This window comes from Arvicanthis niloticus, chromosome 27 (genome assembly GCF_011762505.2).
Source record: "Arvicanthis niloticus isolate mArvNil1 chromosome 27, mArvNil1.pat.X, whole genome shotgun sequence".
Classification (NCBI taxonomy): Eukaryota; Metazoa; Chordata; class Mammalia; order Rodentia; family Muridae; genus Arvicanthis; species Arvicanthis niloticus.
In genome coordinates this window covers 5,059,882-5,131,970 of record NC_133435.1, presented here as the reverse complement: position 1 = coordinate 5,131,970, position 72,089 = coordinate 5,059,882, and the positions used below count along the sequence as shown (strand labels likewise).

Genomic DNA, 72,089 nt, shown 5'->3' with positions numbered 1-72,089 from the left:
GCCCTAGCATCCAGCGTGAGAAAAGGCTCTGCATGTCTGCTTCCCTGTATGGAAGACAAAGTCATTCTGTTTGCAGACCTTTTACAGTTCTTTCATTTCAGATGATTTTTCAAATAGAAGTCATCTATCTATCTATCTACATCTATCAGTCTACCATCTATCAGTCTATCATCTATCTTTTATCATCTATTTTTTATTGTTGATCATAATCTATACTCTATCATCTATCAGTTCACCTATTATTTATTTATCTTCTATATCAGTGGTTCTCAACCTTCCTAGCACTGTGCCCCTTTAACACAGTTCCTCATGTTGTGGAGCTATTTTCTCAATTGAAGGTCACTCCTCTTAGATGACTGTAGCTTGTGTCAAGCTCACATAAAACTAGCCAGCACATGCTAGTCAAGAAAACTTAGAAAACTTGTTTATAATATTGACTCATGTGATCCGATCCTTTTCCACAATCAGCCCCCAACATCTGGAATGGCTTTCAACAATGTGCCATGTGACCCCCAACTATAAAACTATTTTCTTTGCTACTTCATAACCATAATTTTGCTATTGTTGTGAATTATAAATATCTGATATGAGACTGTGAAAGTGCCACTGGACCCCCAAAGGGGTTGCCACCCATAGGTTAGGAACCCCAATCCATATTTTATCATTTTTCAATCATCTATCTGTCTATTATCTATCAATCTACTTGTCATTTATTATCTATCATCTATCTATCTATCTATCATCTATCTATCTATCTATCTATCTATCTATCTAACATTTATTTTTCCAGTCTGTGCCATTCATCAAGTCACATATCTGATACAAATGTCAAAATGCCAGTCTCCAAAGAACTTAGTGTTAGTGTGACTCTCAGGTGAGTAACGCTTAGTTACAATGTAAGGGGTACAATGGGGAGAAAGGAAGTCATGTCTGGACTAACAAGGGCAATGAACACAGGCGTGAGCACCAAGCTGCCAAGGGAAGCTATTCTTATAAAGTTCATGTTAGTATCTAAGCCTGATAATGAATGAGTTCCCCCCCCCCCCCCGCCCCCCACTAGCCAGGCAAAGAGTGTAACAGAGGAGTTAGGACACAGAGACTGTCTAGTTGCAGACAATGTATCATTCTCTATGATACTTTTACTGGGAAAATCTTTGTCAGAGTCTATCATCAAAGACTATAAACAAACATTAGCCTTAAATCCTCCTCGCCAACTTCCCTCGTGTATTTCTTTTCTTGGACCCCTAATTGGATACATCTCCATAAAACCTGGATTGCTTGCTTCTTAGTTGGTGCTGACCTTCCAATATGTCTGGATGCCCAAATAGCATTGAGCAGAACATACAGAGAAGAAGCTTAGCTTCCCTCTTTCTGAAATCCCTTCAACTCAGGGACAACAAGCAAATTATGCTAACCCCAGGGAGCAGAATTTTAAGGGAAGGGAGTTTCCATGTTAGTTGAGTGACTTACCCAAGGTCTCGTAGCTCCAGAGCCAGGCTTGTTTATGACTCTTCTTCTAACACCCATCCCAGCTCCTCAGGGCTTTTCTCCTAATACTCACCCAGCTCAAGCTCAGACATGGGCCTTCAAAGTTGTGGGCAGGAGTAAATACCTAGTAATTTCTGAATTGGAGGCACGTGTTCATGTGTTTTCTGATCTCTGTGCTTTCTTATCCGAAGTCTCAGAACTGGTCATGTTTCCCTTCACGTCAATCCATCGCGGATGCTTGTGCAGGTGCGTGTGTGCATATGCACACACACACACACTCACACACACTCGTGCACACGCGTGCGCACACATGCATAACTCACTCGTACACATGTTCAGAACAAACAGTTTTAAGGTATTATGTTGACTGAAACAAGTAAAATGTTTGAGCTACTCTGACTCTGCTTTAGACTAATAGTCAGGGGGACACCTCATCTGGAAAGGTGAGAATTGCTCTGAGTTATGACAATCAAAGCAGAGAGAACTACAGATGTAGGAGAGAGGGGGGTGTGAGGTGAAAGCAGTGCTTGGCCATTTGGTCAAGAAAGAAAGCCGGTTTAACCGAAGCAGAGAGCGTGAGAGGGGCCAGCACATAGAGCAGTCAGTGTTTTGTGGACCATGTTAAAGACCCTCAGTCCAAGACAGCTTCCTCAACCAAATAAAGGCAACTTACACATAATAATTATAATCCTTTTGTGTGTAACTAATTTGATATACTTCTATTAAGGAGAAATTGTATGTCTACACAGGCATTTCCCACAGAGGGATGAGGAAATTATAGCTTTCTGTCAGGATGTCGCAGAGGGTGTTGGAGATGGATCCATAATGAACACTGAAAAATACTGCAACAGTGTTGCAGACAAGGCTTCATCCCTTTGCTCTTGGGCCTGTGATGGGCACACGGTCAATGACCTACTTCCTTCAGTGAGCGCTAACCTCTTTGACATCCCACAGTCTCCCAAGAGCACCACCAGCTAATGGTCAAACATCACCGCAGGAGCCTCTGGGGGACATTCCAGATTTTAAACTGTAAACCTAACTCAGCCCCACCCTCTTACAGAATGTTTTCCGTATGGTAGAGAAACTCCAATGTTACTAACACACGCAAAGATATGCAGGGTACAAGGGTACCGGGTACCCTTGCCGATTCTTGTGAAATGCCTGTAAATAAATACCACTTGTCAGATTAAAATCCTCTAATAGCTGTGTATTACCCACAGGACATAATATAAACTCATCAGTGTGTTCTGTAACTTCCCAAGATAATAATATAAAGGGAGCCAGATTCTCACTTGTCAGGTTATAAATCAAGCCCTCTGATGCGCTTTCAGTTGTTCCCTGACCGAAAGCCTTGACAAATGTAACTCCCGCAGTGATCTGGAAGGGCCTGGCTCCTCAGAATCCCAGTCTAGACAGTCCAGACTGGGATGCCTGGTGCTCTTGTGCAATCTCTTTTCTCTTTACCCTACACCAGGAAGCTTCCTTCTCCAGCATCAAACACCTCAGCCCTCATGCCCAACCTCCTTTTACTCCACCCCCTGCCCAGACAGCCCCCTGTAGTCAGCTCTTGTGTGTACATAGTTTCTGATGTTTATGGCAAACTTGATTCCAGATCTGGGGCCTAGTCTACAAAAAGGCATTATCTCCAGATGGATGTTTCCTCTGGACTCTGGTAAACTACTCTTCAGATTATGGTGAGGGCCACAGGTGAATGGGAGTCCAAGAGGGTTCTGGTTCCCAGAATTAGTTCCCCATTACACTTCAATCCGAAAGCAGTTCTGAAAAACCTTCCACAGTCTCCTATGACTACACTTTGCCTTGACTATACTTTGCCACCTCAGACCCAGAAAGTTTGTCTGTATGCTTTACCTCTGATGTCTGCCCTGAGCAGCCATCCATGTCCCCCAACCCAGGCTTTACCCTAAATTTCCCTTTCTGTGGAAGGATTTTCCTGTGGAAGCTTGGTATGATCTAAATATTTCTCAAATTCTTTGACACTCCTGTGGAGGAGTCAAAGTTCCCTTCCTTTAAATCTGAGTGGACTTGTGACTCAAAAGAAAGCAATGGACATGACAATCAAATGACTTGGGGTCAGATCATCAAAGGACTGGCATCTTCTACTTTTCTTGCTGAAATTCCTTCTTGAGGAGCCTTGAGCTTCACGTAAGAAGTTTAGCTGCTTTGAACATTGCAAGACACCAAGTCCCTGTGTCAGCACCTGGATCCACTGTGAAGTCAGCTTAGCCTTCCAGAAATCTCTATGAAGGCAGCAGCAAGTGAGCGAAGCAGTCTAGAGTCCTAGTGTCACTCCTATCCCTTGCATGTGACTTATCTTGACTCTTACAGTCTCTTGGGTAAGTCAAAAAAATCTCTAAGAACCTTATGGGTATAGCACTCACAAGTTGATGTTGTATCTCTAAGAATCCCATGAGCATTGATTGCCTCAAAAATGGCCTCAAAGTCAAGGATTGAAAATAGCTGAACTTAAAAGTATGAGTGAGTGTGGATATTTGTTTGTTGAAATTAATTTTATAAATAATCATACAAGAAACTAATATGGGGCCAACAAGATGGCTCGGTAGGTAGAAGTGGTTGCTGCCAGTTCTGATGCTTCAAGTTCAATCCCTGGGATCCATGTGGTAGACAGAGAGAACCAACTTGTATACGTTGTCCTCTGACCTCCACATGTGTGCTGAAGTATCCCCTGCCCCCAAAATATTAAATAAAAACATAACAAAGAAGCTATAGTCTAATGGTGCCTCAAAATTGATTTTGTTTAGTCCTAAAGTTTGGTATGACAGGACTAAGTGGCATGACCTTTAGAATGAATCAAGTCATGAGGATGGGAAACAGCTACCATTATGACACTAAAGCCCTTATCAAAGGAATTTCTATTTATTTATTTATTTATTTATTTATTTATTTATTTATATTGGATATTTTATTTACATTTCAGACGTTATCCCCTTACCCCATTTTTCCCCCTGCCCAGGAACCCCCTATCCCATCCCCCCTCCTCCTGCTTCAATGAGGATGTGCCCCCCCACTCCCCCCACTCCCACCTCTCCACCCTTGAATTCCCCCACACTTGGCATCCAGCCTTCATGGGACCAAGTATCTCCTGTCCCACCTATGCCCGATAAGGCCATCCTCCCCTACATATACAGCTGGAGCCATGGGGTCCCTCCCTATGTGCTCCCAGGCTGGTGATTTAGATCCTAGGGACTCTGGTTAGTATTGTTGCTATCAAAGGATTGATGAAATAGGGTTGTTCCCTTTTGCTTTCCAGTGTGTGTGTGTGTGTGTGTGTGTGTGTGTGTGTGTGTGTGTAACAGAAAGGTACCATTCTAAGAAGTGGAGAGAGGGAGCAGCCTTTTCCTGACATGGAACCTGCTTGCCAGTATTTTAATCTTAGACATACCAGAAAGAAATTTCTGTTGTTTATTAATCATCGGCTCTTAGATATTTTGTTAAAGCAGCATAAGCGAACCTGATCTGAAACCCATAAAGCTTTTAAGGACATTCTCTCAGTGTCAATGAAAAGATACAGAAGAAGTACAGGGAGACAGGATTGGATCTCTGAACTCCCATGAGTAGGACGCATAGTGAGAGATGTGCTTGACTGCAGACATAGGCTAGAGTGATTCAGAGGGGAAAAAGAACTGACTGGTGAGTCAGGGTGCATGATTAAACCCTAGCCCAAGGGAAGACATGATCCTGACTAAGCTTAAGTGCTATGAACCAGTGAACAAGCACCTTCTCAAGCAGGGCTGTGTGCATGCCTTTCTTCTTCCATCCCATCATTGTCTATTGGGCATCTGTTGGGATGAAGATAGGAAAAAAAAAATCCTTTTACCTTATAGGCACTCAGGATTAAAGCAGCCATATCTAAGGAAGTGAACCTGAGAAGACTTAGTGAGTTCTGGGTCAGTTTTGGGAGTCGGAGTCTAGACGTTAAGCCAAACCTGATAACTATGATTGGTGGGGGCATTTACAAAGGAGGACATAAGTGAATTTGGTGTACAGGGTACATTAAATAACAGATGGTACTAGAGATGACTGTGGATGTGTGGAGATGACATAGCTACATATTAATTATCCCTCTATCAAGAAACAAGGCATCCATCTCTTCTTATTGAGCCTGGAGATATTTATATCTGGCTTAACTAATATAACCTGGTGATCTCCAGCAAGCCAAGGAAAAAGATAGTGAAGCCGCCATGCATATTATGGATAAATTAGTCCCCATATGTGAAGATTATCAAGTGATCCCTCTTGACAGCACATGGAAAGAATTCTCCAGTTGATTGTTCCCCAAATTCTTGACCCACAAACTAATGAAATACAAACAAATGGCTCTTGTATTAAGTCACTAAATTTTTGGTAATTTGTTACCCAGAAATACACTGCTAGATACCACCACCACTAAAGGCTGGCTTTAAGAATTCCCATCTCTGTGTGTCTATGAAACATTGTCCTCCCACACTGTGGTGTAATTCTTTCCTAAGGATGAGGTGGTGTCCTGCATCAAGAGCTAAGGCTTGCACAGCAGGTACCTGTTTGTCATCTCTTCCTTCAGTTCCTACCTAAGAAGCTGACCTGAATCACTGAGCAGCAACGGCCGGGGTAGATATGCTGCCTGCCTCGTTCTCTGTGCTCACAGCAGGCTGAGTTGGGCCCTTCAGCTGGCTTCCACAGGCTTCTGCAGTGTGCTTTAGCCTGCCCTGTCTGCAGACGTTCATAGGAGGGGCATTCTCCAAAATAAGAAACAGGACCAGGGTAGCCAGTTCCTCTAGAAATACACATGGGTTTGAAACTAAAGTGGGTAATTGTGTGCAGAGACATGTTTTGAGTTTCGCCTCTTCCAGAACCTTTGAAAAATAGAACATAATGTGTAGCCAAACCCCCAGCTCTCCCGGCCTGGCAGGGCTTGAGTAATCCCTTCCAGATTCATTTACTTTCATGGAGCGGATTTCTGATTTCAAGATTTTTTTTTTCCAATTTGAAAAACAACTCCTTGAGAGAATTGTCCATCTGCGAGTGGTAGCCTGCCTGATACTCCCAGAGCTCCACAGTTACCCCAGAAATTGCAGACGCTGACCCTCAATCTTCTTGTCTAAAAAATACATACTTGAAATGTATGACAAGTCTACATAGTGAGACGCCCTGCGGTAAGCCTGGCTTCTGTCCCGACTCAGCCACTAGCCAGCTGGGTGACTCTCAGCAAGGTGTTTATCTCCCTGAGTCTGTTTCCACAAAAGCAGGAAAGAATAACAGTGTCCCATTCCAAGGCCATGTCAAGTCCTGGATGAACTAATGTAGGCCAAAATTCAGCCATGTTCTACATGTTCATGTCAGTGATCTTATGAGGCCTAATAGTTACTGTTATGACATCCGTCCCTCCTTTGCCCTTTAAAGATGCATCTATTTGTGTGGTGCTGTGTTCATGTGTATATAGTTGTGTGCATGCCTGTGTGGAGGTCAGAAGCCAATGGCAAGCATCTTCCGAGACTGTTCTTGACATTATTTTTGGAGGCAGGTGTTGCTCCCTGAACCTGGTCTCACACTCTTATAGCCAGCAAGCTCCAGGGGCCTCCTGTCTCTTGCCTCTCCAGTGCTAGGGTTACCAGCACAAGCCACCACAACTGGCTTTATAAAATGTGGGTTCTGGGGATCGAACTCAGGTTCTTATGCCTGCACAACACTTACCGACTGAGCCATCCGACCGGCTCCATCTGCTCTCTCTCTCAGTAGAAGGTTAACAGAGCACCCCTGAAGGCTGGCTGGCTGAGTCTTCAAAACAATGGACTTGACACCATTGCCTTGGAAACACACCGCCTTGTTTTGAGTAAAGCTAGAAGTTAGCATTGAATGTGAGGAGAGTTACACTAAAGCAGAAAAGAAACACCCCAGCTTTTCTGTACCCCGTTTTTCCTGCATTCTCTGCCTAGACCCTGTCAGATCCTGACCATGCTTTCTGAAGTGTAAGTAAGGACCCAGGGTCTTACAAAAGCCAGAGTTCTTTAGAGGTGACATGTCTCAAAATTTTAAATTGAGATTGCTCTAGAAAAATGTAGGACATATGGTGACCATGCCCAGGGCTCTCAAAGCCAGATGCTGACTGGCTCCAAGTGGAGAAAACCAAAACAATCAGAAATCTCTTCTTTTGCCAAAACAAATCCCGTGTCTCTCCCAGTGTTATTCCTGTACATATCTTCGTTTGGATTGGGCCTGGTCACGGTTTTCCTTCTGTTGCATTTCTGAGAGGAGGGAAAGCTAACACCATGTTCACCCATGCTAGCAAATTCCTTTCCTGTCTTTCCCTCACATAGGGAGTCTTCAATGATAGCTTGTCCTCTGACCCTCACTGACTAATACCTCTATCAACAATAATTAAGACTTTATTATAGATTTTAGGATTTATTTATTAGCATTTATCAGGAACTTGCTTTTAAGCATGTTTACATCTCACAATGGACTTAGCGGTAAGTGTTTTCATCTTAGAGTTAAACACCAATGTCTTAGAGAGGTTCAGTTCGTAAGCTTAATGAATGTTAGAGTGTTAGGTAGTTTTCCGAGGCACTCATTCCCAGCAGCCCAGGCTGTGACTTTCCACAGACTGTCTTGGCGATGCGAGTTCTGGAGCCAGCTAATATAAACAGAGTTCCTACTGTAATGAGTTAGGGTTTCTAATGAGTTATCCAGTCCTCGCAGAAATTATGAATCTTTCTCAGAGCGACCTAATTTCTAATCCATCAAGCCAAGAACCAATCTTGACATTGCTGTTGCTGCTGGTGTTAAAGGTTGAAAACCACTTTCGAGGTCTCAGCAGGCCGTTTGCTAGGGTTCTCAATGGACTTGTGTTGACATTTAACTCTCAGGAGAAGGGAGTAAAGTAAGCACAGGCTGTTAATCAGACCTGCTGCAGAACGCAGACACCAAGTTTGCACGCCGATATTGTGACAAACATGTGGGACAAACATCTGAAAGAAAGAGGTGACCATCTGTGGTGATGCCACGGTTTCGAGCCTGATCGGTGTGGCCTTTCCTCACAAATCCATAAGCTGATCACTGAAGTCAGCACTGTCATGACCCAGTCATCTCTCACTAGAGCCTCCACTGGGGACTGAGCCTGTGGGTGGGGCACTATGGAGAGAGCAGAAAGGGACAGGAAACTGAGGACGAAATCTTAGCTATGAGCCATGAGAGCATTGATCCTTAGCACTGTGTGAGACCTATCTCAGACATAGCCAAACCTTCACCTTAGCCAAGGGTGTTGATTTCAGAAGGCTTCAAGTCACCGTTTTGAGGTTTCTGGAGAAAGAAGAAAACCCAAAGCAAAATCAAAAGACAAGGGAAAAAGTTAAAAAGGTAAATTTTAGAAAGCTCAAAATCAATTTCATTTCTGTGAAACAGAATGCCTATTCTTAACTGACTGCTAGGACTAAAACAGGAAAAATGTAAAAATAAAACAAAACCCCTAAAATCTAAATTGATGGGCATCGGAGGAATGGTTACATATCTGGCTCAGTGGTTAAGAGTGTTTGTTGTAGTCATGGGGACCGTAGCCAGCACCCATGTTCCACAGTCCTGTGACCTCAACTCCAAGGTGGCCAGAGGTAGGAAGACAATTGGGGTTTTTTGGCTTCCAATCTGATAAACTGATAAAATGGGGACCTCCCAGTTCAAGTGGTCAAGGAATAAGCTAAGATAATAGAGGGGGACACTGAAAGCTTTGTCTCGCCCTATATGTGTACAGACATTCATACCCACAGATAAGTAAATAGATCTTTTGTTAAAATGTCTACTTCCAGCCCAGTTATTTAGAGACCCACACCTCCATGTTACTTCCTCTAACTCTATGCCTTCTCAAGGCCATCGAATTGATGTAGGCAAGCAGTGTTCACTTGGACCTTAATTCTTGTTTTCCAAGTATTCTCAAAAGCCTCTGGTTATAGAACGTGTGTGCTCACCAGAAGAGCATGGGATATATAGAAAACTTAATGGGTCAGAATGAGAATCTTCTCCCGCCCCTACGCTTCTGACATTGATATTGTTGAGGTTTTTCATCTTGAATTCCCTCATTGAGATACAGAGGGAAGTGCATTTTTTTTAAAACTTGAAATACACCACAAACTTTCCCCCCTGTGTCATTAGTGTCTGAGGACACAGGCTTTAATCATCCCTTGAATGAATCTACATGCTGGAGTGTGTCAGCAAACTGTGTTGTTGTGCGCTTAGGCTGATTTCAAATTGTCAACAGTACACATGCAGTAATCTACACAATACTCACTCCATGGTGCCTGCTTCTTTTAATACACCCTTTGCTCAGAATTACTTGTCTTTTACTTTAACAGACAAGATAACAACAGGTACGAATGACCCTGTGGCTTTCTCTTAGGCTAACCTAGGGTTATATTCCACTTCTGTTTTAATGAAGATGTCAGACCTTTTTCTTCTCCCCTCAGAAATAGAGCATAGAAAAGTAAAGACTAATAAAGATGACCTTTGAGATTTCTGCGAGTCTGCTACACTTACAAAATAAACTATTTATAAACCTTGGGTCTTTACTAGTGGTAATAATTTGTTGTAAGCATACCGTGTAGTTGTAAAATCACTGTTTGGCTGACCCCAGCAAGAACCCTCAGATTTCTGAGTATGTTTGGCATCAATTTCTAGCTGAAGATTCTATCTAGCTCTGTGTGTGTGTGTGTGTGTGTGTGTGTGTGTGTGTGTGTGTGTTTGTGTGAACTGCAGTTGGAAATATGTCTTCATTTTGAGAAAGAAGTAGAATAAGTGTTGGGATGACCGAATATATCTAAAGGGAGACTTTTTTAAGTGTATACCTCTCATCCCATACCTGTACAGGATGCTGAAACTGTTTGTATGGGACGGCCTTTCTAATGCAGGGCTCTGAGTCACTACAGTAACACTGAGAAGATATTGATGAAACTTCTTACTTTCTCAGATGATATTTCAGCTGCTTAGTTTCTTATCTTAGACATTTTCCTTAGGTTACATGCCTCAGTCACAAGAATAGGTGACTGAGATACCCAGGAATGAGTTGACATAATCTCTAGAGAAAGAACACTGCTTGAAGCACATACAGGATGGGAGCATCACACCTCAGGGAGACACTGCTGTCTAAGTGTGCTATGCTGGCAATCACCCCGTCTTTATGAGTCTCAATGCTGTGTCCTTCCCCCGATAATCTATCATACATAAAAGGCATTTACCTGTCTGGAGATTTTTAAGCCTGCATTGGTTGGCCCTTTTTGACAACAACAGTATAAGGACTTGAACTCATTTTAAGGGAATTAAGTTTATTGATTAAATAAAATATATTGTTGAAATATCAAACTGTGTATTGGGCATGGATGCTACCAGCTGAGGGGATGATGAGCACAAGGACATGAACAGTGCTGGACCTGGGCTCTGAGATCTCCTCAAGACACCATCCCTTCTCCTTAGATTCCTTGTGTCCACTGCCTTAGATTCTTTTCCTGTTGCTGTGATAAAATGCTGGAAGGCAACCTAAGTCACAAAGTATTCAGGTTCACACAGAAGACAGCCTCTGGCTCACAGTAGGAGCACAGTCTCTGACCAGGGGAGTCCTAGTGACAAGACCTGAAGGGAACTAGATGCAGAGTTGAGAAACAGAGGCATGAGCGCTCCCTCACACTTAGCTCTCTCTCCATTCTATACCTTCTGAGGTCACTTTCTCAGGAAAAACCCAGCCACACGCAAACTGGGTCTTCCTACCAATCAATCAAGATAATTCCCCACTGACGTGCTCAGGGACCCTCTCCCAGGCGATTATAGATTTAGGCAGGTTGACCATTAGCACTGACCATCAATATTCATTTTCTGGAAACCATGTGTGTGCCTATGGGGGTGTGTGTGCACGCGTCTGTCTGTCTGTCTGTCTGTCTGTCTGTCTGTCTTATGGGAGGATTAGAAGATAGTTTTCCAAGACCAAACTAAAATGGAGGCAGCCACCAGCACCTGAGGGCCTGTTCTGGAGAGTCTGAGAGTCCCATCCATGAAGGCTCCGTGGAGAGATTGGTCAGTGAAGGATGAGCTTGCAGAGAGCACAATTTCTTCAGAACAACCAAAAAGTCAGATCTTATGGGAAGATGCTTTTTTAAAGTTGTTTTGTGGAATGGGGGGCGGGGGGGGAGGTAGAGTGGGGCAGCGCACACCTTGGAGAGAGAAGTAGACCAAGGGCAAGAGGGCCTCGGAGCACAGCAATGGGATGACAGGAGAGGCAGACAAAGAGCATGTCCTTAAGGGGTGGGGCCAGTCAATGGGCCACCCAGAGGCCCATCAGATTACATTCCTAAATCTAGCCACCAAGGTCTATTCCTTTGTTTGGCCACTGACTCATTCCTGAGACAGAACACCAAGGTCCAACAAACAAAATTTATGATTTGGCTACACTGGCAAAGTTGACCAACCAGGACGAACCAACTCACCCTAGCACAAACTTGACCCGTTTTTCCCTTAAAAAACATTTCTGCAGAAACCTCTGCTGTTTGCTTGCTGTCTTTGTCTGATCCTAAAGCATTTGCCCCTTCCCACTTCCCCCATTCCTGTCCCTCTGGGGTAATAAATCTCCTTTGTGTTGAGAACTTGGTGTCTGGGTGTTTTGTGTACCAATTCCAAGGCCCCTTGCAGTTTCTTCATTCTACAACAGTGGTTCTCAACCTTCCTAATGCTGCAACCCCTTAATTCAGTTCTTCATATTGTGGTGACTCCCAACCATAAAATTATTTTGTTGCTACTTCATAACTGTAATTTTGCTGCTATTATGAATTGAAATGTAAATATCTGGTATGTAGGATATCTGATCTGTGAGCCCCAAGGTGGTTGAAACCTACATATTGAGAACTGCTGGGCTGTGACAAGGAAGTTGTACCTAAGAAAGCTCAACTGAATGGTTGACTAAACAAGACCAACACAATGACCACCCAGTTGGCTCACTCAGGAGGGTGGGGGAAATCTCACAAGGCCCCAAACCTAGATGCTACTGGCAATCAATGGCCACTGAACAGGGAGAACCGGTCTCTCCACAATGAGCCCCCTGATAGGTTATCCAATCTGAAGTAGCTGCCCCTAAACACACATATGGCCAATACTACATGGACTCAGCAACTTGTACTTGTGTGTGTGTGTGTGTGTGTGTGTGTGTGTGTGTGTGTGTGTGTGTAAAACCATACTAATTACAGAAGAAGAGCTCATGACTTTAAGATGGAATTAGAGAAATACAAGAGGAGTCCTATGGGGACTTAGGGGTGGGAAATACGAAAATACAGCACTCCTTTATAAAGTTCTCAAAAATTAAATTAAAAAATGTAAGCGACAAAAGAATTTTTTTGCAATAAACAGAAACTTTTATTGCAACAAACTTCTCAGAGCTGGGTTATGTTTCAGAGGACTAACTGAGGGAGAGAATACAGAGGCTGAGGTTGGAGAGGGTAAAAGAATAGAGTTGTGCATCTAGTGTATGCCTCAACATATATAAATGTTACATGTATCGTGTTTAGATCAATGTAAGAATATGCATCGGTACATATACAAGACTCTTTTCCTAGTGGCCATTCATCTCCCCCTTACCACCCCTTGCTGGAACCAAGGGTCACAGAGAGAAGCCAGAGATCCCTCTTTTGGCTTGGGAAAGCAAAAGCCGGTGTGTTCAGCTTTGCCTGGCTGGTTTCCATAGCCTCATAGCAGTGCTCTTTTCTCTCCCACACCCAGGCACTGGGCAGACAGCTACCTTCCAATGCAGAAAACGGAAACCGTACACTAACGGGAAACACACACGCCAGCATTCAAATCAAGCTTTTATTAAGTCATCCCAGTGATGGCTAGTACTCATTTAAATAATTTGCTGGGTCGTCTGTGGGCTGCGTGCACGGAATCAGATTTTCCTTGCATGCCACATTGTTATAAAATTCCCAGCTTGCCCTAGAAATCTGTTTACCACCGAAACCAGGCAGGTTTTGCCTCTCTGGTTTGGAGAGATTCTCAGCTACAAGGTCAAATCATTGAAGAACTCAAGGGTAGAAGAACAAATAGGCCAGGTTCCTTCCTGAAAGGCAGCAAGATTCAGACACCAGGTGGCTGAAAAGCTCTTACCGTGGAGTGCAAACATGGTTAGTGAGAGTCACTCAGAAACAGCACAAAGTGAGAAAGTATACTGTGAGAAGCAAGCAAGACACAAATCTCTGCTCATCACAGCATGACATGAAAAGTCATGGCTGACCTGCACAGACTTCCAGGGGTCATCGTCAAGGAGACCAGGTGTGACAAGCTGCACACTCAGCAACTGGCTTCTGCTTTCAATTCTACACTAAAATTATTTATTATTTTTAGTATTGCTTTTGACAGAGGCTGTATACATATGTGTACAGATTACATATGCAGGTGTATGTGTAGACATACAGATGAGACACAAGTTACTGTTAATTCCAAGCATGCACGAAGAAAGGACCACCAACCCAACCATTATGGCCAAGTTATTTAAAGCAAGCAAGCAAGCACTTAAAGTAAGCTTTTCTTTAAATCTATGTACACGGGATGTCTCCCCCTAAAAACAGGGTTCAAGAGATTGAACATGAGGAAGACAAGGTTTTTATAGCTTGGGGATTCGGTATTTCCAAATAGGGGATTTCACAGGCAAAATAGGCAGATTTATAAAAGCAGAAGGTAAGGATAACAAGTTGATCATAATAACCTCCTGAAACAAAGACATAATTGCAAAAGTGGCCGTAACAAGGTAGTCATAGCAACTTTTTAAAATGAAGGTAGGGTTGCAAAATGATTATAAACATCTTTTTGAAACAAAGACACAGTTGTCAGTTTCCTGGAAAAGACGGTACAGAGCCATTTTTAGTTAATGATACAGGTGGGGCATAGCTCACAGATAGTATGGAAAGATCTGTAGTTAATGTCACAGGTGGGGCATAGCCCAGTGTTTGAGAAACAGAGATTTAATCATAAACAGAAGTGAACCGAGCTTGTCTTTAATATGATTTTAAGCCTAAGATGGAGTCAGGCTGGTTCGGCATTACATAAATACCTTCATTATAGAGAGAATTTGAAAGAAAACCTGCCTAAAACAGAAACTTTATTTGCCTATAAGAGAGATCACTAAAGCCCGGGCATTTCTTCTCCTTTTCTGTGTGCCCCCTCCCCACTTTAAACTAGTACCTCATGTATTCCAAGTTGTGGTCAAACTTCTTATCTAGCTAAGGGTGACCTTGAAGCTCTGGTCTTCCTGAATCCATTTCTTTAGAGCTGAATTACAGATATGCACCCCCCAGGCCCTATCTGTGAGGTACTGGGGTGGGGGTGGGGCAACTAAGGGCTTTATACATACCACACAGGTACCTAACCAACTTAGCTACATGCTTGGCCCTCATCTTTTTCTTGTAAGGGGATTTGTCCCCTTAAGTTCTCACCTGATATACCCCCACTTGTGTTCATGGCATGTCTGGGGGAATCTCTTGTTCTGTGGGGGCCAGATTTCCAGCTATTTTCTGCTTATGTTAGAATTCTGAGATTCATTGGTATCTCTTCCTCCCTTCCCTTTTACTTCCCTCTTTTCTTTCTGTTCTGGACAGAGAAGTTACATGTTCTTGGAGATGCTATTTTTGCCTTTCATTATATATGTATTTTGCTTTGCTGTACTCCATCAGGAAAAGGAATTTACATTCTGACTTGAAGCTCTGGTCTTGAACTTCATGAATACTCTTCTCTTGGGAAGTGTGGCTCTCCCCCATGCAGCCCATTCTCTTCTCGTCCCCATGCGTGGAATTTGCTGGCTTCCCTGCTGAAGTCCACACTGCACAGTCTACAGCGGTGCCTTCTTCCCCCTGTCCAGCAGTAGCGAGAGAGGAGGAAACTAGATGGGTTTTTTTTTTTTTTCTTCATAGATTATGTTGTCTGAAGCATTCGGTATTTTCTTTGCTCATACTATCAAGACATCTTTTACAATTTACTATAGAATTATGCCAAGAATTTATAGCAGTTTCTTTAGCCTATATCTTCTGAGATCTTTCTCCATCTTTCAAAAGTTAGGACGGTATGTGCTTGTAAAATTTTTAAAGCTTTTTTATTCTTTTTATTGAAAGTATAGCCTTGTATACTGGCATGAAACTGACAGAGAGAGCTAAGATTCTTAGGAATGGTGTCCAGATCAGCCCAGATCAGAAAGCTCTCAGTGGCACTGTCGGATCATGATATGAACACAAATGGGGACATATTGGTTCAGGACATGAAAGGATTCATTTACAAATCTTCTTACTAGAAAAAGGGAAGAACCAAGGATGGAGCTCGGTTGGTTGAGCACCTGTCTAGCATGCATAGAGCCCTGTGTTGTACCCCCTCCCCCCAGTACCTCACAAACTGGGCCTGGTGATACATGTCTGTAATCCTAGCACTAAAGAAACAGATACAGGCAGACCAGGAGTTCAAACTCATCCTTGGCTACACAAGTTGAGTCCAACTTGGAATACATGATATACTATCTCATTATTGTGCTACAGAGAAAGCGGCCCCACCCTTTGCAGGTAGAAGCTGTGGACATCACCACCCCACAGAACTGGCTTCCTCAATTAATGGCTTCTGGAGCAGATGCACTTGGAGAAGGACTCATTCTTCTTGAGGGAGATGACCACTAGGAATTGATCATGCTTCAGTGGGTATACAGACAACATAAAGTGGACTTGCTTTTGTTTGTTTGTTTGTTTGTTTGTGAGGGTAAGGAGGTCAGGGAGGATGGAGGTACAGACATGGGAAGACTGGGGGATAAGCACAATTGGGTTACATGATGTGAGATTCCTAAATAATCTATTAAAATAAAAACAAAATATTTGAAATGAAACAATACAAACTTGTGAACGATTTCCCATTCAGTGGTCAGAAAACTGACATGGCAGAGAGAGCAGAGAGAGCAGAGAGAGCAGAGAGAGCAGAGAGAGCAGAGAGAGCAGAGAGAGCAGAGAGAGCAGAGAGAGCAGAGAGAGCAGAGACAGATGAAAACCCAAGAGCAATAGACACAGACCTGAGGAGTAGTGCCACATTCAAAACCAGAAAGATGTCGCTGGTCAACACAGAAGAACATGCACACTGCTTGGTAGAATTAAGATCATAAGCTTGGGGAGCAGAGGCAGGAGGATAATGAATTAGAAGTTGAAAAACAGAAAAAAAAGTGGAAGATGGAGGAAAAGGAAGAGGGAAGGAGTAGAGGACGAGGAGGAAGAAGGGAGGGAAGGGGGAGGAGGGAGGCAGGCAGAAATGACCAAAGAGAAATGATCACATAATCACCACCACTGCAGAATGAGAGAATTTACAATTTGGTGGGGCAGGGGAACAAAACCAAAATGTACTAAGACCCCGTGTCTGGGTTGGAGTTCACAGGACAAAACTGCTGTGGAAACAGGAAGATCTGAGTTCAAATCCCTAGCATGTTGGTCACTGTGCTATTTCATTTCATAATACTTTTCTGTCCCTGTTCCTCCAAAGGCCGAGTTTCTAGTGAGGTTCACATGCAGCCCGTTTCTCCTGAGAACTCTTCTCAAAGAACTAGAGCAGGGCCTGGGACGAGTAACTGGGAAACAGATCAGTGCTCCTGTTTTTTCAGAAACCTGGAAGGAGCTCCGTGGAAAGCCTGCAGAGTGTCAAGAAATGAAGGGAAGACAAGTTTTCTCCCGGGTTTCTTTCCCCACAGACCTGGTGTTTGCCTGGGAAGTTTGTAGTTTCTGTATGTCCCTAGACTGAGCAAATGGGACTATATGAAAAACTTTAAATTTTCTCACAGTAGAGGGAACAGGCATCCTACAGAAGTGTAGAGGACCCGTGTGAGCTGTACCTCTTTCTGATTGTTATTATCTAGAATAGATAAAGAACTTGAAAGTTTGACACACAACAAAAGTCCCAACGTGCCAATCAAAAACAAAATGAGCTAATGAAATAAACAGGCAATTTTCAACAAAAGAAATACAAGTGGTCAAAAACTAGTTTTAAAGGCGTCCAACAGCCTTAGCTATTAGGGAAAGGCAAACTAAAAGTATTTTGAGCCTATCTCTTGGCAGTCAGAACAGCTCTCATCAGGAAAGCATAGCAGCAAATGCTAAAAACGCTGGGTGGGAAAGAAAACATCTTCTCTGCTGTTGGTGGGAGTGTGAACTGGTGTGCCCCATGGGAATCAGTGTAAGGTTTTTAAAAAAACTTGAACTACCATATGACCCAGCTGTACCACTCTGGTGGTATGTAGGTGGTATATACGTAGTGTATAGGTGGTATATAGAACCTTAGATCCTAGCACGTGGATACTTATGCTTCCATGTTCACTGCTCTGTTCACAATGGCAATGAAATGGATCCAAACTAGATGCTCATTAACAGAGACATAGATGATGGAAGCTTGCTGCATACAACAGTGGGGTTTTATTCTGCTGTAAGAAGTGAAATTGTGCCAACTTTGGAAAGGGGATTGGTCTGGGAATTATCACTTTAGACAAGGTGACCCAGATTCAGACAGACAAGTATCCACTTCCCTGCACACGTAGGTGTGTATGTGGGTGTGGGGGGAATAATTCATATTGAAAAGGGACAGAAGACAACAGGACATACAAGGTGTGAAAGCCTGATTCTATTAGAGAAGGGGGAGGGGTAGGTAGGCTACAACAAAATCCGTTTGGAAATGCTACCACGAAACCTAACTTTTTGTATGCCAATTTTAAAATAAGATAAAAATGGAAAGACTGGGTGAGCAAGGTTTCCCTGACTCCTGACAGGAAGAAGAGACTTGGGAAAAATACCAGCCACAATGGAGTTGGTGTGCTTTGGAGTGTAAGTGAGCAGGCTCCCTAGAGTCCTGATAAAATGCTTTCTTCTTTCTCCTTACTGATCCTGGGTTTGGGGACATGCCCCAGTTGTCCAATCACCTCACACAAGGGCAATGTCAGTGACGGACACAGAGCCCCGTCTCTCTTGTGATCCCCCTTAAGATACTTTTTCTACAAGAAGGAGCTTTTTATACACATACAGAAATTCACAGTCGCTGAGCATCTGAGTCATGGCAGCAGCAGGACTGCTGGCTTGAATTCTCTACTTCCAACAAATGATAAGAGATACAGAGGTTAGAAGAGCAGCATGTCGCACATGGGTAATTGCTCAGTGAAAGGAGACCCCAGGGCCACCCTGACCAACTCCAGCTCTGTTTACCTGTGGCAGGCCGAAAAGTGCAGTGGGAGGACACAGGAAAGCACAGCATCTCCGTTACATGCCAGTAGTGTTTCGAGTTGCTCTGGGGCAGGGAGAGGGTGGGAGTAGTCCTTTGGTATCTAGAGGGATGCTGAGGAACTCCAGGGCTGGAGCCACAGTGGTACCCAACATGGATGAGGCTCTACATTTGATTCCTAGCCCCATAAAAAGAAAAGAAAAATAGCAAAATAAAATAAACAAAAGTAAAAATCTATTTCCAAGTCCCAGACTCCACAGGGATAGAACACATATTCAGAGATTGTGACTTAGTGCCATCTCTGGTCCTGCTAGCAAATTGGTCAGGTGTTAGTTGATTCTTTTTAAAGGGAGCTTTAGTGAAAAATCCCTATGGTCTTATCCTCTCCATCTCCTAAATCCCCTAAATCTCCAAATCTAAAGCAATAGCAATGAACCATGAATCTTCATAGAGTAGAGCCATTTGCCGAGGAGGAATCCCATAATTGTCTTTTCTTCTTGGGCTGGCCACAGGTAAACGGAGCTGGAGTTGGTCAGGGTGGACCTGGGGTCTCTTTCCACTGAATGTCAATGTAGGCCATGCTGTGGATTCCTGTATATGCCTTTACCACGAGCACAGAACGGAATGTTCCCCATTCAGTTTTCCTGTCTCTATCAAAAACTTTTTTTTGAAGAGATTATTCAGTAAATTACCACTCGTATAGGCTAAGGTCTATGAGGTATGACTTTCCAGCTGGATAGTCCCATACAGCTAGACACCAGAAAAGGAAACCAGTAACTGGATGTTTCCCTTGGCAAAGAAGAGAGTCTTTTCTTTCCTGTTGTGAATGCACTGGGGGAGGCATACTGGTCAGTGAGACATTGTGGGCTATCTAGAGTCATTCCACTTCCCTTCTTTTGAGGAATTACCCTTCTTTTATAGGAATTCTCATCCATCCTGTGGCTGAATCATTTTCACCAAGTCTAGGGCTGGGCTGGTTTAGACCTTGTGGATCAGAATCCTCCACACCTGTTACTAGAGCACTGTTTGTACAGATGTTCACGACATACACATAAGGTTTCACAGTCTCCTAAAGGCTTCATCACTGCTGGTCTTGGCTATATTTAAAACGCACGGGGTGGCTTTTCAATCAATCTTAAACATCAGAAACAGTTGAATTGAGGAGCTATGGTTTGTAACTGTAAATTTCACAGCTAACACTCAGTTTCATATAAAGGGAGTCTTTCCTAATCTTCAGAGTTGACTATTTTAACTTCCCTGTCACTTGTAGTAAAACAATCCCTGCATAGCTACATCTACCAAAAGGAGGCTCCAAACCTCATGTGGTATGGTAGGAATTCTAAATTCTTAGAGTGAGTCAAGTTCAAACACAACTCCATGTGGCACAGAGGAAGGAAGATCCCCTATGTCTTTCTGGGTAAGAAAGAATAGATGAGGGAGGGAGGTACCAACAGTAGACCGTGTGCTGTGCTGCCACAGAAGGATCTTGTGCATCCCCCCCCCCCCAAGTTCCATTCAAACCTGTTACAAACTCGTAAAACAGAAGTTGGATAAAACTGACTCAAGGCTGGCCTCAAACTCTCTAGATAGCTGATGCTGACCTTGAACCTCTGCTTTCCCCACCTCAGGCTTGGGAATTACAAACTCACGATTACCTTCAGTTTAAATTCCTTTTAGAGTCTTTGTTGTTTAACGTGTGTCTTCCTGCCCAGCATGTCTCTAGGTTTAGTGGTAATTGTTTAACCCCCCTTTCCACTGGGCATGAAACTATCTTCGCTTCCTAAATGGAAAATGTATGTTGGGATTTCTCAGCTTTCGTGCGACTAGATGGAGCTTACTGCCACAAGCATATTTTTGTTGTGAGGCATCTGTATATCGACATTTAAAGTCCTGGGACAACTTAGATTGCAAGAGGTAGAACATTTGCTTCTGTTGCTCTTTTAAAAAAAAATAATAGTGGTGTGGCTGTGGCTTGTGGAAATTACGGGGAGCCAGACAAGAGGCTGCAGTGTGGAAGGATGCTTGTTAAAACCTGCATACATTATGTATGAATCTGCACTCATTTTGACCTCCTCTCCTGGAACCCTCCCAATCCTGATTACACCAGGCTGAGCTGTGAGGCTCAGAAAACTGCAAAGCCCTTTAATTGGGGCATTAGGAGCTTCAAAACACCAGTTCAGAAAAGCTTGTCAAGGCTTTATGTTTCTCAAAATATATAAGCTAAGTTCTTGTACAAGTGCCATGTTCTACCCTGAGAAGATAGATCCAGTCAACAGTGAGTGTGCCAGCCAGGCAGCCTGTCAAAACCAGAGATGGAACACCCGTTTTATAAATCTGTAAGGAGCAGCAAAATTAGGGAAGCAGTAAACGCTAGATCAGGACTGTTCCTTGGACCTCAACCTCCAAACTCTCCACTTCCTGACGTTAGCAGATGTAAAGGAACCACTATTTAGAATAAAGGAAAATGGAAGTCACAGATGCCTTTTCAAAGGTACATTTGAAATTCCAACGGGTTTGGAGTTCTGGAAGAAGCCTTGATCTCTTGTTCTGGTGTAAGGTGTATTTGCCTTTGAGCGGAACAGGGACAAAAGGCTCCATGCCATTTCTAAGAGCTGAAAACTCCTGGTTGGTTAGAAGGGATGACTTAAAGGAGCCAGGGCACAACTGTGCAGGGTGGGGGTCATGGCAGGAGAGGAGTAGGTAGCTGAACAGCCCACATCTCCTCTTCAACTGCCTGAGCCAGCTGTTCAAACTGGCATGCACACCTTGCTCTCCACAATCCACTCAGAGATGGTGCAGCCATGGTTGGGGTATGGGGGTGTATCACTCTGACTTGTACATAAACACATCTCCACACTTGGGTAATGGAACACTTACTTTAGGGATCTGAATACATAATAGTCAGACACAAGCTTCAAATCTCTGAAAATACAATTTAGAAAAATGAGTTTTGGCTTTTTGACTAACCTCTAAAATACATCTGACCCTGTAAGGGTCCATGATTCACCAAAGAATGATACCCTGGACTCAACAGTATGCAAAACACAAAGAGTGTTTTATTCTGCAGAAGTACAGCATACTGGGGTCTCCCATTACCAAGACAGAGAGAAAACCAAGTAAGCTTGCAGGCCTGATTTAAAGCACATTAGGGAATTCTTGGATAGGTGACCTCTATGTTAATCTGTTGGGTCCATCTCTATTCCATTACCAGGGTATGGGGACTGGACACTCGCTGGGGAGATCTGGGAACTGTTAGTGAAGAAGTAGCTGAGGAAGTCTACAAACTGCTGATGATCCATTGTCCTTGGCTCAGGCCAGGTAGCAGGGCAGCTTCTGAGGCCTGGACTTGCCTGGAATTGCCCAGTTCTTGGAAACAGGGATTTAGGCCTAGTCTCCTTAACTGCCAATTTGTGCCTGTCGTGGAGTCAGCCCAACCTTCTCAACCCATTTCCTAACATCATTATCTACCCTGTAATCATTATCTTGTTAAACTTTTATGTGTTGCTTTTGTTTTGTTCTATGCATTAATTTTAGGAAAAAGGAAAGAAAAGGGGGAAAAAAAAGAGAATCTTGAAGAAATTCACTTCATGTTCTTGTTTTTCAGTAAGAATTTCCAAAAATGCCTGGCATGCTACATGGTGGTCAGGAGAGAAATTAACCAACCCAGATCTGTCTAGAATTTGGAAGCAAAAAACCAAAAACATACACACAAAAATTAAGGTTCTAGTTAAAAAATATCGACTGATGTTTCTCTCCTCTTTTCCCTCAAATCCCTCTGAAAGTATAGTGTAAGGAGAGAGAAGATAGTAATATACAGACACAAAAGGAAGACATAGGAAAATGTACTCATTCTTAGAGTAAAGAAAACAGACCCGGGCTAGGGAGATGGCTTAGCAGCTGATGTGCTTGCCCTCTGAAAATACTACTAAAGTTCCCCAGGACCCAAGAATAATGCAGCATGCAATCCCAGTGAAGGAAGACAGACTCGGGATCTGTGGAGCAAGTTGGCAACGGAGACTAGCTTTATAAGCCAGTTCTGGATTTCACTGAGAGAGTCTGCGCCAATGAAGAAGGTAGAGAAGGAAGAGGAAGATGCTACACATATCCAAACATATGGATGGACACCCGCACACATACCTGAAAACACACGTGTACACACCACACAGACCATCTCAGGGCTAGCTGAGAATGAAAGAAGAGGTTGTTGGGAAAACATGGTATGAACACTGAGAATGACCTTTTTAAATTCATGACCACCAGCAATGAATACTTTGAAAATTTCAGTACTGTCAGCCTTGGGTGGGAGCTTATTACAAGAATGGATTCCTCTTGTTGAGTGTGAGTGGAAAGCAAGCCAGGTGGTGAGGGCAGCCCTCCTGTTCACAGCTTTCCCAATGTGGACTCTAGTCGCCAAAAGCAACAGGAAGGCGGTTTTGCCCAAGAACTAACAAACCACACAACCCACCCCCAAGTCCCTTTGGTATGCCCCAGCTACGCAGCAGTTTCCAAGAACGCGTCTTTGTATGTTTGGCATCTAAACAAAGCTTGTCAGCTGCGGGAAAGGTAAGCCCCACCCTCATGCCTTTGGAAAGGGACACACAGGGATTAAAGGCCTATGTTTTATTGAGTTTTCCCTTGTGACCCCGACCATAAAATTCGAGAATGTTCAGTTGTGCAACTAGGGCTAGTGAGTGGGTGGAGTTTCCATTTTTTTTTTTTTTTGGATAATTCAATGGGAAACAGATTAAATATTCATGGCTCTGCCCCCAGTCTCTCTATGGAAGCCAAAACTGTCAGGCTGTACATAGATTGTGGTAAGTCTTCTAAAGAGGTAGAACAGATAGAAGAGTAGCTTCGAATTGACATCAAGAACTGGATTTTTATTAAGATGGTTTTCCAATTTCGTATTCATTGCTGATAATTCGTAAAGTTCACACTCATGAAAGGTGGAGAGGGTGGGGGCTGGTGGGTAATCGACAGGATATATACAATAAGGACAGGAAAAATGTCAGATGTTTTATCACTCTTCTAACCAGGACAGGCTATTACACTGTAAACCTAGGGACACAGCTTACGAGAAGACACTGGGGTGAAATTTAATAATGTTTTGGACCTGTTAAGCTTGTACTGTGGGAGGGACAGCTCAAATGGCTGGGTCTAGGAGAGAATGGGCAAGGCAGGCTAAGGCTTCCAAGAGAGATGTGAGGAGGCTCAGACTTGGAAGCCTGCTGCAAGCATATGTCAAAGAAAACCACAAGAGTGGATAAGACAGCCCTGGGCTGACAGGAAGAGAAGGAAGTGAATAGAGAGAAACAGGAATCCATGGAGAAGAGGAGATGGGACATCCAGAGAAGCCGTATGGGAACTGGAAGAGAGACAAGAAAGGATGCCAGCGAGCACAGATGCTTCAAGAACTGTGGTTGTGAAAGGGAGAGCAACATGACAGAGGAGTGAGTGTGCAGGAAGCGGATAGAAGAGACAGGATGAAAAGCCCTGCATGAAACAATCACATGAAGGAACTGAGGCTCTGCGAGGAATCCTACAGCATCACGCTCAGCTTCTTGTTCATGCTCAGTTGTGGAAGAAGCATTGCTTTATTGAAAAAAAAAAAAAGACCACAGTTTTTATTTTTCTTTCTTTTTCTTTTTTTTTTAAATTTATTTTTTATTGGATATTTTATTTACATTTCAGATACCATACCTTTCCCTCATTTCCCCTCCCTAGAAAACCACTATCCTATGCCCCCTTCTCCTTTTTGATTTTATACAATTTTAAAATGTTAACCAAAGGCTTTATAAGTTTGGTAATGCTCAATATCAATCAGAAGTGTAACCCAATACCCAACCTAGATGTATCAACTATCTTTGACTGAAGGAGACATGTGAACATCCGCCTCCATGTCTGTCTCCCTCCTCTCTCTTTTTCTCTCTCATCACCTAGCTCCTCCTCTCCTTCTCCTCCTCTCCTTCTCCTCCTCTCCTTACTTCTCCTCTTCCTTTCCATACTTCTCCCACCTTAGCTCCTCCTACATATCACCCTTCCTGTTAAAATAAAACTTTTCTCTCAAAATACAGTTAGAGCATAACTATACCAATTTATGTCAGTAAGGTACAAGATAGACTTAATACCTAGTCCATCATTTTGTTGACTAAGCAGAACCTCTGTCATCTCTCCTAACTAAAAGACTTAGTTCTGAACCTGGCTTTTTATTCTTGGCTTTAGAATGAATGTCAACTGAAAACCATCCTCTCAAATCTTTTCTCTCAAAGTAAATAGCAAGGATTGGCTATGAGACTATAAGTTTTCAACCCCATCAGAAATCCAGAATGACTGAGTTAACTGAAATTATGGGAAGCACAAAGCATAACTTCTAAAACATAGCCAATTTATAGAGACCACTGAACACCTGGACAGTCCCTATACTACAGAACGTCGGAGCATCCGATCTTCAACCTTCTGGCCCAGGATCATCTGACAGACCTAGTGATGCAGAATTATTAAGGGCTGATTACTCTGTCTTGGCAGATATAATCAGTTCACTATTCTGGCAAGTGTGTCCTTTTCTGGACAGTAATTTGTTTGTAGATGGAAAGAGGCAATTCTTGCCTAGTGGCTGTCTCACCACAATTGGAATAATTCCACAGATGCTTAATTTCTTCTTAGAATCCAAGACAGGAAGCTGTCAGGAGCAGACAGGTTTCTAATCAAAATGAACATTAATACAGAAATGTTTGTAATGTCAATTCTGTGGATTTCTGATGTTTTGAAAACCAATTATCCATGTAAGGTAATCTGGACTGTTGTCTGTTAACTCCTGTCAGCTATTTCTAAAGAAAATATAGAAAACACCCTAACAATAAACTCAAAGCCATGAATTTGCTATAGGCCCTTAACTCACAGTTTAACCATCTCAAATAGGTTTAAAAAGTTAAAAAAGGACTGGGTCTAAGCCTTGTATTCCTAAATGTGTTATATAGGCACAATGCCTATGATAGTAAAATATTCATCTCACTTTTATATCAATAAGAAGCTCGTACCAATTAAAACCTTAAATTTGAAATCAAAGTAAATTTTGTACCATTTAAGAAATTATAACTTCATCTTAATAACAATTATACTTATTACTACCAGTAGGTTATGGCTATGCAATAAATCCTAGCTAATCCTCCCTGTTCCAACAAAACCACTACTTTTCCCTAGAAACACAGCCCAATATTAACCACCTCAGTCCCCAAGCCCAGGGAATAGGGGTGCCAACTCTTCATTAACTTCTTCAAGCTGATTATGGGTGTTGAGATATTAGAAGAGGGGCAGGGGGAAGAGTAAATTGATAAGCCTCTGACACTGTGTCTTCACTGCATCCAGCTGGAATTCCAGAACATCAGAGGTTCGAGCAGGTCTGCTCAGCTTGCTTGATGAGAAGATACACCAAGGCTATGTATTCTGTAATATACAATTCTCAAAACAAATTTTAGTATCAAGATAATTTTTTGTTTGAATTCTGGAATCTAGTCTTCTGGTGGCCTGCCTCTGTCATGTCTAATCCATATAATTCTGGGAGTTTCTGTGAGGGTGTGCTCCCACCATCCTCCCATTTTCGCCTCCCTGCTCTTGCAATTCCCCAACACTAGGGAATCCAAACTTTCAGGTACCAAGACCCTCCACTTCCACTGATGCCTGGCAAGGCCACCCTCAACTACCTATACAGGTGGATCCATGAGTCCCTCCCTTTGTGTTCTTGGGCTGGAGATTTTAGAATGGCTACTCCAGCTTGTTTCTTAGGACCATTTGCTTGAAAAATTGTTTTCCAGCCTTTTACTCTTAGAGTCTGTCTTTGTCACTGAGGTGGGTTTCCTGTATGCAGCAAAATGCTGGGTCCTGTTTATGTATCCAGTCCATTAGCCTATGTCTTTTAATTGGGAGATTGAGTCCATTGATGTTAAGAGATATTAAGGAACAGTGATTGTTACTTCCTGTTTTTTTTTTTTTTAATTAGAGGTGAAATTATCTTTGTGTGGCTATCTTCTTTTGGATTTGTTGGAAGAGGGTTACTTTCTTGCTCTTTCTAGGGTATAATTTACCTCCTTGTATTGGAGCTTTCCTGCTATTATCCTTTGTAATGCTGGGTTTGTCGAAAGATATTGTGTAAATTTGGTTTTGTCGTGGAATATCTTGGTTTCTCCATCTATGGTAATTGAGAGTTTTGCTGGGTATAGTAGCCTGGGCTGGCATTTGTGTTCTCTTAGGGTCTGTATGACATCTGTCCAGCATCTTCTAGCTTTTATAGTATCTGGTGAGTAGTCTGGTGTAATTCTGATAGGTCTGCCTTTATATGTTACTTGGCCCTTTTCCCTTACTGCATTTAATATTCTTTCTTTGTTTTGTGCACTTGGTGTTTTGATTATTATGTGACAGGAGGTATTTCTTTTCTGGTCTAGTCTATTTGTTGTTCTATAGGCTTCTTTTATGTTTATGGGCATCTCGTTCTTTACATTAGGGAAGTTTTCTCCTATAATTTTGTTGAAGATATTTATTGGCCCTTTAAGTTGGGAATCTTCACTCTCATCTGTACCTATTATCCTTAGGTTTCGTCTCCTCATTGTGTCCTGGATTTCCTGGATGTTTTGTGTTAAGAACTTTTTGCATTTTGTGTGTTGTTTGACAATTGTGTCAATATTTTCTGCGGTATCTTCTGCACCTGAGATTCTCTCTTCTATCTCTTGTATTCTGTTGGTGATGCTTGCATCTATGACTCCTGATTTCTTTCCTAGGTTTTCTATCTCCAGGATAGTCTCCCTTTGTGATTTATTGATTGTTTCTACTTCCATTTTTATGTCCTGGATGGTTTCGTTCAATTCCTTCACCTGTTTGGTCGTGTTCTCTTGTAACTCTTTAAGGGATTTTTGTGTTTACACTTTAAGGGCTTCTACCTGTTTACCTGTATTCGCCTCAAATTCTTTGAGAGTGTTATTTATGTCCTTCTTAAAGTCCTCTATCATCATCATTAGAAGGGATTTTAAATCTGAATCTTGCTTTCTAGTGATATGGGGAATTCAGGACTTTCTTGTGTGGGAGAACTAGGTTCTAATGATGCCAAGTACCCTGGGTTGCTGATGCTTATGTTCTTGAGCTTGCCTTTTGCCATCTGGATCTCCTTAGTGCTACCTGCCCTGTCTTTGACTGGAGCCTGTCTTTTCTATTATCTTATTTGTATCAGAAATGTGTCGGGTGGGTTTTTCTACTGGAGTAAGAGCTGGGACCCAAATCTGCTCAGTGCTCAGGTGTAGACAAGATACTGCCCAGGTTAGAGCTCCTGAGATCCCCGCTTCCTCTGGGTTCTGTGTGATTGGGGGCAGAGCTGCCTCCAAAGATCTGCTCAGTTCCTGGGCCCAGATCAGAAGGAACCAGTGCTCCAGGAGTGACTTCCTGGGTCCTTGTGGGTCCCAGTTACTTCCTGTTTGGGGCGGGCATTGTTGTCTGCTTACCTAAGATACTGCCTGACTTAGAGCACCTGGGAGCCCAGCTTCCTCTGGGTTCTTAGAGATTGGGGCAGAGCTGCTGCTGCCCAAGATCTGTTCAGTGCTCGGGCCCAGATGGGAAGGAATCAGTGCTTTGTTTGTTTGTTTGTTTGTTTGTTTTCTGAGACAGGGTTTCTCTGTGTAGCCCTGGCTGTCCTGGAACTCACTCTGTAGACCAGGCTGGCCTCAAACTCAGAAATCCACCTGCCTCTGCCTCCCAAGTGCTGGGATTAAAGGCGTGCGACACCACCGCCCGGCAGTTTTTATTTTTCTTTGATGGTTTCATCTGTGTATAAAGTGTACCTTGATCATATCTTCCCCCATTCTCTCATACCTCCACCCTCCCACTACCCAACCTCCTAACATTTCTTTCCCACTCCCAACCTACCGGGGTCTGCCATTTTGCTTACAGGTGTGGAATCATCCACCAGATCAAGGGCAATACATCAGTGGCTACTCCACCAAAGACAAAGGACTCCTCTCCAGAGACCAGCAACCGCTAATAGCTTTTTACCTGGTGATGGAGCCTCATAGCACCTCTCCTATCCATGTAGGGATGCTAACAGGCTTGATCTTTCACAGGTCTGATACAGGTAACTGCAGAACCTATGAGTTCGTAAGTGCCATGGTCATGCCATGTTCAGAAGAAAGCATTTCACGGCACTTCTCATCCTTCCATGAAAAATTTCTACCTTCTCTTCTGTGATGTTTCCTGTGTAATGGTGTGTGTGTGTGTGTGTGTGTGTGTGTGTGTGTGTGTGTGTGTATTTGTGGGATTTATTAATATTGATGCCTCATTTAGGAGTAAGTAAACAATGATCACAATTCTCAGGCATTCGACAAGTTATGAGTCTCTACATAAACCTCTGACCACTGTGAAAAGACTTTTCTCTGACCAAGGATGAGAGTCCCACTAAGCTGCAGATATAAGCATGACTATTTAGAAGAAAGTTTGGCAGTGGAGACATGACTGTCTAAAGACAATACTGTTCAGCAGTCATTCAGGTAAGCATGGCCAGAGTTTGGCTTTATGTTAATCATGTGGCTAGGAACCGTCAATGGATCCTCCATGCTGCTCAGCCGTGATTCCTACATGACTGTTCGTGGCTTTCTGTTATCTCCTCAGCTGGGGACCTGGCTACATGCTTCACACAGAGGAGAACATTTATAAAAAAAAAATTCCCACTTTCCTGCAAATGACAGACTTCATTCTTTACTGCTGAATTTAAAAAGATTCTATTGTATATATAAACCACATTTTCTCTCTTCATTCATTGGGCAACTACTTGCTAGAATGGTTCAGGGTCACTCACCTCTGGCAGAAGGTGTTGCTGACAGGGATGGATGAGTATCTCTGTGAGTCGTTGACTTTAGGTGTTTCATTGCTGTCTTTTAGATGAAGAGGAAGATGTTAAGAAATGCATTTAGTCTCAGAAAGACAAATACTGTACTTTACATTTATCTGCAGATTCTGGACTTTATGGATACATCAACTCACAAATATACCAATGACATGAAGTAGAAGTGAAACTGGGGACAAGAGGGCCTAAGGGGAAGGGATGGAGAGAAGGAGAGTCACAGAGTAGAGGGAGGAACATTACAAAAGTACCTTAGTGACTTCCTTCCACTGTATGGGATCCAACAAAGAACTTGGATCATGGGGCTTGAAGGCAGTGCCTTTGCACACTCAGCCATCTAGCTGGCTTAGAACCTCAGTTTCATGACCTATAGAAACAGGCACAGTAATGCTTTCCTCAAGTTCTCCAGGGAGTGTGAACTGAGAAACTATGTAAATCACTTAGAATCCATAAGCACATAGTATGAATGGACCTTTTAGTTCTCTCTCCCAAACTCGGCAGAAAAACTATCCAAAAATTCATTGAATTGATCTGCAAATCATTTGTGTGTATTTACTATAACCCACACTGGCACAGTAACCAACACAGACAAGGCACATTGGGACTGCAAGACCTTAGGAGAGAGGACAAAGAAACCCCCAACCATCCAGGAAGATGAAGTCACAGCAGAAATCAGAGAGTAGAAAAACTAGATAATCACAGAGATCAGGGTAGAGTGGTAATTGTGCTTCCAGACCCCAGGGGAATGACATCTGAAAGCATTCAGAGGGGAGCAGTGGGTCTCATATCACAAGACTCCTGAAAACTGGCTTCTGAAGACAGGAGTGGTAAGAACAACTGTGTATCCAGGAGTGGTAAGAACTGGATCCCCGTGGAAGAAAGGCCTTGCCTGTCTCCCAGTATCTGTAGTGAGGTGGGAAGGGAGAGAGTGATGCAGCCAACTGGCTAAGCCTGCCTGGGAGCATCACAGACTGGTGAGGAACACCAACTATTCTTAGCTCTCCCTTCAGAACCTTGCTTTTATTTATTTGTTTTTTACTCTTGGTTCCCTCAGACTCTGCCTTATAAATCACTTCATTCTCTGACAGGCTGGTGGGACAGGCTTTGCTGCATTCTGGAAGTCTGGTGAGCTCAGCTCCTGATTCTCACAGGGTACAAAGGGTGAGTGTCCTGCCGGCTGAAGAGTCTGAGAGTTTGTTGGAAGCCTCTTGGGAGGCTCCATTATACAATGTCCGACTATTCCAGCCCTAAATCTATCAGGTTGTGAAAACAGTGGGCAGAAAGTCACTTCACAAGAACTTTCCCCGAGGCCACTTATGGGTGATAAGAAACCGAGTTATCTAAAAGGGTTTGTCGACTCTCCTGCTGGTAGAGCTGGGACTTGGAATTGTTACATGTCTATTAGTTACATGTCTGTTGCTGTGATAGAACACCAAACTTACAGAAAGTTTGTTTGGGCTTATGATTCCAGAGAGTCAAGACACAATCCTGTTTTATCCAAACAGCCTGTCAGAGAAAGAGGTGATCTATAAGCCAGTGTCTGGGTGAACTAAAAAAGGGGGAAAACAAATAAATAAAAGAAAGCCTGGAGTGGGGAAATTAGAGCAGTTTGCTCTCTTCACAGGCCCATGGTGCTCTGGGGGCAGGCTTAGCAAATAGACTGATTGTCACATGACACATTCCAAAGCCACTGCAGCTTGCAGCCGTTGTTGATAACAGATCAAGGGGAAGTGTGACAGCTGGAGGAAGACACAGTGGAGCTCACACCCTTTACTGTAACCCCAAAACAGAGAGAGCAAAGGGATAGTAGATGAACCCTTTTATTCGCAAAGCCCAGTGAGGTACTTCCTCCAGCAAGATGGCACCATCTCAGCCTCCCCAGACAGCACTACTGACTGGGGACCCAGTGTTCCAATGGCCAAGATAATGAAAGACATTTCTCATTCAAACCATTATGTTTCCTGAATCATGATGCCTAATGGGAAAGCCTCACTAAGGAAGGCCAAGCTGCCTCACACTCTTGGACTTCAAAAGGTTAATTATCACTGAACCATAGCAGAACTGGGAAGAAAGTGAGTCAGCGCTCTCAAATGCTTCTAGAAGATTTTGCATTTTAATGTCTTTTAAAAAGACATTCACGCTCCATGAGAAAGACTTGGCAAGCGCTCTGAGAGAGCTGGGCGGAAAATCGGGTCATAGACTTTGTGGTATGACTTTGATAAGAGCTGATATTCATTCACACAGACGTGCATGGCCTGGAGGATCTGTGACACATTAGTAGCAGAGGGTGGGTCTCCCTTGCTTTTTCACAGACAGCAACTAGCAAATGATTCCTTTCAGATACTATTGAAATCTACCAAGGGACGATATACTGCGGTGACTTCTCCCCAGCAAACCCATGAGAAGCCATGGTATGTATATGCATCTGTGTGTGCATGTGTGCCTGTGCAGAAAACTAAATTGTTATGCCTAGGACCTGACACAAAAGAGTGTGTGCTGTTCTTCCAAGAGGTATATTTGAAGATGCAAGCATATACATTTAATTTAGTAAGTTGATGCTGGGATGCTGGGTGGGGTAGGACAACATTTCAGAGGAAGTAGCAACCTGTAGAGGGACTGAATGTGAGATAGAGGCTCGTCCCTTCATGGGGTCTGGAGCATGGTGTAGCCTGGAAACGGTTTGCGGTGGAGCTAGAGATGATAGTCACAGGTACATACTGAACAGACAAAATGGGCAATCTAGAAGTTACCTCTGTTTGGTCACAGCCGACTTCCTTTATGCTCTTCCTTTGTCCTTTCTCCATTCCATAGTGGTGCCTTTGACATAACCATGATAGCTGTCCAATATTTGTGGCCCTTTCTTTTAGTAGTAGAAACTCATTTTTCACTCATGGACTATGGGGCTCAGATAAATTGAAAGCCTCTCTTCCCCATCCCCCAAACTAAGGATGAACTTAAGACCCAGACGTGGCCAATAAGATCATGGCATTTCCTGACCACTGAACTTGGTTCTGAAACATCTGCAGACCTATCTGGATTAAGACCTGTACAAGGCTGAAAGTTTGGCCATGTTAATGGAGTAAAGACTCTGGAAATCACACCACCATTACTTCACAGAGGTAGGTGAATGGAAAAGTGTAAGCTTGGAGCTGTTCTTAAGTCTGTTTCTCGTCGTTAGAATAACCAGCGCATTCAGGACAGCAGAGCTGCACAGTGGAGAAAGACAAGTCACACACTCTTGAGTACCTGACTCTTGCTGTCCTTGAAGCTACTTCACATCCTCGCTTGTCAGTAACAAGTGATTAATCCCCTTTCCAACTAAATACATGTTACTTACAGAGGAAGTGGCTTCAAAGCCTTAGCTCCTTGCCACTCTGGCCCCTGAGTCTTGATGCCTTAAATGTTTGTTAACTGGACTTGACCCAAGGATCTTGGAAAAGGGAGCAGCTACTCAAATACGAAGTATTAGGAGCCATGCCTAGCTCCAAATACTTTTAAGTACCTAGATTTCCTACTCTGAATCTCTCTTTTAATACATGTTTGTTGGGGGAGATATTCTGAAATCTAATGATAGATGAGGCCTTACCCAACATCTATGTGGTCACTTCAGGTTTAGGCAACGATTTGTTAATTTACCCATTCTAATTTCCTCGTCCAAACAACATTGAACCTGCCGGGATATAGGGAATTCGTCCCTATCAGGACCCACATGCATAAATGACACAGTGAAAGAAAACAACAGTTTGGGGCCAATTAGAATCAATCTGGTACCATCCAGTGGCTGCCATATAAACCCAGTCCCCACTGTGAAATATCAGCCAGCCAGCACTGTCTTCATTTGCATGGCAGGAATTTCATGGTGGGAACCCTAACCCAATGGACATCTCTCAAATAAAAGCCACCTTATGCCAGGTGGGTACGCTGCTACCGCCCAATCCCTCAGCTTTCTTGTAGTGTGTATGATAAACATGGTCTTTTCTACTCTGCCCTGCCCTACCCTGCCCTGTGCCACAACACCCTCCTTCACAGACTCGTTAACACTGTATAAACAGTGTTGGACTGAAACAACAACAGCAATGGTTTACTAAGCCTGTTGTGCTAGTCCACGACAGTCTAGTTTCTGCCTACACCTCCAGTGTGCAAACACAGCTCCAGCCACAGAAACCACTCTCTCTGCCCTGATGAGCTTGCTCCTCTCTGTCACTGAACTTCTGGCACTGATATTCTCTTTGCCTGCAATGTCCTTCTGGCCCCCTTCAAGATCCAGATCCACACCTCCTCACCCACCAATCCTTCTCAGACTAGGTCAACTTCTTTTTGAACACTTGAAGAATGTCTGCACAAAAGTTAGCGACTTACCACCTTGGAGTGGCTGTTTGGTTCTGTAAGCAGGGCACTGGTTCTCAACCTGTGGGTCATGGCCCTTTGGGGGTTTCAAACGACCCTTTCATTGGGATTGTATATCAGGCATCCTGAATATCAGATGTTTCCATTATGATTCATAACAGGAGCAAAATTATAGTTATACTAGCAATAAAAATAATTTTTTGCTTGGGGATCATCACAACTTGAGGGACTGTATTAAAGGATCATGGCATTAGGAAGGTTGAGAAGCTCTGGGACAGGGTCTCAATGCTATAGTTCAGACTGGTCTGGAACTCACTACATAACCTATGCTGGCCTCAACTTTCTAATGATCTTACTGTCTCTTGAGTGCTGGGATCCTAGGTTTGAGCCACCATGCTCATCTGGATATGTGCTTTGTTTTCTATCTTTCTATCCCTAACTAGATTTTATCCAAACCTCCTACACAGATGTGGTCCCCAACAATTGTGTCTTAATACTTTCTTTTCATTCCAACCAATCATTTTTATTGGGTAATGCTGAAGTTGTGAATAAATTTAAAGAGACCCTGCCTTCCCAGCCCTACAGCCCTACAGCCCTACAGAAAGCCTGCACAGCTTGCATTTGGTCTTGTCCTGTTATTTTGGATTTGAAATTAGAAACATATGTTGATTTGCAAGACAGCCATTTTTCCTTGGTTTTTTATTCCCCCACTTCTGAATAAACTTTTAAAACCACTGTGTCAAGAAACAGCAATGAAAATGTCAAGAAATTATAATCCTGCCTTCTGCAATACACACACACAGAAACACACAGAAAGAGACACATATACTAACACTCACACAAACACATAGATACACAAACATACTAACACACATACAAGCATGCTACACATACACATTCATACACACATTTACACACACACTAATGTCCAAAGAGACACACTCACACAGGGACACATACACAAAGGCTCAAGCACAGACACACACACTAACACACATACATAGTCACACAGATACACACAGATACACACACAAACACAGCACTGTTGGTTATATTTACAGAGATCCAAGTTGAGAAACAGAGAGCTAATTTCAGATTTGGATTTTTCCCTCGAGTCATAATAAGAAAAAAAAAAAATCACAAACATTAACTGAAACTCCAGTGCACGAAACCTCTTAGTCATCACCATCAGGCTCTTTCAAAAACCAATTTTCTCCTGAAAAGATTCTTATTCATAGCTCATGAAATCATGGATTCTGCCTGCCGGATGAATAGAAGTGATTGGAAAAGGCCTGACTTTACATGGGGCCATCAGAAATAGGAGCTGAGCCAGATCTGCTGCTTTCCAGCGCATCTTACTCTGATGACATCATACAATGCAGAAGGCTCCTTCTCAGACCCCAACCCAGAAGCGTGTGAGCTTCTGTAGACAGCCATGCCAATCTTATGACATCCTTATAATCATCACAACAATCAGTAAATGAATTGTGCAGTGAAATTTTGACCTGGTTTGGGAAATCCCCCCGCCAGTGCCGATGTGTCCACAGCTAACATCTGACTTTCTCAACCCTGTTGGTGAACTCAGCTCACTGTTGGTGAGCTCAGTTCTCGGTGCAGACCACAGGGTAGCCCTGAGGTTGTTTCTTGGTTATCTTGCATTCTGTGGGAGGAGCTTCCTGCTCTCTGAGCTACTGGAGTCCCAGAAGCAATGGTGCCTCCTTCAGAGTATCTTGAAGGATGGACGTCTGTTGGCCCTTGGCCTCTGTCTCCTCTTTGTTCCACTTCTTTGTGGTCACCAGTAAATGTCACAGGGCCAAGGCAAATAGATGCATTCAGAAGATGCCTCTGCTTTGTGTGATCTTTACATTTTTCCTAGAATAAGCTGCTTCCCCATCCCCTTTTTAAACTTCAGTTATTGGAGCTTTGGCAATGAGAGATCTCCATTAAGAGCCAAGAGCTAGTCCAAATCTCAGAGCCTTTGTGAGCCTTTCTTTGACCTCAGTTATCAGTCCTCTGGAAACCCCTTCTGCTCTCAGCCTTGAGGGATGGATTGATTCTAGCTGTATTTGTTATTCACTGTGAACATTGTCTAAGGCCTGGAGAAGCAGGGTTACTGGGACATTGTTGGAAAGCATACTGTGTGTAGCAAATTCTTTTCTGAGCATAAATGAGAAAGGAGTCAACAGAGGAGGATACAAAGGTGTGGATGAGTAGGCTCCGTCTGTCCATCCAGGACAGTGTGTCCTGGCTTTGAAACTTTACTTCAACAGATTCTCCCTACAGCACGAGTGGTAATCACAGCTTCCCAGAGCTGTCCAGTGTCATTTAATCAGTGATTTAATCTCCAGAACTTTCATTTCCCCACCACACGTGACCTAGCCTCACTCCTCTACTCTGAGGCTTCTGGATGGCTCTGAATTAGGGATAAGAGTTGATTTGGTTCCTAAAATAGCTCTAGAATATTCCCTAACGGTGCTTGAGTGCAGGTCAGGGAGAAGCCTTCTTATTCTCAGGCTGCTGTCCTGTTTTAATGATGGTTTTTGGGGATAATAGGAACCCAGCCCAAATAGCATTCCAGTAGGACTTTATGATATGAAAAACTGGGGAAGCCAACCAGCGGTGGCGCAGCGGCTAAGGCGGCCGCCTGCAGAGGGCATGGGCCCTCCTCTCTCTCTCTCTCTCTCTCTCTCTCTCTCTCTCTCTCTCTCTCTCTCTCTCTCTCTCTCTCTCTCTGCCTTTCCGAATCCGGCTCTGTCCCGTTTGTCTCCGCCCGAGTCTCATGGGGGGGAGAAAAAAAAAAAAAAAACCAAAAAACGCCGGGCGGTGGTGGCGCATGCCTTTAATCCCAGCACTTGGGAGGCAGAGGCAGGTGGATTTCTGAGTTCGAGGCCAGCCTGGTCTACAGAGTGAGTTCCAGGACAGCCAGGGCTACACAGAGAAACACTGTCATCCTGTCTCGGAAAAAAAAAAAACCAACCAACCAAACAAAAAAACTGGGGAAAGATTTCTTAGGGTTAGGTGCAACCCTGTGATACCAGAAAGATTTCAGCCTTGTTCTCAGAAGGTGTGTGTGTACACGCGCTTCTTGGCTAAGAGTGATTCTGATCTTTCACACACCTGTACAAATTTTGGCTCTACCAACTATGTGATATGAGGTTTTTAGAAAATAGCTATCCATAGCACCTTCATCTATAGGAAAAGTACATCAATACTCTGTGTGTGTGTGTGTGTGTGTGTGTGTGTGTGTGTGTGTGTGTGCGCGCGCGCGTGCTTATATGATTGGTGTATGTATGTTTATGTGTATATGTATGTATAGTGGCACGTGTATGCAGAGGTCAGTGTTAGGTGCCTTCCTTCCTCAATTGCTTGCCACAATAGTTTTAGATGCACAGTCTCTCACAGAACCTGGATCTTGAAGTCTAGCGAGATGACTGGCCAACAGGTCAAGGAATCTGCTTTTCTTCACTTCCTCGGCATTAAGATTACAGGTTTATGAGGCCCCACTTGGCTTTTACATGGGTGCTGGGGAATCTAATCAAGTACCAACTCCCTAGCCTTCGTCTTGAGTTTTGAACAAGGGTTAAATGAGTTAATGCAAGTAGTACCACTTGCACTAGACATGTTATCTAGTATATTTTAAGTATGCAGTTCTATCTTTTCAAGAAATCTGTTTGTATAAAAATCCTTTGTGTGGCTAATTTATACAGCTGCTTTTTAGAAGGGACTCTGGGTAGCTAATGCAAGCCTGATTCCTTTCTTGACATGAAACAGTATCTTCGGCTGGCAAAGGGTAACTTTAGAGGGTCTATATAAAAACCCTGTTTGTCAGAGCACGTGGCATTTTGTTTGGTGACTTGTTGTATATATTCACAAGAATTGTCAAAGAAGTTAGCTCAGCAATTATAGGAAGTGTTCCTAGCTGAGAGGAGCTCAATCATGACTTATGGAAAGTCATCACCACGGCGTGCTTGCCGCCATTAAAATACATGTGTTTGGCCTGAATGACAGCAGCAGGGACTTGGGGGCGCTTGAGAAGGAAACTGGGCAAGGCTGTGTTCTAGTGATGTGGTGAGGATTGAGGGCAGGGTGAGAGGGACCCTTGCTCTAGTGTATTTGTGAATGTGTAAACACCTGTGGCCGGAGCTTAGATGGCTGGTGACTGTGTAGACACAGACCCAGCACTGTCCTCCTCTACATGAAAGAGACCAGAGTCTCTACAGCGACATATGTGTGTGCATTTTGTTGACACGGAGATTCTTGCATGTCCTATAAGGAGACTGCCTCTCCTGCCACTGTAGGGGCATGCAGCACAGAAGACAATGAAGGGCTTTGGAGTCTTCTGTTGCATTTGTGTGAAGGAATGCCCAGACGTTCTTGCACAAAGCAGCTCTAAGTTCTTGCTCAAATTGTGGGGTTTTTTTGTTTGTTTGTTTTCTGAGTTTTGGTTTGTTTTTCTCTTTTGCTTAAAGAAACCCATGGCTGAAGTCTTATTTTATTAATGAAATGCTGTTTACCAGCCCAAGAAATAAGTTAGTGATTTCCATACTATAGTCTGGTTTATTCTAAGAGATAGCAAAGTGTAAGGTTCAAAGAAATAGATATTGTTTCTGTGTTACTTTCTGTTACATTTTTGACAGTAACAGAAGACTAAGCATGGGTGAGGCCATTTTGGATGATTGCTTCCTCTGTCTGAACTTGGCGTGAGTTATCATGTAGCTTCATAGGTCAGCTTTTGCAGCTAGTGTTTGGTCTTACTGACCTGATGAAAAGGTTCCCATGGTTGTGCTCACCCATGCCTTTCCTCTTGCAGCTGCCTGTCCTTGCATAGTTTGAAGAGGGTTGCTTAAATAGGAAACTTTCATTTCAGAGGCAAAAATTTAGATAAAAATAACTTGGTCACAATCAAAGAAAGTAAAAGGAGATAAGACTTTCCAATTCCAACGTGGAAAAACAAAACAAACCGAGGAACACTAAGAAACAAAGGCAAGCTCCACCTTTTCACACAGCTGCTGAGTGCTTGTGCCTCTTCACCAAAACCACCCCCACTTTCCCCACTGTCTAGCCTTTTCAGCTACAAAATGAACAAATCCTGTAGAACTAAAATGTGGACACCGCAAATATTGTTAGCTTATAAGCTTGAAATTTGCTCAGAGAGTAAAGCATAAGTGTACATATGCACACATGCGTGTACATGCACACACACACACACACACACACACACACACACACATCAGATGATAGATCAGAGATTCTCAACCTGTGAGTCTCAGCTCCTTTGGGCATCAAATGACCCTTTCACAAACATTACCCAAGACCATCCTATGTATCAGACATTTACATTATAATCCATGACCGTAGCAAAATTACAGTCATGAAGTAGCAATAAAAATTTTATGCTTGGGGGGGTCACCACAACATGAGGAATTGTATTGAAGAATTACAGCATTGGAAATGTTGAGAACCACTGAGATAGTCATACATGAGGGGGATGGGTGAGTTAACAAGCTTGCTGGTGATGAACATTTTACAGTGCTACAAAGAGACTAGCATTTGGTGGTTTGCTATTATCAAAATATCATACAGTATATCTTAAATATATGTAATTGTATTGGCCAATTCTAGATTATTAAAGCTGAAGGGGACAATGCTGTCTCTAAAAAAATAGATAACAAAAGCCATCTTTGGGGAAAGAGGTGAGGCACCCACTATGATTTCCCCAGACCTTTTAGGGAACACCGAGGTGTTCATTTGAACATATACTTGTGAATCTATAAGAAAGGTGAAGTTGTAGACGTGAAGGGAACAGGCACTGTTCAAAAAGGAATGTTCTGGGTTACCATGGCAGCCCAGGGAAAGGCACCTGGGCTGGGCTGAAGCACCATCCTGCTCTGCCCAGAGCAGCACATCTGGGAGAACTAATGTTCGGGAGCCGGAGCTGCTGGAGCGCACTCCCTATGAATACATGACTTAATATACAAAAAGGAAGAAAGGACTAGATTGGGGGTGGAGCAAACAGCTTCCTTAAACTTAAAACATAAAGTGAGAGAAGATAAACTAAGCCCAGCTGCTGAATGTCATGTTTCAGGCTGACCCTGGATTAACATCTTCTCTAATGTTGGTTCAAAGCAAGGAGCAAGTGTCCCCCATTCACTCTGCGTTTGGTAGGAAAGATGAAGTTCATTCCTCTCTGGGCTCTGATGCTTGGTGGTCATTAGGGCATGACCACCCTCTACATGGCTGAACCACCCTCACTGCTGTAGAGGTTGCTACTGGCAGAGACAGATGGCATCTCTTTGGGGATCCCCCTTTGCTCAGCAGAGTCATCTGTCTGAACGATACAAGTTTTTTCCAGAGCTTTTCACATTTGATATCTGGTCCAAGAGGTAAGATCAAGGTTGAGGACCCTGGTAAAAGATAGAAGAAATGACATTTTGGGACAGAATGCCTCTTAGGGCGGCCAAGTTCTCCAAAGAGACTGAGCCTAGGTCAACCTTTCTCTGTTCTGTTCTTTGTCTTCTCATCCACAGGTATTGCTCCCAACACCAATCCTTATTAAAAACCTTCTGTTGTGTACTCAGGCTGATATAACAAAGCACATGAGACTGGACAGCTTATAAACAACAGAAAAGTCTCTTTCTCACAACTCTGACCAAGGGACTCAGACACTTGGCATTTGTCTCTCATTGCTGGCCATGTTCTAGCAATGGCCTCAGGCGGCAGAAGAGCAAGGCAGCCCATTCATGAGAGCTCCACCCCCATCCCCTAATCAAAGGTTGTTTCAGGTCTACTACAGGAATTATTAGGACTTGGGATATGAATATTGGATAGACACAAACACTCAGACATGCAGCCTCCTCCACCTTACCCCATTTCTCTTGGACTTCTGTCTGTTTTTTTTCTGTGCAGTCAGGGAGACATCAGAGAAGGAAGGGGCTTGCAATGCTCATATTCCCACCCAGGACCTGGTCTTGAATTTACATAAGTGTATTCCTCTGGTCCATGGAAGATTCCATCCCATTAGAGAAATCTGGCTTAAAGGTCATTTTTTTTTCTTCAGATTGTATGAATGAGTTCATTAGTCATTGAGAATTTTATTCCCAGAGATTGATATGTCCCAGAAATTGTATGCTGCCCTTCAAATAGCACACATATTCCCTAGACATATTTGTTAAGCCTCCTACTAAATTAAGAATGGCAGGGCTTATTTTTATAGGATGACAAAAAAAACCATTCCAATTGATTGTTTCGTTTCTTCATTGACTTCATTCATTCATCCACTCAACAAATACAATTTGAGTGTCTATTAGCATAATAGATACTGGGAACCAAGAACGTGCTGTGCTCTCTTTAAGTTTGCATTACAGACATGGAGGAGTCAGAAAATAAATTAGTTAGTGAGCAGTGCCACAAAGATAATAAAAAAAAATGTAATGTGAGAGAAAAATGATTCTTCCCAACGAAGGATGTGGTGCCGAGGAGGATGAGAGAGGTACCATGCATACATTCAAAAGTAAAACCTCAGATGAGGAAGAGATATTTTAATAAAGTCCTACACAAGATCTGCATGGAGGCGATTAGAAGTAAAAAGGCCCCAAGTGGAAATGAACTCAGAAAAAAAAGAAGAACAAAAGCCCCAATACTCTGTGGGCATGATGTATGTTAAGAACTGAAGCAAAAGATGAGGCCAGCAAAGAGCCCAGAGTAGTTTTAATTATGACGTGTGTTTGTATATGTATGTCTGCATGCGTGTGCAGCACATGCATGTAGTGCCCTTAGAGACAAGAAGAAGGTATCAGATCCCCCGAAGCTGCAGTTACAGTGATGTGAGCTGCCCAGTGTGGGTGCTGTGGAATGAATTCCAGTCTGTGATCTTAACTGTTGATCTACCTCTCCAGCCCGAGGGTGGACGTACTAGGGTGCTTCGAGTCTAGTAAGAAACTTTAGATTTTGTTTGAAGGGCATTAGGAGAGAAGGGTCATCAGCAGAGGAGTGACTCCATTCCACTTACATTTCAATAGCCAGCATCCTTGAGGAAGAAGACCACAGTAAACAGGACAGCATTCATCCCAGCAACTAGTCAGGAGGTAAGAAATTGGGATGCTTGAACTACGGTGAGGATTGGAGATACGTGGGTGACTTAGGATGATGACGGAGACCAGAAGGGGAGTGCTAGTGGTTTGCATGGAATGCCTGGAGACTTAAAAGAAGACCTGAGTCAATCCCAACAAGGTTTTCATCCTATGTGTTCTCCTGGTTGGGTTTGCAGAGAGCTAAGCTGCATTTGAGAACCCCTATAAATGACTGATGTGTTCGCCTTGAGCAGCCACTGGCTCTTCCTGACGGCACGGCTGTCAGACAGGCCTGGATTTTCATTCTTCTAGGAGCCTTACCTGCTCCCCGCAAGCCTCACAGGATATTGTACAGACTGTTGAGAGCCATTCTGTGTGCTTGCTAGCATCACTTCTTGAATTTGCCATGCTCCGCCGTGTCGGGACACCTTATTATAAACGAGTAGCTAAAGGCGAAGTGTAATCAGGGACAAGGGCAGTGGGGCATGCAAAGCTGGCATCACCGTCAGCTCTGTACCCCCGCCCACTCGCCAGTTCTGCACTATTGCATTGCCACAGGGGCACTGCCTTCTGACGCCACTAACCACCCCCACCATGCATCCTGATGGTTGGGGGGCGGTCATAGGTAATAGTTACTGCACTATCATGAGGCTGCCTTTCCTCAGGCATGGATAGAAAAACAAATTAACTGGTTCAACCAGGTTCGTGCATTTCTTATAAAGACAGCAGAAAGCACATAGATGACTAAGAGGAACTTTCAGAGCCCTCTCTATTTATTTGACAATAAAGGCATTTTATTAAATGGCATTTTCTATCTTTAATGTGGAAAACTTCCAGTGGTTTTCTTGGCTGCTATTGTGTAGCTCGGATGGTTTTGTGTTTGGGCGACAGCAACCAGCTCTGTTCCCATCTCTTTGGGTTCTCATTATGTTCCCTTTTCTGTTGCTGTCAAACCACGACTTAGGTCATGGCACGCACGTGTCAGAGGCCTCGCTCACTGCTGGGTCTGTTATTACATTTTACCACCTTCTCCTGATTGCCTTTCCAATTCTTGTTTGTTCTTGTTTTGCTATTTTTTCCTATCCTTTTTTTCTTTTGCATGAGTATCTTTGGGAACCATGAAGAACAAGGCAGAGAATATGTCCTGAATACACTGGTGCTCACTGGTACTTCCAGGCATGTGCGGGCAAGAATGCACTTTCTGTTTGGACTCCCAAGGAAGGGTCTTAGGGTAGGTAGGTTCGAATTATTCCAACACAAAGCTGAACTCTCGAGCTGGGGTTCACACCAGCATTCAAAGGGGGGAAAGTGCAGCAAAACTTTAAGCCATAGGAAAAACCAAGCATAGTTTGTGTCCCTGTCCCTAATAATTTTGAGAACACTGTTGCATAGTAGGAGAAATTCTGTATCAAAATGAAAGGTTTTTCAAGAACTTTGAGACAGGATTATTAGAGTCCCTAGAAAGAAGGGATCACTCATCCCCAAATCTCTTCCCTCCCACCACCAAAATTCTTTTTTGTTTGTTTGTTTGTTTGTTTGTTTTGTTTTGTTGAGACAGGGTTTCTTTGTGTAGCTTGGCTGTCCTAGAACTTGCTCTGTACACCAGGCTGGCCCTAAAATCACAGTGATCTGCTTGCCTCTGCTTCTCAGGGATTAAAGGCACATGCCACCACCACCTGGTTCCCAAATTATTTTTAATTTATTAATTAGTGTTCCCATGTTTAGGTGCAGGTTGTGTGCAGGTATGTGCACACGTGTGCATGCTTGAGTGCATGCGTGTGTGTATGTGTTTGTGTGTGTGTGTGTGTGTGTGTGTGTGTGTGTGTGTGTGTTGGGAGGGGTTGCATACCTGTGAGCTTCCATTACTCTCAACATACCTCTGAGGATCTGTTCATAAACCTGAGGTTTATGTGGGGTCCTGTCTCCATTCATCGTGGACCTGCCATTGAAGGCATTACAGGGAGTCAAGGTTTGTCATATGAGAAGTTGAATCTCAACTCTGTTCCTCATGATGGCAGACTAAGGGCTCATAATTTCTGAACTATTCCCCAGACCCTTACTTAAATCCATTTACTTACAATGAAGCAGAACCTTCCTGATCTTAATAGACAGTCTCGCGCTGCCCTGCACCACGATGTAAGAGAATGATCTGGGCCAAGGCTGGTGCCATCCTTCAGGTTTAGGGCTTAGGGGTCTTCAGGCAAGAATAGGGAATGGAGCAGTTGCGAGGCTTTCAAGATCCCTCCAGAAGGAAGAGGTCATCACAAGTGACTTGTGTTCTAGCTGACCATAACTCTAAAATGAGCAGAGCAGAAAAGAAAGACCACATGCAATATAAGGATTTTAATAATTATGCGCAGAAGTTACACAAAAAAGGAGAGGTTTTGTTTGTTTGTTTGTTTGTTTGTTTGTTTGTATTCTGCCATAAATCCCCTCTGAGATAGCACAAGAGAATTGAACAGGTGGGCAGTGAGGACAGAAGAGCTAACAAATGGCCAATAATTGAATTACCACAAGGGCAGCCAGTGACCTCACAAGGACTCTGTTAATTCATTCCGCAAAAACAAATAAACAAAGCAAAACAAAACAAAAACAAACAAACAAAACCCCCACATATTCCTGGAAAATGTTAGATTTGCAAAATTTAGTAGACCAAGCACTTGCAAAGGAAAAAGGGAAGGAAGCTAGGAGATGTGGGCCCTGTTGGCCAGTTCCATTACAAATCTTATTCCTGTGAAGCACAGTGGGAAGGGAGGCTGGGGAGATGGCTTAGTCAGTAGGTGTTAGTTGCCCAAGAATGAGCAGTGTGTTTGGGTCCCTAGGATAGATTTTAGGCATGGTAGAGTATGCTTATAATCCTAATTCTGGGCCGACAGAGGCTGAAAGGTCTCTGAAGCTTGCTGGCCACCAGCCAAGCAGAATAGAAGAACTCCAGGCTCCCTGTGAAATCCTATCTCAAATAACAAGATGAAAAGCGACCAAGGAAGAAGTCATCAACTTCTGACTTCCGCATGCACTTCTACACATACAAATATGTGCACATGAATACACCACACACACGCATGCATGCATGCTCGAGTGCACTCGCACATACATGTTTAAGTGTAAAACAAAAAGAGGAGAGTTAATAGGTGTGCTTCTCAGACTATGGTGTAGTTTTATGAAAATTTAGACCTCAACAGTAAAGAGCCTGAGGCAACGCTGCAGGTCAGAGGACACTGGCGTACCTCAGGAACATGCTTGCCTTAACTTCTTTCTCATCCCAGTCATTGGTAGGAAAATGACTTGTCTGCATTGTAACCTTTTAAATAAATGCAAGCTTTTCTTCTTGGTTGCTCCACCACTGACAAATGTCTTTCAAGTTTGACCCAATCTTCATGCCTACCTCTGGAGGGACCTAATGAACTCAGGTAGTCCTGAGAGTTCTCAGAAAAGTAAAATAGGAATTTGGGACTGGCATCCTTGTCATTCATCAGGCAAAGAGGGTGTGTCCACCGTGACTGGGAGACATGGATAGCCCCTGACACAAGCTTTAGGTTACCTGCTAGCAATTTCTCCTGTGGTAATGAGATCATGTCCTCACAGACCTAAGGAGGCCATCTTTTACAAACAGCATGATGATTCAAGTATGTGAAGAAGGTGAAGGAAAACTTTATGTTCTGCAGAGCTGACTGGGCTCTGCTAGATTGTACTGATCCATTGAAGATGGGTAACAAGAAACTGTGGGTCACTGACAACAAGCAGTTAAGGGTAAAGGAACATCTATCTCCTTCAGTGGAGAGGCACGTACAGCTGGCCAACACACTAAAGATCCAGACCCAGAGCTCAAAGGATACTGAATAATAAGCAAAAGCAGGCCCGTCGTTTTAAAGCTAGAACTTTGGTAAGAAGAACTTTGGGATCCTAAGAAGTGAATTTGGGAAATTTGGATGAACATTCTTGAAGACATTGTTTCTGAAGGTCCCCATAAACCATTTTCACTCTGCTGGTGAACACTGAAGGCCCCCAAAAGGCATCAGTAAAAAGCATCAGCATCTTGCCAGGATCTTTTCTGACTCTAGTCCTAGATATCAGGCTGATACTGGGGTTAAACTCCAGCATATAAACTCCAGTCTACAAGGACTTTGCTGAGCTTGATGACGATAGACAGAATTCCATACTCGAATCCTTTCCTTGAGCAGCTGACATGTGCCCTAGGAACAAAGGCTGTAGCATTGGGAGTGGACTTCAAAGTCCTTACTCAGGAGGGCAAGACTGGACAGATAAGGCTTCACTGATCTAGGGTTACTTTCTTGTGATGTGAGATTTACCACTCTGGTGAGAAGCCCAGAAGATGTGAAAATGTGTCCCAGGTTCTTAGACATTTGCCAAAGAATTACCCAATGTTAGATGAAGAGCTGGCTTCGTTTGTTAGGTCGGTTGGTTGGCTTTGTTTTTGTTTTTGTTTGTTTTGTCTGTTTGTTTTGTTTTTTGTGTGTGTTTTGTTTGTTTTTTGTTGTTTTGTTTTCGTTTTTTGCTAGGGTAGAAGACTGGAGAAGGGGGCAGAGGATACATTTTTGTGAGACCAGAAGACGCACCAGAAGAGGATGCATCATAGAAGGAGCGGAAGCAAAGCCATTAGGCCCCCAGTGAACACCAGAAATGATGGTAGGAAATGCAGGGAAAGATGTGGTCCTCAGATAAGGGCCAGGTGCAATAAACCACCACCACTTCTCCATAATCGTGGTGATAGACAAAACGGTTTGACACTGACAGAAATGGGAAAAAAGTCATGTCATCTTCAGAATACAGTGGACAGAAGGCTAGCAAAGGCTACCCATGCACAACCAATCAGAAGAAATGAGTGGAAAAGCAAGAGATTGACCAAGGACAGCTAGTCCTACAAAATCACCAATCCAAAGCTGAGACAAGTGCCCAGGAGCAAAGACATATAAATAAATGGTTATACAACCATTTATTAGACATATTGAGGGCTGTTGGACACAGTGTAAAATTAAGCTTTGGCTGGAGATTCAAAGTGTATCATGGCCCCTCCACATCTATGAATGTCAGGTAATATGGAGTTTTGAATAAAATGTACTTCCCAGAACTATTAGTGGACTCAGCAACTTACCCAGTAAATAATAACCCAATTCCAGATTGGATAATTGAAATCAACATACTTGTATCCTTGGCTTGTAGTGCAAAATTTGTCACAGTAGGGCATGCAAGCAGATACCTCTGAAACTGCCCCAAGTTAGTAAGTCTGAACAGTGTCACATCCTGTGGGACATGCCGGAAGTTGGTACCACTCATAAAGACAAACAGCAGACAAAGTGGTGGTAGTAATTATGCTAATTTATTAGTCACGTGCTATAGCAGATGTAAGCTGTAGCCACAGCGTGTAGATAAGTCTTTATAAGTCTTTATAGCCACAATATGCTAATACTGATTTGACAGGTGAGTTGTTTTCCATTTCAATTAGAATTGAGGCATGACTGACAGAGTTTGCGCAGAGCTGACCACAGCACTAAGACCGTTGGAGTCCGTACAGTTTGTCCACAGGATGGTGACCACTCTCCTGCTACAATCAGGTAATTCATTAGGCAGCCGCATGGCCTCACTGTCCCATATAAGATCACTGGTGGAATGACCTTATACTGTTCACACAGGACAAACAATGGCTCCTGGTTTGCTCAAGGACTTGTATGACACATATAGAGAAGATAGGCCTTATGAAGATTCAGGAAAACTTTCACCTAGTTATTTTTTAGGGGTGTTGGAGTCAAGCCCACTTAAATATTAGCTCCCACTTTAAAAGGCCCAGCTTTGTGGATAACAGTAATGTCGTGCCTCCTGATACAACCCCACAGCTCAAGGAGAGTTTTGTAGTACAAGGGAAATTGTGTTGTAGCCTTTGAGAAGGGCTAGTATTGTACAGACACACATTGTGGTCTGCAGAGTTGTAGGTAGCACCAGTAACAGGGTTTGTGTGATGTTTGCTCTCAGGCATGCATTCCCACACGGCAGAGCAGCCTATTGGGTGGTTGAGGTCTTTGTCATTGCAAAAAAAAAAAAAATGCAGGAACAAAGGGCTGAGGGCAGAATTTTCATGGAATTCTTAAGACCACCCCTGGGATTTGTCCCCTGAGGAAAGAAAGTTGGAGAATTATCCACCAGCTCCCGTTTCTCACTGGCTGCTCAGAGTTGCTTCTGAGGCCATGGCTCTGTCCCTCCAGCTTTCAGGCAGGGTACATTCTGTGGCTGTTGGTACACTAGCCAAGAGACATGGGAAGCTAACCATATGCCTAGGCAATCTGCCTGTGACTTCCAAAAAAAAAAAGGCTGAAATGATATGAACAGGGATTCAAAGATGCCTTCTATACATTCACAAAATCTCGAATCCATAGCAAATTGTATTCAAGACAGATGTGCAGAGGGCAAAATGTCTCTTTTTAACTCATCTGGCCTCTCTCTGTGTCCCACTTCCTGGTGACTAAGAAGAATTATTGGTTGAATGTATAATTTGATTTAATCCCAGTCTGACTCAGTAATGTCCACAGTACTTCCAAGTAGCAACCACTCCTGTCAGATAAAAGCAATCTCTCCCTAACCTTCTCAGGCATCCTCAGTCTACCCGAGGACTGGCTGGGACTGCCCCTCACTCTCTCACCATGGCAACTGTCAATCAAAATTTATTATCTGCATCTTCTGCTCTCTTTTGAACCATTATCCTATTTAAACTCCATTCCCTTTTCTCTCTGCCAGGAACCAAAGAAGTCTTTGGGTTCAGTTCTGATTTTAATTCAGTACTTCACTCCTGTAATTTATCACACAGTCTGGCATGCAGGGCATGCTGAAACACTAATTAACAAAAGGAACAATGTCAGGGGAGACAATCCAGTCATCTCTGAAGAGCTCACCTCTCCTCCACACGGGACTGCTCCATAGGAAAAATATGTTCTTAGAATACAAATGTCCTTCTCTATGACGACGCCTCTACCTCCTCTCTCCTGATGTCCTTCTGTAACTATGTCAGGCAGGGACAGAGCTGTCCCTCTAAAGCAGCCATAACTGTCCTAGAAGAGTCTTTTAGAATATTACCCATGTTCATGCTTTGCTTACTACTGGCCGATGGGCTGCAGAGAGAACCAAGAGAACCAATGTGAGAGGGGAATTTTGGATCCTACAGCAAGTGTCCATTAGATCTTAACCCGGAACCAGTGCCTTGTCACCTACGGGACGGCGCATCAGACTTGTGTACTTCTGAATACTATGAATGCATGATAGCATAGTCATGGTGGAAGTTTAAATAGCCAAATCAGAGACCTCAATTAAAAATAAGTCTGGCCTTATGGATGATTGTCTGGCTGCACAGGCCTAGAAGACTCTGAAAGAGCGCTCAGGTCTTCTCCCTGGTGGTTTCTCAATGCCTGTTAACACTGTATGAAGATTAGTGTGTTTGAATGCTCCAGGGTCAATGTTCATGATCAACTTTGATTGTGCATGTATATGTGTGTGTGTGTGTATGTGTGTGTATGTGTACGAGAAAGAGAGAGAGATATAGAGAGAGACAGAGACAGAGAGAGAGAGACACACACACACAGAGAGAGACAAAGAGAGTGTCTCTAGTAGCCCAAGCTGGCCTCAAACTCTCTTTATAGCTAAGGATAACTTTGAACTTCTCATCCTCCTGCCTCAACCTCCTAAGTGCTGAGATTACCAGTGTGCACCATCAGGTCCAGTTTATGCAGTGCTGGGATGAAGCCCATGGCAAGCACTCTACCGGCTTAGCACAGCCACTATAATTTCAATAGCAAGGATGGAGGTTTTATACAACAAGCACAAAGAGAGTAGTTCTCTGACACGACTGGGGTCAGGAACCTGAACTTGGGTCCTCATTTCAGGTGTCAGTTTAGGTGGATCCCTAAGCCTTAGTTTCTTCATTCACAAAATGTTGAAAATAAAAATTACTTCCTCATAAGGGTTTAAATTTTCTAGGTAATGAAAGTGAAAAATTATTTGTAAAATATAAAGGCTTCACTTTATGATATAATAGCTCATGCTATACCATGTATCCAGTAATGCTATATAAAGATCTGTACATATTTTTGTTATTGATAAACCGTGACCATTTGGGGAGATGGAATAGAAAATGAGATGAGTCTGCAGCTGGTCAGAACCAAATGTGCAGGCTCACTCTTACAATCCCAGCACTTGGGAAATGGAGATAGGGGGATTGCCTGGGCTTTCAAGGCTACCTTTGTCTACATAGTCTGAGCCAACTTAGGCTACATAGTGAGACAGAAACAGAGGTGGGAGAGAGAGGGGGAGAGGGAGAGAGGGAGGGAGAGCTGGGAGGGGAGTGGGGAGGGAAAATAGAGGGGAAGAGAGAGACAGAGAGAGAGAGAGAGAGAGAGAGAGAGAGAGAGACTAAAACTCAGCAAATGCTCTCAAAGTATAAATGGATATTTTTTGAAGTCTATATTTTTGAAGAGAATAAAATGGGGCCAAAAGACATCTGTTTAACTTTATTTGAAATCTGTGCAAAGTGGAGAGATTAAGTAAACAACAAAGACATGTTTCATGTTGGCATAACATGGTATTTATTGTTGATACAATAACTTAGTAAATTTAATCTGGTTTATTTGTCTAAAAAAGAACATCTCATCTTCTATTTAAAGTGGGCAAGGAAGCAGAATTCTGATCTGATTTTTGGTGTCTGGCTCATTTGTCCTTGAAGTTTCCAGAAGAAAAGCTTCCTTACTGAGCACCTGGCAGGGTCCCACGCAGGGATGAAAGGGTGATGTGGGAGACTAAATCAGAACGGCCTCAGCTCTCAAGAAATTCAAGTCAGCTAAGACACATTGCTCAGGCTCAGTGGGGCAGACGCTGGTCTAGTTTCTGAAGACAGACGGCCCTCCTAATTCTGTTGTTCATTTCCTTCTTGTAATCTCCTTCCAACCCTCTGGCTCTTTCTTTTTTGATTCAACTTTGTGGTCTCCAAAGTTGGAAAACAGAAGAATGTCAGCCTTCAAACCTGGGGGCCTTGGGAGAATGGAGGCACTGTGGAGTATGTAGGGCGATGTGGTCCCCACATGGACCTGCTGGTGGCTGCTCTTTCCACACTAGCCATTTTAAGTCAGCCACACCTAGGGAAGTGATGGTTGACTAAATAACTGAGCCCTCTTATATCCAAAGATTGTTCCCTTCTCACTTGGGTAGGTCCCTGTTCTCACTCCAGGACCAAATCTGCTCCTGAGGTGGAAGTTGGGACTCTATATCCTGGAGGAATCATGGAGGTACAGGAAGTCCTGTCCCCTAGTACGTGCTCTCCCCTCCTCCTCTCCTCCTCTTCCCCCACTTCCAGTCCTTCTTCTTTCCTTCCCATACCACCACCAGCACATATAGCTGCCTTCTACTGAAGCTTAAGTCTAGCTTAGGCAAGGAGCTACAGGCTGCATTTTATAGGTTCGCTATGAATTTAGGGTGTGAGTAGAAACTGATGTAGACTTGAAACAGGAAGGAGACATACATCCTTCAACCATCTCTTCCTTCCATAGGAAGACCTTGGCAAGACTGTTTTGAAAAAAGAAACGGCAGAGCAGTGGGGAGAAAGAGACCTGCAGAAGTGTCTTCCTCAGCTACACCAAGGCTCCCTTTACTCTCTCTAAGCCATTGTAATGTTAACAGAAAGAAGAACTCAATTCCACTGCAAGAACCAATGAAGAGAGTCCAGAGCATCTTCCAAGGGCCCAAGAACTAGGCCTGGGGGAAAGACATGTGCAGCAGAAGAGAGCCAGCTACCTCTGCCAAAGAAGAGACGGGACTACAGTGGAGCAGGGCCAGGCTGCACCAGTTGAAACCTACAACCTCTTCCACAATTGGTGAGGTGGGGTAGGAACTGACAAACAACACTTAGACATCCATTTTATATGAGAATTTTATGGGTGTCCTTTCTTCAGGGAAGAGCCAGTGTAATTGATCTGCTGTGATGGTGGCTCAGGCAGCCTCACTAGCACGTAGGTACACAGGATGTTAACAAGAGCTAGCCACAGAGTTGAGTCCATTCTCAGTTCCCTCTTAGAATTTCCATGTTCCTGCAAAAGGAAAACAAATGAAGTGCAGAAAGTCTCAACAGCCATAACTAGATATCAAAACTGAGTCTCGTTGGAGGCAGAGCGTTGGGAAGCACACAGTCCCGAGAAAATGTAATGTTTTTGGGGGGGAAGCGTTTTTTCACTGTTAGTCCCCGTTTTTTACTTCACTGAGTTACCTCTGGTTAAATCTTTGTGTGGATGGTGTTCTGAGGCTTAGCTCAGAGCAATTTGGAAGCAGCCTGCCAGGCTTTCAAAAGTATTTTGTTTTTTCCAGTACAAACAACCTCAAAGTGCCAAATGAGGACTTTACAGCCCCCATTCCCCATGCAAGTTCTCAAAAACAAACTCAAATCTGGAAGGGATGACAGGGATTCAAAGTTTTTTTTCTCCCCTTCCCATCTTATCGCTAGGTTTTGAGCCAGCACACTAAAATAAAGTCCCTAACTGGCTGCTATTTTCTGTAGTAAGTTAAAAAAAAAGACAAAGAAAATAAAATTTCTTATATATTGAAAACTCAGTCTCACAGTAAGTTCCAGGGACAGCAGAGGGAAGTCCTCAGCTATTCGATTACATGTCAGAGCTAAAGAGCTGCTGTCACTGCAGAGAACACACACACACACAAAGTGCATGTGTGTGCACACGTGTGTGCGTGTGTTTATGCAGATAGTTTCTGTGTGTTGCGTTTGTGTAATGCATGCATATGTGTAGTTTGTGTACATAGTGCATGTGTATAGTTTGTGTGTTGTGTGTGTACAATCTGTACTATAGCCTGTGTAAAGTACTTACTCCTGTACGAATGTATAGTTATGTCTATATAACTTGTTTTGTGTATAATTTGTGTGTGAATAGTTTGTCTAGAGATAATTTATATCAAGTGAATTGCATGTGGTGTGTGTCTGTATATGATTTGGATTTAGTATGAGTTATGTGTAATATATGTGTGTATATAGATTATATGGAGACTAGATTATTGTAAGTGTATACATGGTTTGTATTGAATATAGATTGAATAGTGTGTATATGTGGTTTTTGTATCGTTTGTATTAAATACAGTTTATGTGTGGTGTGTTAGTTTGTATGTATATAGTTGGTGTGTGGTGTGTGTAGTTTGTATGTGTATGTGATTGTATAATTTGTATGTGTATGTGTGAGTATAGTTTGTATGTGTATGTGATTGTATAATTTGTGTGTGTATGTATGTGTGTATAGTTTGTATGTGTATGTGTGAGTATAGTTTGTATGTGTATGTGTGTGTATGTGCCTGGTGTGTGTATAATTGATACTGTATATAGTTTGTATGTATGTATGTGTAGAGTTTGTACGTATATGAGTGTGTGGTATGTGTATAGCTTGTGTGCGTGTGTGTGTGTGTGTGTGTGTGTGTGTGTGTGTGTAGAGGGAGCTACTCCAATCATTTTCTCACATGTAAAATTAAATTTTTAAAGTTAAAATTAAAATTTGTGCCACCTCCAAAGCACCTGGGTGTATCAGCCAATTATTAATCTGCTCTGGCTCCTGGTGGGTGGTCACCCTTCTAGCTACCACTAGAGTTCACTGGATTCTTGAATGAAAATGTACACACACACACACACACACACACACACACACACACACACATCTTTATATTTTGATATGCCTAACTACCTCAATGACTGGGCACTTCCAAACCTCCTGGCAGCTATCACACACTCCCCTCCAGTATTCTTGAATTAATGCTTGCTAAATCTATATTTTTATCTCTGCTACCCCAGACCCAATAACGGAATGATCCCTGGGGCACTTACACAGAATCTTACCTGTCAGCAGGCCTTTAAGTCTTATCTTTCTACTTCTGGGTCATGGTGATTCTCTCCTTCCTCTTCCCTTTGTCCCTTGCCTGGGAAATCTAAAAGTCCCATCCTTGTCTCCCTCTGCCCAACCATTGGTTGTTGACAAATTTATTTCCCAATCAGAGCCAACTGGGGCAGGCTTCTTTTACCTATGTGTGGGACACTGCAAACAGGTTTTTTGGATAACACAATTAGAATGAGAACACCAGCTGCTACATTTGGGGACCTCTAATGTATAGCTCTAACCACTCACCTCTTTTCACTACCCCTGAACCCAGACAGTCACTATATGTTCTCTACGTTTTTAACTTTTCTCTTTAAGAGTGTGTATATATGGAACTAGACATGGTAGCCCTTGCCTCAGCACTAGGGAGGATGAGGCTCGAGGACTGACAGTCACAAGTTCAAGGCCAGGCTGAGATACAGAATGGGTGTGAGGCCATCTGATGACATACAGAAAGACATGTCTCAGAAAACAAGGACTGGTGAGATGGCTCAGTGGATAGAGGTATCCACCACTATGCCCAATGATCCAACTTCAAGCCCCACACTGAGAAGGTTGTGTGCTCTCTGCCAGAAACAAGTGTCTGAGATCTTGCTTGAGCACTAACTGGAGAACAAGTTGTCCCAGGACTTCCATGTGAGTCTGGTGACTTGCATGAGCCCACGCACATAAACGTATGCACATGTACACGTAGGCAAATGTAGAAATGCAGTCAGAATAACAGAAATGGTGTTGTGTGACTAGAGCAGCTGACCTTGTACAAAGCACAGTTACCACTTCGGGAAGACTCGAGGTTGCAACTTTGGTTTAATTCCCATTTCTCCTCTTTTTCACTTTTCCTAACTTTCCATGAGGATTTCTCTTCGATTGATCTATCATGTTTTTTTTATGCATTTATACACATCTGGCTCACCAGAGCCTATAAATGGTAACACTTTACCAATCTGAATAAATTACAGAGATCTTCCTTGCCTCATACTGTACTCACATACAGTATGGTTGCTATGAATACTTTCTTTACATACATTGACAATCGTATCAGACATATGGTAATTCTTGTTGAATAAAATTCAGGAAACGTGAGAAGAAGAAGTCTCTTGAATGTACCTGTATTTTTAAATATTTTTTTCTTTAAAATATTTGAGGAGTCATTTAAAAAAAAAAAAACCTGCCTTTCTTTTTCAGTAACTCCCTGTAACTTAGGTTTAGCTATTCACTTAGGTATGTTTGTGGTAACAAATTCCCTTGGGTTTCCTTTATCTGAGAAATGTTTGTTTCTCTTCATTTTTGATATACAGTTTCATTTCGAAACATAAAACTCAGGATGGACAGTCTTATCACTGGAAAATCTCATGTGACACCATCCCTGGGGAAACAAAAACAAATGTCTATTATTTCCAGACAAAGAACCTATAACAGACTAAATCCAACTTGTTAAACCAGTGAATTTTGTCAGGGTTATTTATAGGACCATGAGTGAGAGGTCATTTCCTGGAGTAGAAATAACTCAACAGCTGCATCACTAAAACCTATGCTAAGCACGGGTGACAGCATACAAAAGCTGGAACCCGGGAACCTACTGTACAACTTATAGCAACTCAATAGGTTAGAGAATTATCTTCCAGGTAGGTTAGCTGACCTCTGTCTCTTCAGGCAGTTTGTGGCCTCTGTCTTTTCCAGACAGCTTGCTTTGTCTCTCTACCTCTTCTAGGCAGCTCAATGGATCTGAGAGTCTTTCTGGAAGCTCCATAGGTCTCTTTCTTGTTCAGGCTGTTTGGCAAGTCTCTGACTCTTCCAGACAGCTCCGTTGGTCAGGAAGTATCTCTCCCTAGTCCTTGAGGCATATGGATATTCAAGGAGGGAAGGACCTGGTATATCTGGTCAGTTTCAGGGACTTCCTAAGTCTTCTGAGTTGCTTACTTCCTAAGTGTTAATGATGTTTCCCTGCAGGATATAATGCATTGAGGAAAATGTTATGCAACTTCTGTTCCTGTGGTTTCTCATGGGGATGGAATAGCACATGATAGAATACTGAGCAGAAAATGGGTGAACCAAAGAGTATGTCCAGAACAGAATTTGAAAACCAGGAGTCAATTATACATGTCATAAGTAGCAATAGAGGGAATGTGAAGTGTAGAGTAGATTAGGTAGCTGAAAAACTATTTAGAAGACATGACAGAGAGTAAGGGTGGTTTTTGAAGTTATACCATGGAAACTCATGGGATGTGGAGATGGGGAACCCATTTTACGGCCAGGTACTGCTTACTTGTCAGTACCTTTTGACAAAGAGGTTTTCCATCTGAGTCTGTTTCCACCATGAGTGAATGACTTGTTCATTTTCCTATGACTTGGACTCTCATGGTTTGTCACAGAAAGTCATGTTATGGGATTAAGGCTGTCCATCTGCTGTAGTTATTCAACAGGTGAGAGGATTCTCTTCCAGGTAGTTCAGCTGACCTCTGTCTCTTTCAGGCAGTTTTTAAAAAATTATGTATGTGTGTGGGTATGTGCTTTCATATGTGTATGTGTGTGTTGTGTATTGTGTTTCTACAGAGGCCAGAAAAGGACGTTAGATTCCTTGGTGTTGGACTTATAGGTAGTTCTGAGCCTCTGACATGGGTGTTGGGAAATGAACTTGGGCCCCTTGCAAAGGCAACACTAATTATCAATGGCTGAGCTGGCTCTCCAGCCTGTTTGTTTGTTTCAAGTCAGTTTCCCAACATGGCACTCCAACTGTAGCATCTTTCAGTGTAATTCACATGGAACTTATTAAAGTGTGGTGGAATCAGGAATAAATGTGAGAAGATAAAAAGATTTCTGTGATTCTTGTGTGCGTAAGCAGAGATGGCCTGAGTATAGTATAAGCGTGTTCCAGCTGGTTTCTGATTGATAGCTGAAGCTTGTCATTTATTAAGTTAAAGCTCATGAAAAGAAGACCCATATAAATAATATCATGCACTTTCTTCTTTGGCACCTCTTAAAAAGACCAAAAAGATGTTTGCAATTCCCTCAAACTTTAATAAACATATGTAATATTTTATCTCAAATTTTCTTATAGAGTAAATATTATCGAGTACCACCACTTCATGCAAATTAGGCAGAGAACTAAAAGATCAGTCTCCATTTCCTTTACTTTAGGTGAAGATGCTAAGCTGGTCTTCATGTTTTATGTGTCTTCTCTCCCCTTAAATCTGTAATAATGAAATTTGTTACGACCCATTTCCACTCATTTATCAGAAACTGAGCTTTAGAGAGTCATAATCATTTCAATGTCCATTTCAAAGCTAAATAAATAAATCTGCTGAGACCCACGTGGCTATACTGAATGACATTTTCACAACCTTCCCATTAACTGGGACATTACTACATTGTACAAACAGCACAGACTCACAATCACCCCACAGAAGCCTTCTGTAATGCCCACATCTTCACCCCGTTTCTTCCATGAACTCATGTATTCTTCCACTTGCTAATCCAGCAATGAGAACGGATTGGTCACCCCACCTTCATCATGATGTCTGTTCGGCCTCAGGGATGATACCTGCATACTTATATACTGACATTACTTGCATTGTGCAGCTGCTGTAGCCTCCAAATTAAAGTATTCCTACCTGGCACCAGGAGGATCGTGAACTCATTAAGTTTATAATTGCTACTGACCATCACAAACACCAACATTTCCAAGGTTCTTTCCTGTACAGACAGACTTATGGTGTCTCTCTTAAAATCCGACCAACAGAATACATTTAAGACAGGTGAGTTAAATTTCTTCTCTTGAAAACTGGTTTTTATTTTATTTTTTTCATTTTTTTTGAAAACTGGTTTTTAAAAAACATTTATGTTTGCAATCACCTGATGAGCAAATAACGAGCCCAATTCCATTTCCTGTTTATCCTGGACATAATGGCTTGATATTGCATCTGTGTGTACTGCAGTCTGAGCTCTCTCCATCTGAAGAAACAAAGCAGGCCGTGAGAAACAAGTTGCTTTTGTCTGGATGATGTCATCCAGGTCCACAGTGAAGGATGCTGTCTGCCAGCTCTGGTTTTCTCTGCACTAAAAAGCTATCTTGTTTTTTTTTTTTTTTTCTCTCCACGGGGATGCAGCAGGTCTGGGAGGGAGCTAGAAGGGCCTGCACTCCCACTGACGGTTCTAAGACCACATGACAGAGTAAAACCAGGCTATTACTAAAACTGATTGGCTCAGAGGCAATGCAATCAAAGCCTTCAATTACACCTGGGTGATTTAATCAACTCCCTGTCAAACTCAGGCTGGGGCTCCTCCAGTACTGTACAAATACAGTAATTACCACACCAGCTTGCAATAAGATATCATTTCAGTAGATTAGAAAACACATTCTGTCCTCAATTTCCAACAGCCAATTTATAGGCCCTGAAACAAGCAATAGTTTTTAATTGCTGCCTTTGTGTCATTATCTCAAAATTACTTCTCTTATGAGCCATTGAATCAGCTGAGCAATGTTGGGAGTGAGGGCAGAGGGGGGGATTTAAAACCCTGTGCTCCGTTCTTACAGATGAAATGGGAACAGAAGCATCAACCTCGTCCCCCGCTGTGTTGGATTTTGAAATAAGAAAACAGCCAAAACCCCAGAGACTCTCAACTACATAAACTATCATAAACAAATCCAAGTGGTCCAGCAGAGAATCAGAGACTAGGAACTCAGGAGTCAGATTTATTTTGACCTTGGCTTTTTCTCTTCTCCTAGCCAAATTTCTCCCCACCCTCCCCCCATTCTCCCATCTTCCAAAGACGTTCTTTTCGTAGAACATCATTTACTTCTTTCAAGGGTGTACTTTCAGCTCATGTCAGATCTGGCTACTGTCACTGGCGATTTGTAGAACTGAAAGATTTGAAATCTCTACTTATTCCCTCCAGAGCTCAGGTACCTTTCCGGAGTGACTTAGCTCCACTCAGCTGTCAAAGAGCACTTAGGATTCTTGACTTCCTGGTGCAGAGCAAAACACTCCTTGCTAACTTCCTCCACCCTCCCAGGCTCAGCTTAGAGGCAATAGAACTAGTTTTCACAGGAAGTAATTTTGTTACTACAGAAAAAAACGTATTATTGCTATACTACAAACCTTTCATAGACCTTAGAATGTTGAACACGGTTGTGTTGTACAAATACCTTAGCATTCCGTGTTTCTTAGTCTCTCTAGGAGGGCTCAAGGAGAGACACAAAGTTCTCCTTGGGAAGGGGAAACAGAACAGGTTCTGCCAGTGGGCTGGTGGTAGGTGGGGAGGGAAACAAGAGGGATCAAGTTGGGGAGCAGGGATGGAGGGAGAGAATACAGGAAGGGATGACTAAGACTGAAGGACTTTGGGGGGGGGCAATGTGAAAACCTAGTACAATAAGAATTCCCAGGAACCTACTATGGTGACCCTAGTGAAGACTCCTTGAAACAGGAATTATAGAGCCTGAACCGGGCCTCTTCTGTGAGCAGGCAAGGCTTTTAGTGGTGGGACTGAGATACAAACTCAGTCAGAAAACCTTTGACCTACATTTTATTTTGTCCTGCCTGCAAGATGTGCTGGAGTAATGGTGGATCAGAGCTTGTGGGAGTCATTGGTTGGTCTAACTTGAGGCCCACACCAAGAGTAGGGGCCCATGCCTGGCACTGCCTGGATGGCCAGAAACCAGAGGCTGGATAGCCCAGAGACCTAGGACCAACCCAACTGGAAGAAGAAAAAAAGTCAATGAAATGATCCCTAATGATATTGTGCTTTACTCATAGATAAGAATGTAGCCCAGTCATCTTCAGAGAGGCTTCACAGCAACTAAGGTGAGCAGATGCAGACACCCACAGCCAAACATTAGGTGGAACTTGGGGAATCCTGTGAAAGAGGGGACAGGAGGGTTGTAGGATCTAGAGGGGTCAAAAATACCACAAGAACATGGCCTTCAAAATCAACTAAGAAGCAGTCATAGGGGCTCATAGAGACTGAAGGGAAATCACAGAGCCTGCCTGGATCTAACCTAGGCCCTCTGAATATATGTTATGGCTGAGTAGGTTGGTGTTCTTGCAGGATTCCTAACAGTGGGAGTGGGGGAGGGAGATTGTCTCTGACTCTTTTAACTGCTCTTGGGACCCTTTTCCTTCTACTACTTTGCTCTGTCCAGCCTTGGCATGAAGGTTCGTGCCTTGTCTTATTGTAGCTTATTATACCATGTTCAGTTGATATCCTGGGGAGACCTGCACTTTTCTGAAGGGAAATGGAAGAAGAGTAGATCTGGGGGAGACGGTAGATGGGGGACCTGGGAGGAGTGGAGGGAGGGGACACTATGGTCAGCATGTATTATATGTGAAAAGAATTAAAAAATGAATACAAATAAAACAATACTGTGGCAGTAGACAGTAGCATGTGTCATTCTTACTTCCTAGGCAAGGAGCCCAGGAGTGGCTCAAGGTTCCGGATGTAGTGGTTGAGGTCATACAAAGTCCAGAGAGAAGAGGTTCTGATCCTGACACTGGCATTTGGTGGTTAATTAACATCTTTAATAGCAACATTTATTCAGAGTGCCATGCACCTTTTAGGCATTTTGCATATACTGCCATATTTAATCTTTATGATGGCTCCATTAGGTAAAAACTGTAGTGTAGTTACCTCCACTGAACAGAGCATGGTGTTGAGAGGGAGAGAAGCTACTTGCCCAGGGTAACCCTGCAAGGAAATGGCACTTCTATGTTCCTGTTCTTAACTAACCATTAAGAACCATTGCCTTTGTATTGGTGACTTCTCCCCAGACTGTGACAAAGTGCCTGACAGAAGTAATAGCTTGGCAATCTAGTCATGGTGGTGAAGCCTTGAGGAAGTTCACAGTGGCAGAAGGATGGGGCTAGGGTTTCTCACTTCTTGATGACCAGAAAGGGATGGGTGAAGGGTATAGAACTCATAAACATCCCTGTTTTCCATTTTTGTTCAGTCTGGGACTCGAGCCCATGGGTGGTACCACTCTTATCCAGGGTGGATCTTCTATACTCAGTTAAACATCTTTGTAAATACCCACACTGATGCTTCTAAGAAGTGTGTTTCCTTGGTGAGTTCAACTCTAGTCAAGTTGACAATTGAGATGAACCCTCACTGTGTAGACTCCTCTACTCTGCCATGTCTCTAGATGTGATCTCCCAAATCACTAATTTCCAAGCTCCACCATTTGCTTGTGCTTCCACATAGTATTTTGCTTATTTTTTCAATCAAAAAACTTTGTGCCTCAGAAAAGAAATCTGCATGCAGGATATGACAGTGCGGTGACACGCTGGAGATACCTGGGCAGGGTAGAATGAAGTGGTCTCAGCCTGGTCTTGTACGAGTGTGTGGATCTAGGTATATCCCCCAGCAATTATTTACATTAAAAATAACACCTTGTTTGTTCAGACCCAACTACTGGAATTGAATCTGGTCGCTGGCTGTTTAGACAGTCTTGTCCAGTCATAATTTCAAGCTATATGAGGGATCTGGCTAGAAGAAGCCACACTACTCCTTGCCCTGAGATAATCGAGTCATGTTTGCCATCATGGCTTCTGGCTAGTTCTGTGAAGGTTCCCCTGAGTATACTTCTCCCTGGAGAAAAGAAAGGAAGGCGGTCGAAAACAAATAGCACTGGATGACTCATAAAACTTGCCCCAATCTTTTGGAACTTAGTATATTTGATTCATGGGGTTTACAAAGCATTACCAGGTTAAAACAGGAAATGCCCTACAGAGTGCCCTTTCTCTAGCAGGGAAGGCCTTGTAAGCGTCATCTAATGGTGGGAGAGTGGACCGAGAAACAGCACCACCATCCCCCCAGAACCATCTTCAGCCTGCAGCACAATTGCACAAATCAGCAGAGCAGGAGCAGGAAAGGTTCTGGTTTTCCTTTGTTCTTTGCCCAGAGACAGAGAACTTACAAGTACTCTTTGGAAGCTTGTTGAGAGATAATTTGCTCCAATTTTTCTGCCTGTGGATGGGGCTCATCTTGACGTCATAAGCAGGAAGGGAGGACAGATTCATCAACCCACTCATTCTAACCCTCCAGTTTCAGAGACCATTGTAAGGAGGGAGTTTTCTCCAGGCTCTTCTGTCATTTGAATGTTAACCCCTTCATTCACACGGAGTTGAAACTTGCTGCCTCTCAACCCGACATCCTCACTCAATGCAATACCTTTCTTTTGCCTTTCTGATCGAAGACAAGGCCTTGCTCTTAATTAGCTGATGGAAAACAGCAGGACCTTTTCCCATCTGGGAGCAAACAAGTCGTCAGTCCTCCAGATCTAGACTGATCACTAGGGCAGTGGTTTTCATCCTTCCTGGTGCTGTGGTGACCTCCTCCCTCAAACCATAAAAATCATTTCCTTGCTACTTCATAACTGTAATTTTGCTACTGTTCTGAATTGTAATAGAGATGTTATATTATGGCACCCAACTGGGTCGCAACCTACAGGTTGAGAATCACTGCATGAGAAGAAGACTGTACAGAACATATCCCCTCTAATCCAGTTCTTTCTCTTTGTCTTTAAAATAAACACTTCCTTCGGTGGAGATCTGTCTTGTACCAGGCACCAAAAATAAAACTATAAACAAGAGAGTCCTTGTCCTCAAGGATAGCCGGGAAAAGCAATTAAGCAGTCACAAACAGACATTTACAGACACTATGTGAGTGGATCTAGGTTGGAGTGGGGATTGGGAGAAATTCTGAGAATAAAAGAATATCTCGGCTGAGATCTGGAGAATAGTCTATTTATTAAGCAGAGGGAGAAAGAGTTTCTGGGAATGGACCTGTGCAAAGGTCCTGTGGTTGTGGAGACAAAGTATCTATGGGGAGACTCAGGTGCATAGAGAAACAGAAGGACAGTCACAGATGTGGTTGTAGAGACAGTAAAAGGCCTCAGGACATCTCCTGAAGATTCCAGTCTTACAGCATAATTAGTGCGCCATTGAAATGCTTTGGGTAACAGGAAACCACTCAATTCTTCAAGCTAAAATGCCCATTAAGTCAAATGCAAGCTCTAACTTACCAGCCTACGAATGAACTTTACATAATTTACTGCTGCTAAAAAGCCTCTACACCTGGGTCCCAGCCCCCCCCCCCCAACCCATTTATGTTCTAGTTGCCCTATAATGGTGGATCTGCATTGCTAGTTTGGCTGGATTTAGATTCGTGGTAGATTCTGTGTGTGTGTCTGTGTGGGTATTTTCAAAAAGGTTTAGCTGAGTAGAGAAGAATCCCAGGGAACATAGGTGGTGCCATTCTTTGGGTAGGGTCCTGACTGAATGAAAACGAAAAAGCCAGCTCAGCACCAGGTCCATTGCTCCTGTTTCCTGAGAGCAAGCACGATGTGACCAGCCCCTCACTCTTCTGCTCCCGTGAATCCCTGCACCATGGACTACACCTGCATAGTTATCCAGAATAAACCTCTCTTTTTCTCAAGTGTTTTTTGGGCAGGCATTTTGCCATGACAATAAAAACGGTAGCTGACATGCCCCATGTATAATAGAGTCATCTCTGCCATGTTGTTTGCTCACCAAGCCTCATGTTGCCTGGGACTCCATATATTTGATCTTGTCAGACCTTCAGTCTGAAAGGAGCAGGCTGCATGCTCTGCAGAAACTGCAGTGATGTCCATCCATATGCACCCCAAACAGAGCCAGATACACAGTGGAATTGTAATAAATGTAAATGAGGGAATGAATGAATGTTTTAAAAATTTGAATCCAAATCCACTCTTTCTAGGTACTTTTTCTTGATTCTTCAAATGGACCCTACTTTGCTAGTATCCTACAGTTTATTCTGATTATAAGACTGGAATTATTCAGTCTCATATTTAGGAAAAGGTGCAGGAACACATAATCAGTATATCCTACCCAAGTCAAGGCTCCAGAAAGGATCATACTACCTCCCCTGTGGTCCCCACCACATGGTAAGAGCCCAGTCCTTCTTATCTCTCCCATCAACTGTGTGCACTGCAGCAGGATGCAGGCCTTTCATGCACAAGGCCCACCTTGAGAATGTTGATGATGTCTCAGGCTTTTCCCTCCATTTTTTCTCATATTGTCAATCACTGGAGTATTAAAGCCTTTCTGTAGGTGCCCCCGCCCAACACACACACACACACACACACACACACAAGGGTACTGATGAGGCTGAAGTATGGTATGTGCCATTCAACTCAGTGTCATTCTTTGTACTCAGTTCTGCAATTTCTGTGCTTGGAGCCATCTGTGTGCGCAAATGTCTCCTCAACAGATGACTAGATGGTTTTGGACTGCTCTTTGCATGACAGGTAACCCAAACCACCCAATCAAAGTATAGCAAGCCCCTCTCCAGCAGCAGCTCCTAGACAGACAGACAGACAGACAGGGTAAAGGACTGCCCTCTAGCATATTTTCTTCAGGTTGCTTTCAAACAGAGCAATGACTTCCTATCTTGCAACACAAGATGAGAAGAGATCTATGTGGTTGCATCCCTAGCAGGGATGTCTATAGCCAAATTATCAGAGTCTAACAGTAGAGCAATGACATTGCCTTTAAACTGTGACCAATGCCCGCCTGTGTTCAGGCAAAGAGCAAGATGCTCCTTGTGGGTTTCTTGGGCACCACTAAGATTTGGAGATTGAAATCTGGGGAGATTGCCCAGAGTCCTGCTCTGTCTATAGGCGTGCAGAAATTTGAACTGTGCAGGCTTCCATACTTTGCCGAGGGAATACATACAGCTTAGATCTCTAACTTGTTTTCCTTAGATCACCCTGGACAGCAGTAATCAAGTCTCTGTCAGACCTAGATAACAGAGAGTTTTAGTTCTAGTCAGATTTTGCTACTCCAAGAGCTGGTGTATTTGTGCTAGGCATTTATATCTTAATGAATATACACATGTGCGCACACACACACACACACACGATACAGGAAAGAAAGCAGGCCACACTCTAACCTCCATATTCCTTCCTGCTTGACCTGCCACCCTCACACGTCACAGGGCCAGCTAGGTCTCTTTTACTACATGTCCACACAAGTGGATACCAGGGAGCCTGTGCCTTGGGAGTTCCACTCTTCAGTTCAGATCCACACTAGAGGCTGAGCACATCGGTGTGCTTGTGTATGTGTGTGTGTGTGTGTGTGTGTATGCACACGAGTGATGAGTCATGGATTCCAGTAAGGTAAGGACTAGGATGACTAAGCATCTTGCAGATGGGGATCCATATGAGGCTTTTAGATCATAACACTTTTGCTCAGAGCTTTGGGTAACATACTCTACAGGGAAGAACCCGAAACGTGGCCTGGTGGAGGGCAGACGGCAGGCCATCATCTTTCCCTTCTGCCTTTTGCTTTCTTAATTGTTTTTACTTTAAGGATTTGGGATTTCTTTTCCCTATCAGAAAAAAAAATACTCCTGTGTGTGTGGGGGGGTGCGGGGGGTCTGATATTAATTCACAGCTTGGTATACACCCACACTGCCCATGCTCTCCTCCTTGTTCTGAAACTTGCAGCCTATATCAAACAAAAATTAGAGCATCTTGGGTTAAGAGGATTCTGGGAATCAGGATGAAACCAAGGAGCTATTCTGGGAAGGAGAGGTTCGTTCTCCACATTCTTCCACCCATGCACAGACAGGGAGCCTTCAGGGTAGATGATGGCTCTATGTTTTATGTAAGCAGTCCACATGGAAACAGGCCCTGACAGCAGTGTGCAAGAGAATGTAGCTTAAAAGCATGTGACAGGAATCTTCCTTTTGAAGTTAATAAAAAGCCTGTCCTTCTTTCTCATCATGGGAAGAAATCTCAGAGCCCTTTTCATCCACTCAGCGTCAAGTGGAGAGAAGCACTGCTTGGAGTTCCTTTATTAATGGTTGAGAAGCCAAGATAAGGAATGATCACATAGCCTCTGGCTTCAACATCTTCGACCAGTGAGCTTTCCTACCATTAGCTCAAGGCTGGAGTTGTTCTTAGAGAACTTTCATATCCTCTGAGACATATTTGACAAGGTTTAAAGACAATCAATGTTACCAGCCTTCTCCAATATGCACCTATGGGAATAACATCCCCCATTTGTGTATGTGTGTGTGTGTGTGTGCACGCGCGCCAAGGCACTCATGTGGAGGTCAAAGGTCAAATTGCAGAATTTATTTCTCTCTTTTTCCCTGAATTCCTGGGATCAAATGCGGGTTGTCAGGCTTGGAGGCAAACGCCTTTACTGGCTGCTCTATCTCACCAGCCCTTCACCTTATGTTTTAGTGATACAAGGTCTCTCATTGGGCCTGGAACTCACTGATTTGTCTAGGCGGCCTGGCTAAAGGATTCTGAGCATCTGCCTGTGTCCTCCCCAATCCCTGCCCCTTAACACAGGAGTTAACACCAGTAAGCTTGGTTTTTACCTGGGTACTGGCCATCCAAACTCATGTTTGTGTAGCAAAGAGTTTACTGACTAAGTTGTCTCCATAGCTCCCCCCCCATACTATAATTTATCCAAGAAAATGTCTCATTAACTGTGGCTGCAGTGTGAATGCGTGGTCCGCAGTGCGCACACGTCAAGGCGAGACCATTGAAAGGAGTAGAAGAGAAAACAAAAGAAGGTAAAGAACCAGACAATAACTTGTCCTATAATCGCTTGCCTTGTGAGGAGTCCAGAGGGGGATGGGAACCTGAGCCCACTTTGGAGGGAACCTAAAGACTTTTGAGCTAATGAGCAAATTAAAGTCATACAGGCTGCTTTATATTGTTCTGCTTTCAGAAACTTCTGGGAAGCACCGTGGATGTGCTTAGTTCAGAATCGGGTTGAGTTAATTCTTGACAACCCTTGGAAAGCACTCAGTTTTCCCCGGGGCCATGGATGAGGCAAGCTGGCTACATCTAAGGTTCCCTCCCGAGTTATAACTGAGGCAAAGTCAGCCTCAGCTTATGGTTCTGTGTTTGCCACCCAGACATCTACATCCACAGCTCAACTTCTGCCTCTAAGGCTCAGGAATCCTTGTGGAAGGGAAGAGTGGAAAGATTGTAAGAGCCAAAGTAACAGAGACTTTGCTGTAAACGTATGTCTTCTAGAAATTTCCAAGAAGCTACACCTATGAAGTCTTACCAGCATGGCTGCCTAAACAAGACTTGAACAAGATCAAACAGATTGACATGCTCACCTGGAAGAGAGAAAGCTCAGAAGGCCTGAACCCTACACAGAAAACCATGGGCAACTAAGGCATGCTGGGAGTGGGAGGGTCAGTCTTCTCCAGGGAAGGGCCTCCTGGGTTGTGTGTAACTTATGTGTAGGGTTGTCTGATATCGAGTAATCATATCTGAAATCCTACATACAAGTAACATATGGACTGGGCAGGTTGTATTTATACACTCAGGAGTAGCTCTGTGTGTATTGCAGAATTAAAGAAAAAGAGGCCATGAGTTGGAGAGAGAGCAAGGGAGGGATACATGGGAACAGCAGGAAGGAAGAAGGGGCGAGAGAAAAACTGACATAATTACAACCTCAAAAATAAAAGATTAGTATACATATATGATAAAATATTATATACATTTCTACATTAGCTCATTTCCTATGCACTGAAAAGAAGTGGCTCTGAGTGAATTACTCCTGACCTTTCCCTTTAGTTCTTTTTCTTTCTGACTCCTTTAACCTTCTACATTGAACCATCAAAGCAGGGGTCATGCGTTAACCCACAAATCCTCCATCGAAGATGCTGAAGGGAAGGAGGGCAGAAAGACAGTGAAGATGGAAGCTGAAACTGCCTTGCCTTGCTCGGCTTCTGGAGGAAACACTGCTTGCCCCCAGAAACCCAGTGGGCAAACATGGGAAGAGAGGGAGGGAGGGAGGGAGGGAGGGAGGGAGGAGGAGGGAGGGGAGAAGAAACAAGACTATTGGCACAAAGCTGTCCCTTAAGTGTCATACCACAGGATTTGATTGAATACTGAAGAAGCTTGAAGAAAGAAATCACCAGAGATTCCGTGGAATCTGAAGCCAAAAGCTGCCAACACTTGTCTTTTCCATCCCTTGAGAGATCTGCACGTTGGCAGTTTTCAGACAGGAGAGGATCCTCGGTAGTCCTTAATGAGTCACCCAGATGTGTCCGTCTAGCCCAAGTCCCTATGGCTATTTATAAACTCATGTTCACTGTGTGAATATCATAAGTCACCGCTATGATTTCAGAGAGTTGCTTATGATCCAAGAGTAACCCTAGAAATGGTTGTGTGTGTCCTCATCCCCAGGTGTGACCCCAATGTGGTATGTGGGTTATTGTTCATAGCAAAAGGCAAAGAAACAGTGGAATTTCAGATTTTAACAAAACCGAGGTTAGCTAGGCAGTAATTAAAGATCCCTAATGGTTTCTGCCCAGAGATCGAGCCATAAGGACCAAATGACACAGAGGATGTGCACAGTGTTAAGTATGTACTATATACTAGGCATTAACCAACAGACTCAAGACACACCATACTTTTACATAAAATGGTGACCCAATATGGCGGTACTTACCATTTCCTCAGTACAGAGAAAAGGAGACCATTAGGTTCAAGGCGTGGTGAGCTGGCCAGGGAGCCTGGAACGCAGATCGAAGAGCATCTCACTTGACCACGGTGCTATACTGCCTTACTGTGAGTAGCCTGAACTGTGTCCGTCAGGTGAGAATGGAAGCTAGAGATTATCTGGAAGAAGAACCTCAGTTAAAGATGAAATCCCTACAGACAGAAAGAACAGTCCTCTACCCCTCAGAGGTTCCTCTTTGACCATGTGAACATTTCCACTTTTCTTCCACAGAATGCTTTCCATTAAAACTGGCTCTCAAGTAGGCATTTTATGTATTCAAACTACAAAAACTGGGATTTTTAAAAAAGTCATCGACCTGTTCTCCTGAGTTCAACAAAGGAACCTAACCCGAAACAGTGGGCTTTGCGGATTTTACTTCAGTAAGTAAAAGTGTTTTCAACTTGGAAAATGGGGAAGAAGTGCCCAACCTCATCAATTCAGTTCAGTGAGCTCTCCGTGTGCTGGAGGATGGAAACTTCTGAAGTGTGCTGGCATTCCCATTCTGAACAGTCAGTAGGCCAGCTTTCAAAATACATCCCCCCTTTTTGCCAAAAAGGTAAAAAGTGTTTCAGATATATTGCTCAAGGCTTCTCTAAATCACCTCTGCAGCCTCTTGGGAAGTATAAAAAAAAATGTCCTTGGGACATTAGCACTGTACCATGAAGAATTCTTCCCAGACATTCTGGAAAGCAGTTCACCCACCCCCTCCTTTTCTATAGCCTGGCAATTCCAGCAGTCATGTTTGTTTCAGTTTGTTTGTTTGTTTTTTTCTCAGAAAACAAAAGAAAGAGACTGTTTTTAACCACGTCCAACTCACTTCTCTGGATGCCTCACTGTCCCTTAAAAAAGGTTCATCCAGTTCTTAAAGTCAGAGAAGGGGTAGGTGCCCCATGTTCCGTGTGATCCTTACTCCAGCTCAATTCTGAAAAAAAGCCCACAGCCTCAAAAGGAAGACTGAAAAGAGGGAAACCCATGGCAATTTTCAAATGGCCTAAGCAAGATATGCCCACTAAAACTGTTGATATATTTAAAACCCCAAATGCCATCCATTTCCCAATGCTGCAGGCTTGCACTGAATAGCCTTAATCTCCTCTCAGTTGTTCCAATTTTGTCCTTGTTCTCCAAGGTCCCTTAATTCATGAGTCATATGGTCATGGAGAAATGCAAGTTTTTCAAAGCTGGGATTCAGACTGCCTGAGTCAGGCTGGTGAAGACTTCTTAGTTCCTTGTAGGAAAAACTGGACAGGAGTGGCTTTTAGAGGGATGACAAGGGACTTGCACCAAGACTCTATTATGTATTGAGACTGTCACCAATGCATTTAAAACCCAGTGCTGGTTCGGGGCATGGTGGTACATACTGAGATATGCAGGCAGACTATGAGCCTGAGGTCAGCCAGGGCTACAAAGTGAGTTCAATGCCAGTGTGGGCAAGGTAGTGAGACCTTGTCTAGTGAGAGAAAGGAAAGAAGGAAAGAAGGAAAGAAGGAAGGAAGGAAGGAAAGAAGGAAGGAAGGAGAGAAGGAAAGAAAGAAAGAAATGAAGAAAGGAAGGAAGGAAAGAAAGGAAGGAAGAAAGAAGAAAGAAGAAAAAAGAAAGAAAATAAAATGTAGTGCTTTAGTATGACTCAGTGTGGTAAATAACACTATCTTCTTTTTTTACAGATAAGAAAATGAAGGTTTAGAGAGGGGAGGGATAATTATCCTACAGAAACGAAAGCAAAAATGTTAAGGTCAGGGTTGAACACAGGCATGCGCGCCTAAGTGTTATTCATCCTGACTCTGCTCTGCAGAGACTCCAGCAAAGACAGCTTTTGGAATAAATGAATCAGCTGCCCAGCCAGAGCCTCATATTTCTGCAAGACCTAACTAGCAAACCATGCCCAGAGCATGAGTGCACTGAACTCTGCCTCTGAGAGCCGTTCCTGTGCTTATTTACAGTATGCGGTCAGTCCATGCTTGATTTATGAGCTGACCCTAGCACTCGCCTTCCAGGCTGAGCCTCCTTCCCTGGCACTGCAGATCATTGCTTTCTCTTTCATCACATGGGCATGGCAGATACTGACGCCTTCCAAATGAAGCAATTAGTGAAGGCTATTAAAAGAAATTTCCAAACCCAGTGATTGCAAAACCCATTAGCTGAGCAAAATTTTAGGGGGGCGGGGGTTGTCCTCCCATTACCTGACTTGAGTTCAAGTAGTAAAGGCAAGAAATAATAAGCAAATTATAATAGCCAAAGCCAATCAGATCCAAAATTCACAACAAACAAAAGAGAGTCAGCAACATGGTCCTTAAGTCAGAGTGTCTCATAGGAACCTACGGAAGACGGAAGACGCTGTGAGATCTTTGGCAGCTTGCAGCCTGGCCAGTGAGCCAGTGACACCATTAAAAGATGGCAGAGTTATTTTCAGCTCACACTGAGACACAGCAGGTGACCAGGCAGAGGAGAGAGAATTAGGTTTCTAGAAAACATGACTGGTTGCTATCGGTGGTGAACAGAGCTTCCGTTCATGTGCTGTGGACTGTACCCAGCAGGGAGCCTGTGGCGACGGAGGCTAATATCAGTTAATCCTGACCAGGCAGAGGAGAGAGCTGTGTTCCTGTGGCGACCTGGGAATCACTCTTAAATTTTCATCACAATGGCTATTTCTAAAAGATGTAGAGATTGACAATACTCCGTTATACAACTTATTCAAGGATATATCCAATTATGTAAACTTTCATTTGTATTATTTCTTCAGCTTGGAGAAAGCCTACCATTGACTTATTTTACAGAACCATACAGAATCATGTGAGTCTTCATACTGTTCATTCTGACATCTGAAGAGACCAAAATCAAAAATAGTCCTATGTCCCTGGAAGACAAAAGGCAATTAGGTAACAGAAGAGAACTTACCAGACAGAACTAAGTCAGTATGCTCAGAAATACTCAAGACTATGTAAGCAAGTGTCCAGCAGAGAGATGAGATGAACACTTGAAAAGAACCATTGACAAGCAAAAGAGATGTCTGAAACTTGAAAAAAGAGGCTGAGATTAAAAAATGACATATATCCTTGGAAGATATAATGTGAGCTGAGCTTAGGGAACTTCTCAGATTACAGAGCCAAGTATAAGTAGAAAGAAGAGAGGGGGAGGCAGGGAGGGAAGGGGAGAGAGAGAGGCAGACAGCGAGAGACAGAGACAGAGAGGTGTGGTGGAGAAAGGGCAATCCCAGGACAGCTAGACTTTATTAAAGAGAAATCTAGAGAGGAAAAAGATACCAAAGGGCAGGGATGTATTTGAAAGGCAAAACACAGGAGAATTCCTAGAGGTGACTGGAGGGTATCCTTAAATACCAAGACCCCACACAGTGCCCAGCAAATTAGCCAAAAATAGACATGCCTCAACACATTAGGGCACAACTTGAGAACAGAAGAGATTAGGAAATGCCTTAGGACTTTTCTGGGGTTGGGTAAAACAATAGAAATGCCCTCCTAGATTATAGTACAAAGCTAATAGCTAACCATTAGAAGTTTAGAAAGAAAAAAAAAAAAAAAAAAAAAAGCAAAACAAAAAAACTCCAGTAAGACAGCCAGTGTCTGAGGAACCAGAACCGCAGGATCTGAAAGCAGAATTAGTAACAAAATGTCAGCATCTG

General features: G+C 43.2%; 1 long non-coding RNA gene across 1 annotated transcript; it reads left to right on the top strand.

Moving 5' to 3' along the window:
- Window positions 1-45,926: 45,926 nt before the first annotated feature.
- On the top strand, window positions 45,927-53,705 carry LOC143439566 (uncharacterized). The gene is made up of 3 exons (XR_013107732.1): window positions 45,927-46,674; window positions 47,492-47,600; window positions 51,570-53,705. It is a non-coding gene; the product is annotated as an uncharacterized LOC143439566 (long non-coding RNA).
- The last annotated feature ends 18,384 nt before the right edge of the window (window positions 53,706-72,089 follow it).